At 32.0% G+C, this 72,089-nt stretch overlaps 3 protein-coding genes across 4 annotated transcripts in view; all 3 read right to left on the reverse strand.

Moving 5' to 3' along the window:
- Nucleotides 1–8,717: 8,717 nt before the first annotated feature.
- On the reverse strand, nucleotides 8,718–37,008 carry LOC142330257 (uncharacterized). 2 transcript variants are annotated; one of them, XM_075375441.1, is made up of 4 exons: nucleotides 36,801–37,008; nucleotides 20,931–21,116; nucleotides 13,987–14,146; nucleotides 8,718–10,115 (listed from the first exon to the last, which is right to left on the reverse strand). In XM_075375441.1, exons 1-4 carry the CDS (start codon nucleotides 36,939–36,941, stop codon nucleotides 9,298–9,300), a joined length of 1,305 nt encoding a protein of 434 aa, XP_075231556.1. In that variant the 5' UTR covers nucleotides 36,942–37,008; the 3' UTR covers nucleotides 8,718–9,297. The 2 variants fall into 2 exon arrangements, with proteins under 2 accessions (XP_075231556.1, XP_075231557.1); XM_075375442.1 differs by lacking the exon at nucleotides 20,931–21,116.
- A 3,800-nt stretch (nucleotides 37,009–40,808) lies between these two features.
- Nucleotides 40,809–57,364, reverse strand: LOC142330543 (uncharacterized). The gene is made up of 4 exons (XM_075375885.1): nucleotides 57,273–57,364; nucleotides 52,898–53,077; nucleotides 48,485–48,626; nucleotides 40,809–41,242 (listed from the first exon to the last, which is right to left on the reverse strand). The coding sequence occupies exons 1-4, from the start codon at nucleotides 57,357–57,359 to the stop codon at nucleotides 41,148–41,150; spliced, it is 504 nt and encodes a 167-aa protein (XP_075232000.1). The 5' UTR covers nucleotides 57,360–57,364; the 3' UTR covers nucleotides 40,809–41,147.
- A 6,588-nt stretch (nucleotides 57,365–63,952) lies between these two features.
- LOC142330574 (uncharacterized) overlaps nucleotides 63,953–72,089 on the reverse strand; it is a 16,929-nt gene continuing 8,792 nt past the window's right edge. Inside the window, exon 4 of the mRNA XM_075375955.1 lies at nucleotides 63,953–64,347. Within this exon, the coding sequence (XP_075232070.1) occupies nucleotides 64,259–64,347 (89 nt within the window). The 3' untranslated portion in view covers nucleotides 63,953–64,258. The remainder of the gene's footprint in view (nucleotides 64,348–72,089) is intronic.

Here is a 72,089-nt window from a genome sequence, read left to right on the forward strand (position 1 = left end):
GTATAGATCCTGAACGGTTTTGATCCAGGACTAACGGGGCGATCAAAAAAAAAGAGAAAAAAAGGGGGGTCAAAACGGTCCCCCCCAAAAAAATAATAAGGGCGGTCAATCGATAGGAAATGACCCAATTCGTATAGATCCTGAACAGTTTTGGTCAACGACCAACGGATAACAAGATATGAACGTTTAAAATTACCCCTATAAAAGTCTGTAAACACTTAGAAAAAATTCAGTATACCTACTGTTTTATTAGTGAAAATTTTCCAAGTCCTTATTTACGTTAAATACAGTGACGTCACTCTCCTGTATTAACTTGCACGAAATGTCCACTATAAAAAACAGAAATAACTCGGTTGTCCGTTGTCTAATTTTCACAAAATTTTAAACATTTATATATCCATCCATGTGAATCCAAAATTTCCGTTTAAAAAAAACAAAAAAGTTTTTTTTTTAAATTTAAAAACTTAGTAACCCGTTAACCAAAAATTCTATTTTTTCTTTAGACTTGTCCAGTAGTCCAATCACAATGTTAAACAGCACTTTCCTGATAAATAAAGCTGAAAAAACCGGATCAAAAAGCAAAAAACAGCGGAGCGAAAATAGCACGTCTTAACAGTACGAGTTCTTCCACTCAACTTCCCTTACAACAATGTAGATAAAGTCAACCGTAACCCACCGGATTCGTCTAGTGGCGAATGCGTCTTCCAAATCAGCTGATTTGGAAGTGGAGAGTTCCAGCGTTCAAGTCCTAGTAAAGTCAGTTATTTTTACACTGATTTGAATACTAGTTCGTGGATACTGGTGTTCTTTTGTGGTTGGGTTTCAATTAACCATACATCTCAAGAATGGTCGAACTGAGACTGTACAAGAGTATACTTCATTTAGACTCATACATATCATCCTCATTCATGCTCTTAAGTATTATCTGAAAGGTAATTACTGGAGGCTAAACAGGAAAAAGAAAAAGATAAAGCCAACGTAATTATTATAAGCGATTCAGAAATGAACTCGTCATCGCAAATCAGCTGGTTTCGAAGGCTAGAGTTCTAAGGTTCAAATTCTAGTAAATGCTAGATTTAATTTACTAGATTCTAGATTCTAGATTTAATTTACTAGACATTTGGCACTGTTGGTACTAATACAATTGTATAAATTAAATTTCCAATTGTCAACAATTTATGAAGTGTAAATCCTAATACTTTCGAAGCTGTTACTACATCTTCAGGGATGTTAATTTAAATTCAAATCAATCGTTTTTAAATTAAACTGTTATGTTTATAGTAGTCGGTCGTCAAGAATAAAATTAATTTGTACATCAATAAGACAGTAAATTCATGTTTGTAACATGTTTGCGACTATTATCTATTCTCTATTATATAATAGTCGCAAACATGACGTTAGTGTCTTTTTGACGTACGAATTAATTTTATTCTTTACGACCGACTATTGTAAATATAACAGTTTAATTTAAAAACGGTTATTATTTGAATTTAAATTAATATCCCTGAAAATCCCTGAAGATGGAGTAACAGCTCCAAAAGTGCTAAGATTTACACTTTTTAAATTGTTGGTAAGTGGAAATTTAATTTTACAAAGGCAGTTTACTTTTATACTGAGATGAATACTTGATCGTGGATATCAATGTTCTCTGGTGGTTGGGTTTCAATAAACCACACATCTCAGGAATGGTCAAACTGAGGCTGTGCAAGACTACACTTCATTTACATTCATACATATCATCCTCTTAAGTAATACCTTACGGTGGTTCCGGAGTCTAAACGGAAAAAAGAGGGAGAAGTGGCAATACATATTTAAATGTCTACCAATCGAATGAATAATTATGTATAACTTAGTATTATTATAAATAACAACTATAGAGGTCAACAGAAGAAGATAAAAGCAATATCTAGATAAGAAAGTAAAAGATGATTGAATTATTTCAAAAGTCATTAAATTATCATGATGAATAAATACGTTCATGGTGATTTTGAATCCTGAGGAGGCGTTCTATGCATCAAAAAATCAGAAACGATACGGCTGTCTACTCTAAGATATTGAATATATCATAGATTTAGTATATTAAAAGGATTCAAAGTTCTCTACATCATAAAAAAGGAAGGATAATAGCATTATAAATGCAATAAATTCAGTAAAGTAATCATTTAATGTGAGATAACAAAAATTTCATCTATTGCGATCTGTTTTGTTGAAAGGTGTTAAGAGAAATAAATGCTGGATATTAAAGAAAGTCTCAATTAAAGATTGTTAAAGCCTGGTTTACTTTTTTCTTGTTTAGCCTCCGGGAATTACCGTTAGGTATTACTTCAGAATGAAGATGATAACGTAAGTGACGTGTACAGTCTCAGGTCGACCATTTCTGAAATTTGTGGCTAATTTAAACTCAACCACCAAAGAACGCCGGTATCTACGATCTAATATTCAAATCCGTATAAAAGTAACTGCCTTTACTAGGATTTGAACGTTCGAACTCTCGACTTCAAAATCAAGTCGAGTGTGTCTTCGATTTGCGAAGACACATTCACCACTAGACCAACCCGGTGGGTTAAAGTCTAGCTTACTTATATGGTAAGATATGAAACTTATTTTGATGTGTAGCAACAAATTTAAGCTATTAGGCAACATCTGCAGACAATTTTAAAAACTATCATCTGGTTAAAACTTAAAAAAAAGAATATAAAAACATAAATCATATTATTCAGTAAGCGAATTTAATAATTATAACAAAAAATGAACATAACGTAGTACAGCAGAAAACAGTTGTGACTTTTACATTACATTTTTTTTTTTTTAATTATGATGGGTTTAGTTTATTTAATTCTATCGTGATCTACCTATTAAAAGTTTTACATTTAACAGGTTCAACCTTGTATCTTGTGTATTAATAAGTGGCTATGTGGGAGGGGGTATTAAACCAACATGACATTTTATTAATAATTTTTTAATTGAAAAGTAGCAGAATAAAAAAAAAATCAGATTAAATTCCATTTAATTATCTTATCATTAATGGGAATTCGGCATGTGCATAACGCCAACCAAGTGTTCACAATTTGATGTGCATCCAAAGATAACGATAATGCATCTTCAGTATGGGAATCATTAAGTAAGAAACGATATTTAGTCTCGGTGAACTTTAAATATGAAAAAGCCGATTGCATAAATATGCAGATGTAAAACAAGAATAGAATAATGTACATATTCGCTACATTTTGGTGATATTGGGATACTTTTCTCGATAGACGTTTTTCCAAAAATCTTCCTCCAACTTCTGTGACTTAGTAAGGTTAAATCAATTTGTAGAGTTATAATTTTATTTTTTAAATCGGTTTTTTTCCAGTACTAAATATATCTGGAATTTTTGCGGCAATAAGTTTTGCATTTAAATCCTTTTTAAAAGGAAAAGACCGGTATTGTATAATAACTTAACATTTTTGAAATCATGAAATCTGCAAATTTGCTTTGTCGTATCTTACCCCCAACATTTATTCTTTGATGTAAAATCTTTAAAAACCATACGAATAAAAATTATCAATGGTGCTACGTCACGTACAGCTGTTGATTCATCAAATTGAAGGGAAAAACGGAACGCAAGAATGCCGGAAGTTTCAATGTTTCTCCCTACAGATCTCAGAGCCTGGACCCTTGCTGCTGTATCTTTCTATTATTAGACGGGTTTCATGGGTTATTTAGTGGCGGTTATAAATTTTAAGATTTATTTATGGACGGATTTGGTGATTTCCGTACCTATCCCTATGGGCCAGCGTGAAATTTATTTAGTGGGTCTAACCGTGGGAGACTAAGCTTTTGAGCCTCGTAATCCCGGCGTGATTCCCCTTCAGTCCGACCGCTGAAGTCCTTTCGGTACTAGCACCTAATGGGCTAGCAGGAACACGCCTTCCAGGGCCCTAGTTATTTGGAGGGAGCAGTGAGCCCCTTTCTCCGGAGGGAGTCGCATGTACTGACTGAATTAAACTGTAAGTTTTGATGATGGTGGGTAAAAGGATTATAGATCTTCATCTTTTTTTGTGGCTGTCCTTCACGCTGTTTCTCTGCTGAGCTCTTCTACCGGATTCTGGTCTTCGTGGCGGTGAGTCGCGTTGTGGGTGTTCTTTCTTCTTTTGTTGACTTCTTCTTTCTTCTTTGGCCCCGACTTCCTTGAGTTGGTAGTAATCGAATTACAAGCCGCTAACCTTAGGAAGTTCCGTGGCCCGGATGGGCGGGACGGGGAAAAGTGTAGGTTTCTTCGATCTACGGCTGGTGGTTGCTTGGCTCGTTCCCTCGTCTTCTTTCTTGAAAGGTAAAAGGAAGTAAAGAACTTACAATGGGGTTTAATTTCGCGGTCGCGGTGATCGCCTTGATGTTTGAAGTACTAAGAAGTGGAGTTCTCACATAAAAATAATTAATAAATCATCCAGACACACGTGTCTCCGGGATGGGGTTGTGGGACCGCGTGGCCGCCGTCAATTGTCTATGTTGTGTTGGCTGTGGAATCTGAAATATAGAAACAAAAAAAAACACACACACACAAAAGAAAACAAAGGATTTTATTTTATTTTGTTTGGTAGCATAGGAAGGGAAAAGGCAATAATTTCCCTAGGTTCGAGGGTTGTAAACTATCCTGTGTGTGGAGTTGTATGTAACCCGGTGAATATTATTATTTTTTCTTTGAGGTACCTACTGCGATTGTAACATCACGCATCGCTTAAAAAATAAAAAAGAACGCGCTTTAATACGCCAAAAACAGCGTTCGCTTGCTATTTGGGTAACTTTGTGACCACTGTGTAATCGCGGATATTTATTTACCATTGTCCCAGATTTGAGACGGGGTTCCTTCTTCAGTTTTGGTTAAGTCCTAGGATCCCCAATTTGAGTCGTTTTGTGGTCTCTTCGTGGGACAGTATGGGGTGTTGTATAGGTTTTTATAGTTTTGACAAAATTTAATTGCGAAAACGGTCAATTTCGCGGCCGGAATTTTCGCGCGGTTTCCATTTATAGGTTACGCGATATAGAGGCTCCTAAGCTTGGTTTGTCATTTTTCGATCCCCGTACCGCCTCTTCACGGTGGTTCGTCTAATACGGCATGAGGCTGTTTTCTTACACCCTGTGGAGTAGGGTCCTTTAGGCAGATATCCTGAAGATGACCGTGTTCGGACACGGTCATCTCCCGAACAGTCTGCGCGCCTGCGCCACCCCTACCTCGGATACGGTTTGTAGTCCCGCACCGTGCCGAAGAGTGGCGTTTCTGACCATCTACGGTGCTCCAAATATCGTCCGCAACGCTATCTTTTGGACGGCTTCTAATTTCTTTTGAAGCGCGGAGTTCAACAAAGCTCCCTGTGTCGGGTAAGCATATGTTAGAATCGGACGCACAGCCGAAAAATGAGCAGTTTAAGAGGAAAACAAGAACATCTATTAATGTCGTTTTATATATATATATATTTCTTTTTTTTTTTACTTATTTTTTTAGTCTGCTCCATCACGTAGATCGAGACAGTTTTAAATCTTTAAATACTGGGGTAATTTCAATCTTGTTCTTAAAATCATGAAAAAGTGAGGTGTTTTTTCGTTGTACGCCCCCCTCTACTTTTTTTTCGCTTTTTTCACATAAAAATTACTTAATATGCATGTTCTATAATAATTGATGAATAAAACATTGTAGAAAACACACTAACATGCTGTTTTATACCGCTCATTTTAAACATTCTCCATATTAACTATTTTACATATTAAAAAAACAAAACAACTCGACTATAAGCAATAATTACTGAATTTATTATTTTAATAATAAAAACATTTAATTGGTCAAGGGTAGCGAGCGAAGAGAGCGTAGGTTAAGTTTGGATAGATTATATTGATTCCGTGTACTGACGAATCGTACGTATATCAACATAATCAAACCTAATATGTTTGGTTTAAACATAATAAACACATTCATTAACTTATCAAACCGAAATATAAATAATGTGTAAAACAAAAAAAATTTCATTTCACGGATATGTTTATTTATGTTTTGTACGATTCGGAACAGTGTACATGAAACAATCACGTGTTTCTCAGCAAATACCTCCAAATACCCACTGATTTGGAAGAATTCTGCCTTATTGTACTTTCTTTTTGAAAATGAGGACTCGTCTATTTCTACCGTCATTCCTGGACCATCTAAATTTTTTTTTTTTTTTTTTTGTTTTTAATAAATAATCAGCACACACATCTTTCTGAAGTGCATTTTCCGATCCGTTACTGATTTACTTGACATTTGCAATTCTCTCGAACAAAATTAGTTTTTGTATATTCAAGAGCCCAACAGTATACAATCAGCAGGTCAAAATCCGTTGACCCACCGGGTTGGTCTAGTGGTGAACGCGTCTTCCCAAATCAGCTGATTTGGAAGTCGAGATTTCCGGCGTTCAAGTCCTAGTAAAGCCAGTTATTTTTACACGGATTTGAATACTAGATCGTGGATACCGGTGTTCTTTGGTGGTTGGGTTTCAATTAACCACACATCTCAGGAACGGTCGAACTGAGAATGTACAAGACTTCACTTCATGTACACTCATACATATCATCCTCATTCATCCTCTGAAGAATTATCTAAACGGTAGTTACCGGAGGCTAAATATGAAAAGAAGGAAAGGTCAAAATCCGTTGTATGCTCTCAACGCTTGCGTCAATTAGTTAGTTCTTAGTTGGCGCCATTGAAAAGTTATATTGAATTTTTTTTTTGTCTTCAGACATTTGACTGGTTTGATGCACCTCTCCAAGATTCCCTATCTAGTGCTAGTCGTTTCATTTCGGTATACCCCCTACATCCCTAACAATTTGTTTTACATATTCCAAACGTTGCCTGCCTGCACAATTTTTTCCCTTCTACCTGCCCATCCGATATTAAAGCGACTATTCCAGGATGCCTTAATATGTGGCCTATAAGTCTGTCTCTTCTTTTAGCTATATTTTTCCAAATGCTTCTTTCTTCATCTATTTGCCGCAACACCTCTTCATTTGTCACTTTATCCACCCGTTTGATTTTTAACATTCTACTATAGTACCGCATTTCAAAAGCTTCTAATCTTTTCTTCTCAGGTATTCCCGATCGTCCATGTTTCACTTCCATATAAATCTTGAAATAATAAAATAAATAAATAAAATTATAAATGTAATCTAAACCTACGCTCGCTAACCTTGACTAGCGAGCGAAGCCAGCGTAGTTTATGTTTAGTTAGATTACATTTATAATTTTATTTATTTATTTTCTTATTTCAATATAGCGTTTCAGTGGCGCTATCTAAGAACTAACTAACTACAGAAGCGTTGTGGGCATATAACGGATTATGATTTAAACAACACAATGTTTTGTAGCTATAGTTTATTATCCGCGAGCCTCGTGTGTTTTTTCTGAAACCAAATTCTTCTCTGCATGATCTTTTCTTATACAACCAACGCGAATGTTCTAAATGAAATTTTAGTTCGATGTGTTGTTTTTTTTTGTCACAAATTCTTTTAGTATGTATTTTTTTTTTTATTGTAAAAATTTCGCAGCGCTCTCTTCGTCACTGATATCGCGAATTAGAAAAATAAAGGCGTGTGATTGTTCCATGGCGTCTATCTTTACACTAATCTAATAACACAAAATATATTATTTTTATTGGGTTACTGCAGTATTTCTTTAATGTTTTATTCATCAATTACAATAAAACATGCTATATTAAATAAGTTTTTTGCGAAAAAATTGGAGCGTAAAATGAAAAAGTACCAAAAGTGAATCTGACATTTCTAAAAACTTTTATTTTATAAATTCCCCATCAGAAAATGGTTTACATTTTTTTCATAAAAAAAAAAAAAATCTTACTTTGAGCGATGCGATAATCGTTGCAAGTGATTTCAACATGGGCTTTCTAAAACCATTTTTTGATTTCTTAATTGAGCCTTAAGATCGTTAATTATATTTTTTCTCTAGGTACTATTTTGTGGATAATCTGTTTGATGTTTGTTATGTGAAATTAAAACAATTCCTCACCAGGTTAACCTTTTTAGTAAGCAATACGAATAATCGATTAATTGATTATGAAATACGGTGATATGATATTACATATTAACAGCATTTATCATTCATCAACGTAAAAAATTAATCAAATTCAAATTCTTCATGAAAATGATGTCTTCGATTTATTTTTGTTAACTTGTATACGAGAAGTATATAAGTAGACGATTTTAATTAAAAATATAAAAGGAAGGTACTTACATTTTCGTATAGCAGTAGTATTAAGAAAATTTTTAACCTTTTCTTGAAGCACCGATTCAGTGTTACTACTATGATGAATACTAAATACTGAAAAAGGAACAGGAATCACTACTTATGTATTGTTACACCGAGGATTAAAGAGGGCGTCTGAAAAGCCTGCTAGAAGGTGTGTTAGACAGCAAGCGGATGACGGATGACGTGACGCAGCTCTCTCACTCATTACGGCTGACGCGAAGGCAGTTATCAACGTCAACTATGTTGCTAAAGGATTCACGACTGTTTGTTTTTAAATCACAACTAAATTGTGTTTGCGTTTTGAAATCGTCTCTTGTCGGCTGTGATCGACCAAAAATTGCTTCGCGATCGAGTTATTGGTCATTGTTACCTTATAACAATAATGAATATAACTTTTAAAAGTGTTGTAAATAATAATTAAAATTATAAAGAAAAAGTCGAGAAGTAAAAACATACATGAAAATATATGTATTTATTTGTTCTTTCAAATAAGTACAAAGGTATTACATTTGTTTATAACGCAACATAATATTGTAGAATTGAAAAATGTAAAGTCTAACCAAGATTTGAACCAGAATATACCGTATGAAGAAATCAAAGGATTTTATGAGTCCTGGGTTATTCAGCAAACTTCAATTATTTTAAAATCGAAGGTTTATACAATCATTAATAATTTTATTTTGGAACCGTACTTCATATTGAAAAAAAAAAATAGAAATCATTACGTAGTGATTTAAATGTTTGTACGCTAGAAAAATGGTAATACGTTTATAGTTACATTAATTATAAAAAGTAATTACGTCTTTGAGTATAATATATTTAACACAGACTTTTGGAATAAAAGTTAAAATGTAACCGGGAATTCTATCACTATCATCTCTTATTCCAGAACTATATGCCCGTAAAATTAACAAAATATCACCTGCTTGCCGATCTGACATAAAGTTGAAAAGAAATATTAGGCATTAAAAGACTTTTATTGTAAATTATAATTATTACAACTAACTAATTGATTAAATTATTAACTAACTAAGCGACTGTGAACTGTGGAATGAAGGAATGTCCCTAGTTTTAGAACTACCGCTGTATGTTTTATCCGATAAAGATTTCTCAAAACTGCTTGAAACTGAGCTCAATTTTAAAGACTTGGATTCACCGCTCAGTGTTTCAACGCTGGGAAAAGGGTCCTTCATCTGTTTCTTTTTATTTTTCTTTACATATTTTTCAAATGATGTTAATTTCTTCTTCTTTTTATTCTTTTTCTTTTTACTTTTAGGTGAACGTTTACTCCTTTTTTTCTTTTTCTTTTTTTTTGCTTCTGAAACTAACGATAATGGTTGTGATGATTCTATTGACATAGATGATGTTGATGGTGATGATGATTTTAATGAGCTTTCTGATGGCTCTGATGAAAACATTGCTGATGATGATGATACTGATGATGATCCTAATAATGATCGTAAAGAGGAGCTGGTATGTTCTGATACATCAGATGTTGAAATTTCTCTTATTTCTGAGGATCTGAAAGATGAACTATCACTTAGCGTCTTACTGTTCTTTTTAATCTTTTTTACCTTATCCGTGATAAAAGTTTTCTTGATTTTGTTTCTTTGTGTTTTATTTTTCTTTTTTACTTTATGTTCCGTGTGTTTACTTTGTGTTATTTTTCTTTGTGTTAGTTTTCTTCCTTTTGTTGTATTAACAATCGGTCTAACAATTTTTATTGTTTTTACAATTTTTTTATCAAAATTTACGTTTACGTGATTACGAAAATTTCGTCCTTCTTTACTCTTTAATCCTTCTTCAAAACGATATAAAGTTTTTCTTATTGTATTTGATGTTTCTGAAAGAACAAAAGAGAAATAAGTATTTTACTATTACTTTTTTTGTATATTTTAGGTTTGGTAGATAATTAACATGTTCTCCAAATCACCTACTTTAATTTTTTTTTTAAATGTATTTTTTAAATATTATTAAGTATTTTTTGAAGCTGTTATATCCATTTTTAGGTTAAACAATCTCGCTATCATAGGTCATAAGTTTTCCATAATAAAATTAATTTACGTTTTCTTTCAGTATTTGTATTTAGATAATTTAACAATCACAGACTATACTATATTGTTCTTGTTACAAAAAAAAAATGTATTATATCTAACCGACTACTCATAATGCTTAATAGAAATAAAAGAGGTGATCAGATTTGTAATAAATTCAATAAGACTCTGATAGTACCAGAAAGCAGAAAAGGGCAAAAAAGAGTGAATTTTATGACGAACAGAGTTTGAAATCATCAGGAGTTTTGAATATTTAGGAGTCAACAAAAAAGTGACGTATAAGAAAAAAGTGATCTAATGAATAATTACCGGAAACAAGACTCTTTATGTCAATGTAAAACAAATAATCAAGGATCAGTCTAAAAAAAAATAATATGCATTAAATAATAATTAATTTTTATACTTTATAAATCTGAAATTTTCGAGATGAATTTATGGTACGATTATAATTTACTGTTTAATAGGATAGAGGATGATTCAAGAGCCAAACAAAAGTAGAGTTTAAGAAACAATAATCAGATACTGAATTTTCTTGGAAATATGGTGCAGTTTATTAAATCCTACAGAATATTTTTCTTGGAATATGTACACAGAATCGAAGAGAAATGAAAAAAAAATATTTATTTATTTATTTAGCGTATGGCACCAAAATCAACTACAGTCAAAATTACAAACAAAGATTTAACAAACTAATATATGCTACTGATTCTGGAGTCGCCATCAGGTAATTTTCAGGTTTCTCTTCAAAAGCTGCCCTGGAGCAAACTTCTGTGATGTGTCTAACAGTTTGATTTTCAGCGCACTCACAAAGAGAAGTCGTTGTTTTACCCCATTTATACAGGAAATAGGCGCACCTACCATGCTGAGTTCGTATTCTGTTTAGCGTTGACCATCTCAACCATGTCATCATAAAAATGATAATTTATATACGAGGGGTATTTTTTTCAAGGTCCGATCGATCGTGAAATTAAAACCTCTGTAAAAATAAAAAAAAATTTATTTGTAACAAGTACTTACATAGTTACGCTATTTCTCTACATAGTCGCCACTCCGATTTAGACATTTTTCGTACCGTGGTACCCACTTTCCAATACCCTCGTCATAGAACGGAGCCGCCTGTGTTTTCAGCCATGCTTCTACGCTGGTCTGCAGCTCGATGTCTGTGCCAAAATGTTGTCCTCCTAGCCAGGGTTTCATGTGAGCAAAGAGGTGAAAATCGGATGGAGCCAAGTCCGGGCTGTATGGTGGGTGATCAAACACTTCCCGACGAAAACGCTGCAGGAGCTTCTTTGTTACAGCTGCAGTGTGCGGCCGAGCATTGCCATGGAGAAAGACAATGCCTGATGACAACATTCCTCTCCGTTTATTCTAAATTGTCCTTTGTAGACGTTGAAGATACCTTTTCACCTCTTTGCTCACATGAAACGCTGGCTAGGAGGACAACATTTTGGCATAGACATCGAACTGCAGACCGGCATAGAAACATGGCTGAAAACACAGGCGGATCCATTCTATGACGAGGGTATTGGAAAGTTGGTACCACGCTACGACAAATGTCTAAATCGGAGTGGCGACTATGTAGAAAAATAGGGTAACTATCTAAGTACTTGTTACAAATAAATAAAAAATTTATTTTTACTGTGGTTTTAATTTTGTGACCGATCGGACCTTGAAAAGAAAATAACCTTCGTATATTCGCTGACGATGAAGCAATAAATACTGAAGATGAATAAAAAAAATCTAAAAGAAAAATTCATGTTTTTATACCTGTATAAATTAGTTCATCCAAATATATTTTATCATGTAATTTTATTTTTGTATCTCTTAATTTTTTCAATCCGTTATATTTTATTATAATAAATAAAAATACATTTTAATTAAAGTAAACAGAGGGCAAATAAAGAAATATTTTATTTGTTGAGTTATATCGCGTATCAAAACGTATATCTTTTTCATATCTTTTCATCTCATATTTTTTTCATTTAATGTTAAATATATGAAAATTCTAAAAAAAAAACAAATTACTACGAATAAGAATCTTTTAACTACTCCAAATAACTGCACGTTTGGTATATGTCACGTGATCTTGCGAGAGCCAATCGTACCGCAGCACGCTTCAACTCAGCCGGCCGCCGATATGCGCTTTACCTCGCACTTCATCCTACCCATCGCACTCGTACATAAATTTCCGATCACCTAAAAAGTCCTACCTAAAATGGCCTGTGCTTTCAAAAATATTTTTTTCTGGGTATAAATATTATTCTGTCTAAACCTCAGCATGCCTCATATATATATTTTCGATATTTGTGAAATACAATTTTGAAACGGCCTGGCAAAATTTTAAACCCGATTAAATAATTTGCCTTTTTTATTTTCTATTTCATTAAATACTAAATTTGTAAGTATTAAAATCTCAAAATGCCTCGAGGATTTTTTTTGCAAATAAAATTTCGCTAGGTTCAAGGGTTGGTTAGGCCCCATTACCCTTCAGCCAGGTCTTCGATTTTATATTCAGACATCACAAAAGAAGTGCTGCACAAATTATCATAGTGCCTCAAATACCTACCCTAAAATGTTTAACAGAACAGCTCTCCTACTATCACCTTATATCTACAAAACTACTCGTCCGATTTTGTAGCACTGACGTACAGCTGTTGTAGTCGTGTCTCTCTTTTTCTTTTTTTTCCTCCGGAATCACCTTATGGTATTACTTTAGAGGATGATATGTATCGGTGTAAATGAAGTATTTCAGATAGACCATTCCTGAGATGAATAATTAAATTAATAATATTTAAAGTGTTAAAAAGGATTTAAAGTGGCCTCTAGAACCGCCACACCCGCGCGAATGAAATACGGTATGTGCGCGCGTTTAGTTAGAATCATTGAATTAAATAAACAAAAAATAATATATTTAAATAAAATTATAAATATTTTTAATTAAGTTGTGTTTGTAAGTCGTGCATCAGAAAAAAGCCGCTTGGCGGGAAAGTCCTACAACTGTATTGTCAGATTTTTTTTAAAATTATTAATGTACATAATTTAGTTCCTCATAATGAAGTAAAAACCATCTCATTATACAGCCTGCCATTCATAAACGTATAACTGAAACTACATCAGACCACCTTATTTCCAACATAATCAAAAACTTCCGATAATGAATAGGCTAATGACGATTTATTTATCTTTAAGTTAAAAACGTTATTCTGTTCTTGTGAGATTCAGAATAGTAACGGCAGTTTTTAAAAAGAGCTCTACCAATGAACTACTAACCTTGTTCTTCTTTTAGGAGTTTTAATTAATTTTTTATGGTAGCCTAATTTGTTTCTTTTTGTGTTTGTTGTATAACTTAAAAATAAACAGTTGTAGTTGATCTGCCGCGTGGTAAACGCAGATGATATTCAGATCTGCAAAACATCACTTTTTATACTACAGAGAATGTTGTACAATAAACTTCGTTATTCTTTAATATGATAAATAACTCTTATCGGTATCTCTTTTATATCATACGCTAGATATTCGTTAAAATCACAAGATGTACTGAGAAAAATTGTCCAAAATAAAAAAATTTGGATGAACTATAGACAGTGAAAGGAAATATGTATAATATTAGTTTTTTATACTCAATAGAATTTTGCTAATTTCTTTTAAACAGATACTTACTTGCACTTTTATTTTCCTTCAAAAATTCCCGATATATGTCCCATAGATTAAGTCGTTTATATTGTTCGCCGGTTGATGTTGTTTCTAATCTCGTACGCCACCATTCTTCCGTTCTCGATTGCAAATAGTTTTCAAACTCGGGGTCTTCTTTGATTACAGTCTAAAAAAATAGAATTTGTTTTTTTTTTTTAATATATTGATCTGTAAGACTTACTAATAACAGTTATATACAGGATGTCCCATATAAAACGCAGCCCAACCTTATATTGGTAGGTATTGAAATAATAAAAAGGCATGTGTAAATGTAAATGTAATTTAATTTTTATTATTACCATCTATTACCTTACATTTAGAGTAAATATTAGAAGTGGCCGCCATCTTCTTGAATACAAGCTTCAATTCTTTTTACAGCGTTTCTTGCAACTTTTTTTAAAGTTTGTGGCTTGATATTTAATACAGCTTGTTCAATATTGACTTTCAATTGTTCAAGTGTTCGTGGTTTGTTGCTGTAGGCTTTTACTATGAGGTAACCCCGTAGAAAAAAATCCGCCGCAGTCAAATCTGGATATTTTGGTGGCCACAAGCCTCGACCAATAACACGATTACCAAAGAATTCCTCAACGAAATCAGAAGTTGAACCTGCTTAGTGCGATGTCGCACCGTCATGTTGTAGCCAGCAGTGTCTGTCTTCTTCTTCCAAGAGTGCAATGAACTGAAATGAAATATCCTGATATCGTTTTGCATTAATGGTGTACTCGAAAAAAATAGGACCGATTATTTTCTTCCGCGATATCGCGCACCACACGCCCAACTTCTGCAGGTGTAATTGGTTTTCGTGATAAACGTGGGGATTTTCAGCGCTCTAAATTCTACTGTTTTGGCTGTTTACGTAGCCATCCAAATGAAACCGTGCTTCATCTGTGAAAAATAACAAATCCATAACATTAATTCCCTCGCGCAGAAATCGACGGAACCGTTGGCAATATTGTAGCCGTTTTTCTTTGTCGAGCTCAAGAAGTTGATGAACCGTTTGAATGCGATAAGGTCGTAATTGTAATTGTTTGGTCGCCCGATGAACAGTTGATTCAGACAAATTAATTTCAGCAGACAAACGTCTGATCGATTTATTTGGCGAGGCGAGTAATCGGTCTTTGATTTCAGTGACTGTATCTGTATTTAACACTGACGCAGATCTTTTGTGTTCCTTGTTATTAACAGAACCGGTCTCTCTAAATTGTGCAACTAACCTTAATACTGATGTTTTGTTAGGAGCTGGTTTATCTAGGTACTTATGGCGAAACAAATCTTACACTGCAACCACTCATTTCGTACTGAAGTACGACTCAACAATGAAAACACGTTCATCTAGCGAAAACATATTATCTTGTCTCTAGCAATACACTGAACGTTATAATTGCGTTGTTGTTACTATCGGTAGTGTTATACTGCGTCGCCGCAATGTTCAGATGTTGGACGAGTCCATTTCAGTAACGAGTAGGGGAGTAAGCTTGACTTTTGAAGTTTCATGGATGAGTGATTGATGGGTTGCGTTTTATATGGGATACTCTGTACATGAAAAATGATTTGACCGACCACCAAATTATGGTCACGTGATCTAAGGGAACACTAAAAAACATAAAGTTATCTCTTAGAAAGTTATGTAACCTTAATCTATAATAATTAAATTATTGAGTTAATTATATTATTATAATGATTTATATTAAATATTTTATATATACTTATATAAAATTTATAACAATTGCATTAAATCGAACAATAATCCACAAATATCTTGTACAAACATGTAATATGTTAAACACATGTAAGAGATAAACATGTATATCTCTCTTTTACTTAATTGTATACCCTCTCTTTTTTCTGTTTAGCCTCCGGAACCACCGTAAGGTATTGCTTCAGAGGATGAATGAGGTTGATATGTATGATTGTAAATGAAGTGTAGTCTTGTAAAATCGCAGGTCGACTATATGTAATAATTTGAGTTACATAGAAATTAGATATAATAACTTTGTTAGAAAATATTTATTAATTGAGAAAACAGTAACAATAATAAAAACCTTTGTTCGGAAAGGTTTTAGTAGACTTTTCATTGATAATAGTTTTTTTTTTATTATTATTTTGTAGAGGAATTTTCTCTAATGGCACCGTTGAAAGTTTTATACTATAATGGAAGAGATATTTAAAAGTAGAATGCTTCTACAGACAATTTGAAAAATATTTTTTTATTATTTTTCCATCGTTACAAGTTAGAATTGGATTGTTATAATGTAATGATATATAGTTTTTTTTTTTCATTTGAATGTTTTAATTATAAAGTTCTTGAAAAAATTCATCATAAAGATTTGGAAAATTTTTATTGTAAACAAATATTAATATTTTGGATTTCTACAAAAACCTTGGCTCACGTTTGACTTCAGTCTATTAAAATCGATTGTCTATATTACTTTTTTTATTTTTAACAAAACATTTCTTGCCTGTTCATTTCTTATAAATAACTCTTTTCGTATCGAAAACTATTTTTTTTTTATAAGACTCCATATTTTAAACAAGAATAGAATTTAAATTAAAACAAACTTTAAAAGAGATTAGAAAAATCGATTTAAAAATACTTTCCTAAATATTAAAAAAAAAATATATGTTTTCAAGGCGGTCTCAAATTGAGGGTTAGTAATTTTTTTTCGGATATTTCTTTTAATTTTTAATACTCCCGCACCTTTATCATTGCAATTCAATTATTAAGTATCTGACTTTTATAAAAAACAAAAAAAAACAGGTAAAATATTGCATGGAATTCCCGGCTATTAATAATAAAAATTAAAAGCGTCCAGGGTCTACAGTTTAAACAATTGTAGACATTCCTTGTTAGTTCTGAGTACGAAATATAAATTTTCAATATTTATTTTTTTGAAAAATACTTAAACCAAGGGAGGTAGGGCAAAAGAACAAAAATATAAACAGAGTGGCGCACGAAATGAACCAACATTTGGTTTTGTTAAAAAGTATTTATTTGAATCACAATATAGAAAAGTAAAATACAACGTGTTTACAATATATCTGGAGATTATGTTCTGCTTCTCACATATTCAAAATGACCACCAGCAAGTCTAGCAACTTCGACACGAACTCCTATGTTGTTAATAACTCGACGACACACATCTTCGGTTATCTCGTTCAACGATTCAATGATTAGTACTCGGAATCTCATTACTGTATGAGGTTGTTTAGGGAAAATCTTCTTTAGAAATCCCCAAAGAAAATAATCACACGGATTCAAATCAGGACTGTTCGGGAGGCAGTTCTGTCCACACGCAAAACGATTAGGAAATCGGTTTGAATTGACATTTGCGTTAAAATTTCATGCAGAAAATCTAATTGTGGTCTGACTGCATCCTGCAGGAACCAGTTGTTTTCTAATTGAAACGCTTGTGCAAGAAGTAGAGGAACAAAATTATTGCACAGCATGTTTAGATAACGTCCAGTGTTTACTCTGTTAAAAAAAAAATGGCCCATTACCCCGTGACTTGAGATAGCGGCCCATACCGTAATTCTTGGAGCGTGATGCACCTTTTCATGAAGCAGGTGTAGATTTTCTGAAGGCCAAAAACGGACATTTTGTTTATTAACAATCCCGTCTAGGTGAAAATGTGCCTCATCTGAAAACCAAACATTGTTACACAAAATGTCTTGTTTCACAACCCATTCAGCGAATGTCATTATTTGATATTTGTTGTCGACCGTTAATTTAGTCAACACTGTTGTTTGGTACGGATACAAACGCAAATCAGTTTTTTAAATTCGCTGCACAGATCGCCTAGAAATCCCAATTTGTGCTACTGCTTTTCTTGTTGATTTGCATGGGGACATCAGCAACGTTGCTCTGACAGCTTCGACATTCTGTGGAGCATCGGCAGGCCGTTCGCGCTTACTCTCAATGACTGAACAATCACATTAATTTTTTTTGAAGTCTACGTTTTGTTTTAAATAAGGGGACCACGAGTTTGAAAATGTGCACGAAACCGTCTTTCTGTAAGCACCACACAAATCGTTTCATTAAAAACGAGTTTCATTTCAGTAAAAATAGAGTCTTTCGCGCTGTTCAATAGTCAGTCTTCCTTTGTCAGCCATCTTGAAACGATACACAAACAGCGCCCTCGGAAAGAGAAGAGGCGGCTGTCTTAGAGAAGAGGCGGAAAGATTACGGTAAGGGCCGCTATCTCAAGTCACAGGGTAATAGGGCATTCTTTTTTGAACAGACAGTGAACAGTAAACGTTATCTAAAGATGCTGCGTAATAATTTTGTTCCTCATGAACTTCTGTAATTTCTGCCAACATAAAACGCATTAATAATTAATTATTAACCTAAACAATTATTGCCAAAACAAATATTGGATCATTTCGTGCGCGACTCTATATTTCAGTTTTAAGAATTAGGTGTTGATTTTTTTGAAAAACAAGTTATTTTTTATTATTTATAGATGCATTGTATTTATTTTGGATGCACAAATAAAAATGTTTGAGCCTAATTTGAAGAAAATAGGTCAGGTCATTCTTGAGATATACGGCCAAAAACAGTACGACACACATACTTTTTTTTTAAACTCCCTCAAGACGACCAGCCTACGCTAAAAAGCTTAACACAGTCGCCTCAGGGTTTCATGGTAGCGTAGTCTGCCCACGGAGTCTCCCGTGCCTCCCCGAAAACATACTAATCACCTCTTCCGGTGATAAGAATGTTTCTGCACAGGAGAGCTACCCTTCCCGCCCTTATTATATCTGATCCAGACACGCATTTCGCTTGCTCTTCGCAGTTACGTGTCCCCCCATGCACACCTCGAGGGTCCCCCATGCCATCATCGAGGAGCTCCGAACCACCCACTCTTGCGCGTGAGTAGGCCCAAACACCCTAGGCATAGAGGCTGCCTCCCTGGCCCCTACACGCATCAAGATGGACTTGTACCTGTCCTCGATCCCTCACGCATTCCCATGACCTCCTTACTTGTTGCGCCATGTCTTCCCCGGCGTCAGCGATAGAGCACCGCACACAATATCCCCCCACTCCATTTCCATCGGTATATCCGGCAGCATATTCCAACAACATGAGCAAAGACATATAATACAATCATAAATTCCTAACCTAACAAAGTACGACACACATACTAAGTACATACATATGTACGCACATTATATATAGTAAAGACATAGTCTTTATGTAATGTCGGCTCATTTTTTATCTAGATAAAGTAGTTGAAGCCAAAAGAGTAAAGATTTGTGAAAAAACCCGATACCCCATTATTGAAATTCATTTTATGTTGGCAGAAGTGACAGAAGTTCATGAGGAACAAAATTAAATATTGCTAAATAATATTAGGTTAGTTTTTGATGAAATAATATTATTTTTCGCTAAAATTTAATCTATTTTTATCTCCATAAAAAGTTCGTATTCACTCATCGCTTTATTTAATATAAGGCCTTGAATTTTTATCATGTTTGATTTCTGCAACTTCTTGTTTGTATGTTTTTCTTTTCAAAACAAACTACTTTATTGTTTGATCTCTACCATTATGATATTTGGCTGTCATTATTCTATCATAAAGCAGGAGATATTTCATTTAACTTCAATACTAATTCTACTTTTTTTTTATTTTCCCTATCTAGCGCTATAATAGAGCTATAGCTCTAGAAGAGAAAATATTATAATAGGTCCAATTTGGGTATATGCGGCTTTCACCGAATCTTGACGTTTAGTCAACTAAGGAACCCAAAAAAAACGGATGGAAATTTTCTGGATGTTAATTTTCGTATGTGTGTTTGGTGTTGGCCTTTAAATCACAATATATCTCCAAAACTACTGGACCGATTTTGACCAAACTTCAGTCCGATTACTTCTATATGTTACTTCTTGATGTCATTAAATTTTCAACTTAAATGGTCAAGGGGGGTAGGGCTGTAGAACAAGATCAAACACAATATCTCGTAATTTTGCCAAATTAAAGTCATATTTTTCTTGGGCACATTTGTTAACAATTAAAAGATAAAAATATTTGCAAAAAAAAAATATTTTACAAAATCGTACCTCAACCCCCAAAAAATGCTGTTGTAGTCGTCTGTTATGTTGTGACGTAATATGTGAGCGATAGAATTAAATAAATGAATAATATTTAAACTGTAAAAAAAATAATCCGGTCTGATCGGGTCTCGAATTAGATCGCTTGGTTGACCTGGTGCATTAAGTCTCGCGGGGTACACCAGTCTGCCGACCGGACAAGTGAAATTTGTTCTATGTAAGTTGTGAAATTACATTATTTTAGTTAGTATCGACAGTCGCCGATAGTACCGCCACAACCGCGCGATTAAATACGTTATGCGCGCGCGCTTTAGTTAGAATCATTGAAATAAATAAAAGAAAATATGTTATATTTAAATAAAATGATAAATTTATTTAAATTAAGTTGTGTATGAATATGTGTGTAAGTCGCGCATCAGAAACAACCCACAGTTGTAGGACTTTACCGGAACGCGGCGTTAGCCGCGCAAGGGGAAACTCCTGCAACTGTGTTGTCAGCTTTTTTTATTTTTGCCGGAGAATTCGGTAAAAAAAATAGAATTTTCATTATAGTTCATACTTTCAATTTTCCAATAAATGTATATCAGTGTCTGTCACAAGATTTTGTTTCCAAACCCCAAATTTTTAAAACAATCTGGCAATTTCCAGATATTATTCATTCATATTTTAAATATTACAACGATGCGTTTCTTTAAAATTATTAGTTCTGTAATAATAAATTTATTTTATATTACTATTCAATTATTTTATAAAATCAATTAATCAATGTTTGACAGGGAGAGAAAGGAAAATTTTTGTCGTAATTTAATGTTATCCATTTGTTTTTTTATTTGATGTTTTTTTTAAGAACTAAATTGCTTACCCTTATTTCCGTCATCATATTTTTGTACTCTTTAGATTGTATTTTCTCTGGTATCACCTCGCCTAAGCCACTGTAATTATACTTTGTTAATATTAGAGCTATTCTTGTCCAGTCTAATCCGTTTACATGGTTTGGTGTAAACACGCATATTGGTAGAAATAATGCAGCTATTACTCCAAGATTTTGCTGAAACAGATTGATTAATTATCTTATTATTATAAAAATCGCTTATACGAGTATATAAAAAAGAAAAACAGATTAATTTACATTTATAAAATCATTTTCAAAAATCAAAAATGTTTATTATGTTACTATGAAACAATGCTATGGATCCCTTTCTTGTTTTATATTACCTTTATATGAAAAGTTTGACGGAAAAAAGTCTGTGCAAAGGTTTTGTTTGTGAAAAACACTTAAAATAAATAAATAAGTATTTTATTCTATTCGGTAAAAAATACATTTCATAAAAGTCAATTATGTGAGGAATGTTTAAGTATGTTACTTCACGATAAAAAAAGAAGGAACTGTTCCAGCGTTTATCTGGATTAAGTCAGAGAAAAGTTCTGTAAAACTTGATCGGAGTGGTATCACGGGATACACAATCTGATATATATATATATATATATATATACACATACAAGGTGTTACATGAAAAAAGGTAGAAACTTTCAGAACATGTTTAACTGGTGAAAACAATGGAAGAAGTTCATATAAATAAATATAGTAGGTAACGCTTTTGTTTTCGAGTTACTTCTAGCGAAAAATTTCGCCCGGGTTTCAGCTCTTCTAATAAAAAGAGAAGCTCTACTGTAATTTTTTGAATTCAAATTAAGGATTAAAATTGGTGGTTTGTTATTAAATTGAGCTGGGAAATAGAGTAAAATAAATCCTACAGCTGTAACTCCAGTAGTTTTAAAATATCCGACGTAAAACACAAATTCGTTGTTGTAAAAAAATTTTGCCAGTAAATTTTGTAAATGTAAGTATTGCCGGTAAAAATAAATTTAAAAAATTTAAAAAGTTGTTAAATGCAGTAAAAATTACGAAATGCTATTGAATTTATAGGAAACGATTCTTAAATGATACGGAAAGCCACCGGAAATATTTTACAACGGGCAGACTGGTATGTACATTATGTAGTAGGAGGTAATTTTGAACAATTATTGTAACTGAGATATGTTATTCTGTCACCATAACAGAATATTTCATGTATTTCATTTTTCTTTTGTTTTGTTGTAATAAAAATATTGTTTATTAGGTACAGAAAAATATGTTTTTCTGTCTATTTTTCTTCTGATTTGCGGTTTTGCAATAAACAACCTAGTTTTAAAAGCTTTTATTTACTTTTTTCGGCTGTATTTACATTAATTTTCTCAGAATTAAATTCTCTACAACTTTTGTAACTAAATCTTTCGCATTTATTAGTCATTTAAGAAAGTTATTGTAATATAGACCTAAGACAAATTTATTTTTGCCATCGATTGTGTGTTTTACGTCGGATATCTTAAAAACTACTGAAGTTACAGTTCTGGGACCTGTTTTTTCCTATTTCCCAGCTGAAATTACATAAGAAACGACATCTTTACTCCTTAAGTTATGTCCCAAAAATTACAGTAGGCCTTCTCTTTTTGTTAGAAGAGCTGAAATCCGGGCGAAATCTTTCGCTTGCTGTAAGTTGAAAACAAATCGTTTCCATAACTATATACATATATTTTTTTTTTGAGGTTTTTAGGGGCATCGACTACTTTGGTCATTAGCCCCTTCCCACTTCAAAAGAATAAATAAATAAAAAAAGGTTCAATAATTCACATTCTCATGAAAAAATTTTCAAAATTTCACATTCTTCTATAATTTCAAATCCAAAATTTACTTCCTAGGCTTTCCTTTCGGCCATCCTTTCTTACACCGTTTTTCCATCCTGCGAACGGCCTCAACTTCTGACGAAAGAGTGTCTGAGGCCTCGAACATGGCATTGTCTTCCCTTTCTGATGCCAATGACGTTCGCCGGCTTACATCAGGTGATGAAAGCTTCATTGGTGCTGTTAACATCGTTGCAATTGAATCTAAACTAGCAAGCGATGCACTTTCCGCGGCTGATGAGCTGGATTCTATCTCTACTACAGTACTGGGTCCAGTTGAAGTAGATGCTTTCACCGAAGCTGTTCTTTGAGCTTTTGGAGGCTCCATTGTTGCAGTTTTTATATCACCTGCGTCTGGTGTTTTTTTCAATAATAACTTGCACCTCCATTTCGGTAGACTCGGATTTTCTTGTCACAATTTCTTTAGGCTTGTGATTAATCGACGGAGTGATCTGCTTCTCTTTGTCAGATAAGTCAAGATTTTTAATTTTTACGCTAGTTGGTGGCTTTACGATGGCAGATTTGGCTGGTTTTTTAAACAGCGCTGGTGCGTCTTTCATGTCAACGGCGTCAGTCCGGGGATGAGCCGTCTCATCTTTACTTTGTTTTCTCTGATGAGTCGACTCAATCTTTGAATCAATGATTCTTTCAATCATTGTCCAAGACTTGGTGCCATCGTGTTAATCAACTGCTCCACATCAATTTTATAACTATATTTATATATAAACTAAATATTTTCATTACTTTTATTTTAAAATTTAATAATTATTACATTTATTTATTGATTATTTATTAGATATTTATATAATTTATTTTTTACTTTTCAGTGCATTTTTATATTTGTTAATATATTATATCTTTTTGTTTAAAATTCTCAATTTGATTTAATTCATATTTTTTACTTTTTAGAGGGTTTTTCTAATTTGTTTCCTTTTTTTATTAATGTTAATATTAATATTAGTTAAATAAAAGCTTTTTTAAAAAATTACTTTTTATATGTAATCAAATATATTTTTGTAATTTTTTTGTATTTTTTTTATATAATTAATTTTCAGAGCGTTATACTTTGAATCATCTGTTCCATGATATTTCTGAAAACTACTTAAAACAAGTCACTATTATTAAGAGGGATAAATTGAAATAATTTCTAGGTATCTTCACATTTAAATTTTAAAAGGCCATTTATATAAACAATATATCTTTTTGACTTTGGTAAGAAGAATTATCTTTTAACATTCGCAGAGAAGATATTAAATTAAAAATGATTTCAGTTAATAGATTTCAGTTTCTTTTTCTAAAAACCATATTACAGTTACTTTATGAATTATCCCGGAATTCTTAAAGTTATTACCAAAAATATAATATCATAAAGATTAATTTTGGCCGAGATTGACAAAAATACATTTCAAAAATGTTGTTTGAAACTTCTTAACGTTATTATTATTATTATTATTTTCTTCTTCTTCTTCTTCTTCTTCTTCTTCATCTTATTATTATTATTAATTTTTAAAAAAGTATCTAAAGTTTTTCTTTTTAATTAAATAGACATATATTAAAAAATAAAAAGCTTCTAACATTTTTTTCAATTGGAAACTTGAATATCCTTAATTATCACAATTACAACCACAAAAATTTTTTTTTTGGACTTTTAATAATTAAACAACGAAAAATCTTATTTGAAGATGATGGATTAAGGAATTAGTACTTTGAGAATAAAAATTAAATCTCAGAGCCGAAAGTAATGGAGAATAGCTCAAATCAATATAATAACTGATGTAAAATTATTTTTTTCTGAAATAGAATACAGTTTGGAATAAATCGTGATAAACAATTTTTTTATCTTATCTACGGAATTATTTTTACATTCAATCAAATACTTCTTAAGCTTTAATAAATTTAATTCTGAATTTAAAATATCAAACAAATTATTGGGTACTAGAAATTAATTAATAAATCATTTAATCCAATGCGTAAATATGAGTGAAATTTGTAATTACCATATCAATTCATCTCTACTCTTATTTTATCACTAAGCAAATTAAAAAAAAAAATAAAAGATACAATTCGTCAATGTAACTATAAAAAATCTCTCAAAAAATTTCATTTTATACGTTTAAAGCAACATTTGAATTTTTTTTAAGGTAATTTATAAATACTTTGCTATAGGACTATAGTGTATGTAAAATCTAAAGGCGGGTCCTCCCTACAAGTAGCTTCTACTTGCCTCCTCTAAACCAGTCCTATAACCCGAAACACATCCTACTGATTGCAACAAAAGTAAAGCGTACGTGTGATTTAAAAGAAACTTTCGTACATAACTATGCCACATCAAAGAAAATCATAACACTATAGCCTGTAATAAATAAAAAACTCATTTCATATACTTTTGTATTATATCATTGTTACAGTTTATTTATAGCAAAACCTTAATGCAATATAACTGAAAAAAAAACAAATACATATACTTTCGATAAATAAATAAATTACTTCGTAGAAATCTTAAACAAAATATTAGGAATAAATTTTTTTATTTGTAATAAATTACCAGAACATATTTCGTTACTATAATAGTAACATCATAATTGGATACGGTGCAGATCATTGCAAATTAATGATTGTAACTTTTGGAATATACTACTTTCTTGGTCTGAGGAGAAGTCGCAGAGTGATGTTAAGTGCGATGGAAAGGATGCCACAGTGCACTCACTACTGACTCGCCTTCAAATTTTGAATACACTATAATTATGTTAATAGGCATTCTACTTGTTAATATTTATTTATTATTTGGAAAAGAATTCTCAGTTAAAATTCTAAATTTGTAGTTTGGAAGAATTTCTGTTTTTAAATTTATCATTTGGAAATTAATCACGCAAATAACACATCTTATCTTCCTCGGAGGGTCATTTCGCATTTATCACATTGTATTTATATACAAAGTTTATGTACTCGTACATAATACGATTATACAAGTATACGAGTATATAATGTTATTTTGTGTACATAAATACAATGCATACATACATTTTGTTCTCCCGGAAGGTGTTTGATTAAGGGATTAGTACTTTGAGAATAAAAATTAAATCTCAGTGTATATACGTGCATATAATGTACAATATTTTATATTATATACAATATATTTATACAATGTCTTTTTCACCTGAAGTTGACGTGTGTAAGTTTATAAAAATTAGTCATTTACTTGTAAAAAAAAAAAAAAGTAGCTAGAATAAATAATTGCACAAATAAAGTTAAATCATGCAAGTAACATCGGCTAGTTTAACATTATATCGACCCACGACAACAATAGAGGAAGCTGCTAGTGAACGTAGTGTACTCGAGGCTCCTTTACGGTAGAGAGGTGTGAGGAGGAGTAATGAAGTACAGAAAGTATATAGAAATGATGGAGTCGATACACAGGAGATGTTACCTGAGAGTAACGGCAGCCTACAGGACTGTGTCCAAGGATGCAGCAAAAGTACTTGCGGCAATAGATCCTCCCAGTAGATCTAGTAATTGAACTGCGGGTCAGGGTACGAGAGCTTGGGTCCTTCTCATCAACAGACAAGAGGAGATGGAAGAAGACGCTGACTGAAGAGATGGAGAACAAGTGGCAGGAACGGTGGAATGGCAGCACTCAAGGCAGGTGGACGCATCACCTGATAGGAGATTTCAGATGACGGTGTGGGAGAACCCATGGCTCACTATACTACTGCCTTATTCAGTTTCTGGTGGGCCATGTAGGGTACAGGACATACTTCTACAAATTCAGCCTTGATGACGAACAAACTTGCCAGACACGTGAGGAAGACTAATCGCCGCTTCATGTATTCTTCGAGTGTCCGAGATATGTAGAACCAAGGACAGGACTACTAGACTATCTGGACAGAACAGAAATGTTCCAACCGGTGGAAGTGATGGACATCATGATAAAGAAAGAAGATCACTGGAAGGCGATTGCCGCGTTCACAAGAACTATAATGAACGATCTCAGAGCATGGAAAGAGTCACGTTCAGATATATGGCATCGGAGTGCGCGGGGGAGGACAGGTCTGCGGACGAGCGGCTAAGCGGTCCTCCGCACATGTGTGGGTCAATTGGTTGCAAAGAAGCCATGAGTACTGCTCCCGCGTTCCTGATGTCGTCTGCAGGTGTTAAATATAAGGTAAGGTAAGGTAACTGCCCTGAGTAATAAGTTAATAAGATATGTAATAAATAATAAGCTATATAATTGACTGTATGCATATTATTTGTATAAAAAAAGTATACATGTGTATAGATTGTAAGATTTTATGATGTATATATTAAAAATTGTATATGTGTATATGTACATATTGATCATTCTATGTTCTGTTATTCCTGTTGAATGTGTATGTGTGTTAGGAAGTAGTTTGAGTAAGTTAGTTGATGTTGATTGGGCTGATGCTCCTTCTGAGTACGTTGTGTCTCTTGCGTTGTTTTTGTACAGTTTAACTGTGTTGCGAGCTATTTTCTGCCTTATATTAGAATGTTGAGTTGCTCTTACGCTGTTTGTGTGTGATTAATAATGTTTGTGGCGTGAATGTGTGAGAGAGCGTATTCCCTCCTTCCTAAAGGAATGCTACATTAGCCGTCTCAGGAAGGGCGGGCAGCTAGAGGTGGCAGATTAGTCGGTAGTGTGCAGGTTAACATATACACACAATAACGTGTTGCGGAACCTGTTAGCGACCCCGACACTGCACAAGTTGCATGGGCATCGGTAAAACGGATTCCTCACTTCTATAACAAAAAAAAAAGTTGACATTATATGATCGCGAATGTCTTTGCCAAGGTAAGCGGTGAGCTTAAGCGAATTACTTCATACTTACTAGCGGTAAGCGAATTACTTAATACCTCCCCATCCCAGTTTGGCTTATACAAGATATACATTTTTTTATTGATTTTAATTTTCTGTTTTGCATGGTATTAAAATTAATTATTAATACATTTACAACTAACTTCTAAGGTTGGTTTGTATTTAAATTGTGTTAGATCATTTTTTGTATAAAAATATTTATACGAATAAATAATATATGGCCATCTGAAAAAAAATGTTTTTATTTTTCAAGAATACAAAACAATCGTTCCACCGTTCAGATTTCTTTAAGTTTTTCTCAATTTTTAAGAATAATCAGTTTTTTGTGTTTATTTAGCTACTAGCTGCAGGGCGTGCCTACAGTATGTTCCGCAGCTAGGCCCTCCGAGAGGGTTGCCCTGGCGGGCGGCGTCTTGGATTGGGATTATTAGGTGTCTAAAATTTATTACCTCTTATGTAAAATTTTTTTTTTGAATGATGAAAATTGGTGAAGGAAAAGCGAAAAAATATCAGCAAATCTTCCCAAATAAATTTGGTTTAGATCGGTTTAGGCATCTTTTAAAAATTGCACGCTCTCAACATTTTCATCAAGATCCATAATATCCGTATGCAAATTCACTCAATACGAGGGCTGGAAGCTTAAATATAAATTAAATTAATTAATTTATTATTTATATGTTATATTCAATTTACGAAACAAACCTGTAATACGAAACTAACCTTCCTTGACACAATAACAAAAGAGAAGTTGGCTTCAAAATTAATAAATCGCGAAGGAGGATAAATAAGATTGAAAATTCTTATAATTTTGACCTTTATTGTTTACCATTTGATTTGACCCACATATTTTGCCTATGGTAGTTTTACGTATAGTAAATGTAACTACAAGATCAAAAAAAAGTCATAAGTACAATTCTAAATGGATAATCGATAGTATTTTTAGTATCGATTTATGTGTATCGAAAATAGTTGTGTTTTAAGATCTGCTACGATATTGAATTAATTAATTACGGTAGTAAAACTTATTAATTTATTTTATAATTGTTAAAAGATTGGCTAACAATAGAGCATTAGACAAATTCATTTAATAAGAGTAAAAAAAAAGAGATTATAAAAAGTAAAAGAAAGAGTGAAAATTTATAAAGAGTAGGAAAATAGTGAAAAATTTTTACTTTAAAATAAAAAAGGAGGAAATGAAACCTGAATTATAAGAAATAATCGATTTTATAAAAAAAAAAAAAAAAAACAGCCACATAAGTAAAAAAAATATGTTAACATATATTTCGCATATACATCTATTTGTATGCGATATATCGATTTATAATAATAAAGTATAAACGTGACCACTACGAGACATATACTAACGAATCGGGATTTTCCGCTAATGATTGGTACAATCCAGCGCTAAGCTAAGAGAGACACACATACAAATGCCCTTTAGTAGGGTAGGATAAAACGTAAAATTAGAAATGAATATTTGTGAAAAAAAAAAAGATTTTATAATTTTGGTTATTTTTTTTCAATAAAAAGAAATTATTTAATCATAAAGATAAAAATAGAACTTAAAATGATTGATCTGAAAAAATTAACTCCCGGCGTTTTATAAAAACTTATTTTTTTATATAAAAAAAAAAACTTAGCTAATTCTTTGTTTTCTTTTGTTTTAAACTATGTAATTCTGAAAACACACAATTATTTTTGACATCTTTATAAAAAAAATCTGATAAGGTACTACATGACTTCCTTGTACGCCTATTAAATTACATATACTCATTTTTAAAAGTACATAAAACTTTATTTTATTATTATTTATTCTATTATTTTAACTTTTATATTTTAAAGACTTCGTCTGCGATATTAGTTTTGAGTTTTATTTTACTTTCTTGACTTTTGTTTTAATAAATTTTTATTATATGATTAATATTAATTTTACACCTTATAACTTTTATTATTCTGGAGTTATATTACGGTTTCATTAATAAAAATTCCGGGCGATGATAACGCGCAGGCGTTTTTCTCCTACAAACTAAAAAAAAAAAAAAATAAAATAAAATTTATTTCACTAATAACTTCCGATTCTTTTCTTTTTCTTTTATTGTTATTATTGATCTATAATTTACTGTAAAAATTTTTTTTACAATTACATTTTAATAATTATTAATAAATCAATATATTTAAATTAACAAAAAAAGGAAATGAAGTCTGATTCGAACCGATGTGCTTTCCCCTTGTAAGATCCAAATATTTCATGAATTAAAAATATATTTGGCTATAATTTTGGAACCAATGAAAATAAGTATCACTTATGAAATATCGTTGAAAAGCTCTCAATGAGGTCTTATTACTGCAGTTAAGAAAAAGTCCAAAATCCAATTTTTTTGTATTTTGGACTTTTTTTGGACATTTTTGGTCCAGTCGATTGCAATCAAAAAGAGAGGTTCACAACTAGATGCTACAACAGTCCTAAATCCAAAATTTCAACATCTTACGGCTAATCGTGTTTGAGTTATGCAAGATACATAAGTACGTACGTACAAACGTCACGCCAAAAGTAGTCAAAATGGATTCAGGGATGGTCAAAATGAATATTTCCGTTGAAATCTGAAAACCGACATTTTTCGCGATCACAATTCTTCCTTTACTTCGTACAAGGAAGTAAAAAGGGAGAGAATGTTTAATAATAAAATATACGTATCCGTATTTATTGATGAAGAATGAATTTTTTATTTTGTTCACCGTTTCGTTTAAAAAGGTTGTTCAATTTTTAAGTATTTTTAACAAAACCTCTTTGACAGGTGTCTGTTTGGTTGTCTACTTATTGAATGTGTGTCTGTAGGTATGTGTGTACATATGTGATTTCTCACACTATGTAATAGGTAAAGTTTATCTACCAACCGACTACACGAATAAAAATTTCATTGCACCTTTAAATTCATCTCCTCTCTTTTAACCTATTTTCCGCTTTTGCCAATCATTTGGAGTTCAATCACAAACGTAACTCCTAACGCTGTACTACTGTATATCCTTTATATTATACATCACAGTAATCTTATATAAGAATTTCTTATATATTATTCCAACTCCTTTCTTTCTTTTCTCTTCCCCATGATATCACTCTATCTCTTTCGTATCCCATCTAACATTAAATAGATTTGAAAACATTCCTATTTCAAAATTTGTTCTGTGCGCTATTTTATTGTTGAATAATTTAATTCAGATAAAACGTATCAAAGTATAATGAATGCTATTTTACTTTTCTCTCTTGCTCAAAAACCGTTAAAAAAAGTAAAAATAAATTATTCTTCACTATAATTAATTCCAGTAAAGCTTCTGTTTTTTCTTCATTCGTTATTTAATAAATGACTGATGTTAATTGAATAGTTTTATCGTCTTCCGAGAATTTAAGATTATTTTTAATTTCAAACGAGAGAAACGTTTTACTGTATTCTATCAATAACTGATAAAATCACGTTTTAGATCTTTTAATTTTGTATTTAAATGTACGCATAATTTAAGGGAGTTTACATTAATAATACTGAAAAAAAAAATAAAAAAACATTAATAACATAAGTAGCGTAAGTTATCTCAAAATAAATGAAAAATTTTACGATAAGTCTACACATCATAAGAGTTCGACTGGAGAGAAATCTTAATGCTTTTATGATAAAGCGTAAGCACACGAAAAACTCACAGGAAAACTAAAGATAATATGAAAACATCGATCAGTTTTATTTGCAGCATATTGCCCCTATATATAAAAGACAAACAACAGACAGCCGAGTGCTGTCAATATGCTAATGAAAGTGCCAAAACGCTAATGAATGTTGAGTAATTGCATACGGCGAAGGTGTAACAAAACCTAGAGTTTTTCTCAAAAAATCGTTGGGACGGCTGTAGCAGAAGGTATTGATGAGTAAAATTTTGGAAGTATATACATTTTATTAGTAATGGACAGAGTTGGGATGTCATTCATTATTCTCGGACGAAAAATGGACAGGAAAAGAAAACGAAGAATCACCAAGAGTCAAACGCATACCAAGAAAAAAAGAGAAGGTTACGTTTAAAGAATTTAAAAGATGAAGAAAAATAAGTGCAAAAAGAATGTGTAACACAATTTCTGATTCAGAGTGAATTTAAGTGTATAATTACTGTTTTTTTAGTTGAATTTTATTTTGTTGTTTTGCGCAAATTTGTTTTTTCCATGTTTTCATTTGGAAGATTAATCATATATTTGGTTCTACACTAGGTAGAAACATAATTTTTTCCAAGCGTTCAGAATTCCTTGTTCTATGAATTGATATAACCATATATAGTATTTTTGGCAAAATATATTTTTTAAAAGAAATAGTTACATCAACTTGACTTTTCATTAAAAAAAAAAATTAAATAATTGCTTGGAAACTGTACATTTTTAATTTGTTCTTAAAATTCATAAAACCAAGTTAGGCCTTTTAAATGATATTAACTTTGTTGTTTATATGTTCAATTAATGAAATTATGATTTCTCTTGCAAATCACTGTATTTGCCACTTCAATCTCTTCATCAGACGTTGTAAGTAACAATTGGGGTTGAAAATTACGCTACGCATTACTCATAACTGTTGTAATCTTACGACTATAAATTATAACCATAAGTCTTTTATTTAAAAAACTTAGCTTTTAACGTATACTCCCCCCTTAACAACATTATAATTATTTGTATAATCTAATTAGATTACGTTACATGAATATTATGGGGATCATTGAACCAGGTGGAAGTGGAATATATTATTTCTATTAATTGATGAATACTTTTTTACTGTGGTAATAATTCATGATTTTTATTCCCAACCTTTTAGTGCTAGAAAACGTAAATCGTGGGATCTGTTTTGGTATCGGTCGAATGATAAACACTATTTGTTATGTAATAAATATATATCAGATATCGAACCTTTTTGTCAAATAGCACATTCTTGCAGGTGTTTCTTAAAAAGAATGTATTTTTTCCCGCGTTTATGAATCAGAAATGTGTCCTAATGTAATGTGCTAATAAGCAATTTCATTTTCTTCAGATTATAATTGTGTTGTTTTTTAACTAGATGTTTTGTTTCTAAAATAGAATTCTGTATGGATAGATATATATATTTTTTTTTCCTGAAGACCACTAAGGAAGGTCCACCAGTTACGCATTGCGCATTCTTAGTGGTTGCCTGGCCTCTAACCTTCCGGGACCCCATAGGTTCCGGCGATGCCTTGCGGGGGTAGCTCACCGAGTAGGCCGGAACTCGGTCTTTTGTTTGTGCCATGCCTCAAACCAGTTCTCCTCCAAGGAGGGGATCTAGCCGGATCTCCGGTGTTTTCAATTTTTCCCGAACTTAAGGGGTCCCGGGTCAGTCATCGAGTGCGACCCACATCAGTCCTCAGCGAACCGCTCTCTCATGAGCAGGGCTGCCCTTGCATTTCTCTACCTCCAGTATCTGTTCCCATCCCACTCTTTAGCGTCTCTCTCCTTGATTTATCCCATTCATGTTTTCATTTTAGCATGTAGTGCAGCGTGTTTTCCGGATGCAATTGGCTTATCCCAAATGAGTACCTAATCTCGTCCCATCTATTACATCTGTATATCGAGTGCTCAACGGAGTCAATTTCGTTACAGTATCAGCAATCTGAGGTCATCCGCCTACCAAAACGATGGAGGTAGGCCCCAAACTCACCGTGTCCAGTTAACAGTTGTGTGAGATGGAAGCCCACCTCTCCGAACCCACTGTTTATCCATATGCTGACTTGGGGAATTATCCTTCTGGTCCATCCTCCAGTGTCAGATGTTTCCCACTGTGTCTGCCATTCTTCAAGCATCTGCCTTTTAGCTTCACTTCTAGGTATCCCACATATCCCACAGTTAACTCGTCGGAGCATCAGAACCCTAAGCCCGACAAGGGGTATTCCCGTTATGACTTCTACTGCGTTTTTTGATACCGTCTTATATGCCGACACAATTCGTATCGCAGCTCTCCTCTGCAGAGCAGATACCTTATTTAGGTTCTTCTTCTTATCAAGGGACTCGGCCTACGCTGGGACCACATATTATCATTCTCCTTTTCGATGAACATAGACCAATATGTGTCAGGTCATGAGCCTGCTCAGCTTACCAATCACATTCTCGGCTCGCTGCGTTACCCTGTTCAAGTGCTCCGTATATAGCGTACTGGTTTGCAAGTACAGCCTAGATATTTAATACATCTAGACGTGGGGATTATCGTGTCACCTATTCTGAATCCTATTTCTCTGATTTTTGTCCTGCTGCACAATCCTCTACTTCTTATTTCGTCTTGCCGGCGACTAGGAGAGCCAGGTTTTCGGCATAAGCTATCAGTTTCGGCGTCCCCTTCAAATTCCAATCTCAATACTCCTGTGTGGATATATTAAAATCCAATTAAGGATACAAAGTGCCTTTCTTTCAAGTAAAATTTAAAAAAATATATATTTCTTTTTTATTTTATTCTTTAGAGTTACACCTGTTTTAATCATTAGTTGTGAATGGATGTTTACTGTAAATATTCTCTAAATTTTGACAGAAAGGTTCTCTTTTCTTTAGTAGTTAAGATTATAGGAGGAGGTACTAATAATTAATTCAGAAATTTAGTTGCTTAACGATCTACATGTTACAATGATCATTTACAAAATAATTATTTTAATTTAATTGAACAAAAAAAAAGCTCTACATAATAAATTTGTATTCGTATCTATCTTCGTATAGACCTATCAGCTTTTTACCTAATCTCTCTAAGTTCTTACGAGGCTCTTCCTCGGATGAATTAGACCAATTTTAGTAGAAGGGGTTGTTGTTATTCCTTAACACTAATTTGGTTTCCGGAGTGGGCACTCCGCATTGAAAAAATGAATAGAATTGTTGACGTCATCAACGGTTGTTTGGAAAAGAAGAAATACTGCACGGTGGTATTTTTCGATATCCAACAGCCTTTCGATAAGTTATGGTTACCTGGTCTGCTTTACAATCTTAAAATGAGCCTGCCACAACCATATTATTTTGTATTACACAACTACCTTGATAAACGGTTCTCACAGGTGGCCAAGAGTTATCAGATTTTTTTGATACGAAATCGGGGGTTCCGCAGAGTACAGTGTTGGGCCCAGTTTTGTATTCAATCTACTCTGCTGATCTTCCTAGTACGGAAAACACCACTCTTGCGTCCTTTGCTGATGACATTGCGATTATGGCGGTTGATGTTAACCCAACAGTAGCGTCGGTGAAACTGCAATCGGAGTTAGACCTTCTCAGTAAATGGCTAGTTAAATGAAAGGTACATGTTGATATTGCAAAGTTGAGGAATGTGACGTTTGCGATAAGGAGGGAAGTTTTCCCACGAGTTTGCTTGGTTGTTGTTCACATCCCTCATTCGGACAACGTTCCGGACTTCATTTGGACCGCCGCGTCGCCTATCATGAAAAAATCACGTGAGAGAAAAAAGAAAACAATTAAATATCAAGATTAGACGGTTGAACCGGTTATTAGGAAGAAGGTCCGTGTTATAGTTAAATAACAAACTTTTGTTGTACAAGGCGTTTTTAAAGATTATAAGGATCTACGGGATAAAACTTTGGGGTACGCCAAGCATTAGCAATATTGACATCACCCAAAGATGCCAAAAAAAAAGTGCTGAAGAATATTTCGGAGGTTTGCGAAGAACAAGCATATTCAAGATTATATAGGGACACCATTTATTCGTGAAGAAATTCCCGGCTAAGTTTAATGCGCACCAAAACCATTTGGTTGTTAACCTTTTGGTTAATAATGAAAATGTGAAACGACTGAAGAGGCTGCACGTATTGGATCTAGAGGGTGTTGTGCGTTGAACATCATCCTTTTGTTACTGAAATTTTGCTCATATTATTTATAAGTTATTTAAATTTAATAATATGAATTATTTTGTTTTGTTGTTTATGAATTGTTTAATTTTCGTTGTTTTTACTTTATTTTTATATGTGACCTCCGTTAATTTGTTATATATCTTCTTTTTTTCTCATGAATAACTTGTACAATTTATTTTTATACTCATTTGCTTGTTCTTTTTTTATTAACCAGTTAATTTTATTGTTATCAATACCTTTTTCATTTTTTTGTTTAGCCTCCGGAAGTAAGGTATTAGTCGAAGGTCGACCATTCCTGAGATGTGTGGTTAATTGAAACCCGGTATCCGGTGGTTAAAGAACACCGGTATCCACGATCTAGTATTCAAATTCGTATTCATACAGAGTTTGAACCTTAGAACTCTCGATTTCGAAATCAGCTGATTTGCGACGACGAGTTCACCACTAGACCAACAAGGTGGGTTTGTTCTCAATACCTATGTTGTGTTACTATTTAATTCTTTTTTCGTTCATAACAATTAATTGTCAAATTGTTTGTACTTCGTTAGCTTAGTTTATGTTTATTCGTTATACTTTTTATTGTACTGTACTTTAAACTTTTATATTGTTTTGGAAGGTATCACTCCCTTCACGTCATTATTACTGTACAATTTACTTAAGTTTTATTAAATAAAGCAATACACACAAAAAAAAAAATATAGATCTATATGAAGTAAGTCGTACGTAAGTATATTTTTCGTATTGCATTTTACCTTTACTCATATGTTATACCAGAAGACTGTACATATAATATCCAATTTTTATTGAATTATCCGCTGCGTTCTTTGTTAATTCGGTTAGTGAACGTATAGCACGTTAAATCCTTAGATCGTAAGAAAAGAATGTTTCATTAATAAAAACTCTAAGAATTGTAGCCAGAAGATAATATTCAGTGATATTAAAATACAATTTCTCAGGCTTGGCTTCAAACCGTCAACTTTCAATATAAGAAAAGTGAAAACATTATACGTCTCTAAAACATACATATTTTCAATGATTACAGTTTTATTCTGTTATGAAAGAGTGGGAATCAAGAGCTATGAACTTCAACTTGGTGGAAATTGGTAGCGTATGAAAATATACCATGCCTGACCGGGATTCGAACCCGGGACCTCCGCACGAAATGCGATCCACTACTTATTCAGACACGGAGATCGGCAGTAAATTACAATTGTGGGAAATTTTTTTATTTAAACTTAAAACAAGTATTTTAAATTAAACAATTTTTATTTTATTTAACTATTTTTATATGTGTATGCTTTAGTTACTTACAAATAACTCAGTGATTACTGCTGCTCCATACTGTATTAAAAAATATTTTTTATTAATTTTAGCATCGGTTATACTAACTGTATACAATAATATATTAATAATAATTATAATTTTGAAAATAATATAACAAATTTTGGCCATTTTTCATTGTTCATATACACATGATTAATCTATATTTTAATTAGACTACTAAATTCATTGCCGTTTAATCATTAATTTTTAATTATTAAACTACGGGTACGATTGCTTATCAATGTGTACTTAAATTCTTATCTATTTCAAATTAGTGTAAACATTAAAATACTTATTAATTATAATCTGAAATTCAGTTGGTATTTCAACAATGAGTTTTTTTTATTCAACATGCATACAATCACACGATATAAATCCATGTTTGCAAATTCTTACAAGTGACCAGACATGAGACAAAATAGTCCCGAATTCCTGTCTTCATTACTTTCTCTTTTTTTTAATTTAATTGTTCAGTCTTAAAACATTTTCCTCGCCCACATTCTCACTTATCCGATAAAGTTTATTCTAGCTTATTAATTCCTGAAAAACTTTACACTCTATATTTGCTTTTATTATTTTTTTGTCTTCAGTCATTTGATCGGTTTGATGTAGCTCTCCAAGATTCCCTATCTTGTCCCAGTCGGTTCATTTCGGTACACCCTACATCTTGCATTCCTAACAATTTGTTTTACATATCCCAAACGTTACCTGCCTGCACAATTTTTCCCATCTATTTGTCCCTCCAATATCAAAGCGACTATTCCAGGATGCCTTAAGATGTGGCATATAAGTCTGTCTCTTATTTTAGCTATATTTTTCCAAATGTTTCTTCCTTCATCGATTTTCAGCAACATCACTTCATTTGTCACTGTATAAACCACTTTATCCGCCCACTTGATTTTTAAAATTTTTCTATAGCACCACATTTCAAAAGCTTCTTTTCTTCTCTTCTTTTCTTCTCAGGTACTCCGATCGTCCAGGTTTCACTTCCATACAAAACTACGGTCCAAATATTTACTTTCTAAAATGTTTTTTGACGTTTAAATTAATTTTTTTACGTAAGAAAATTATATTTTTGACTGCAAGCTCGTTTCGCCTGTGCTATTCGGCATTTTATATCGCTCCTGCTTCGTCCATCTTTAGTAATTCTACTTCCCAAATAACAAAATTCTTCTACTTCCATAATCTTTTCTCCTCCTATTTTCACATTCAGTGGTCCATCTTCATTATTTCTACTACATTTCATTACTTTCGTTTTGTTTTTGTTTATTTTCATCCAGTAGTTCTTGCAAAGGACTTCATCAATGCTATTCATTTTCTTTTAAATCTATTTTACTCTCAATTAGAATTACAATATCATCAGAAAATCGTAGTATTTTTATCTTTTCACCTTGCACTATTACTCCGGATCTTTCTAACTAAATTTTAAATATTTGGTACAAAATTATTCCTTTTAACAAAATTTGTCATTTCGTATTTTACCACCTCGTTTAGTTTTTAAAGTTATCCTTTAACACAATTTTAAAAGAAAACATTGAATAAGGCAAAATGAATATTATTAAAAAAAATTATGTTATATTGCATGTACATCTTTCTGAACTGGTTTGGCTACATTTCTATACGAAACTCTTTATGAGTTTATGCTCGGATCAAAACTAATATATTTTCTCTCGTATTTCGTTTCTGAGCTAAAAAATACTTTGATTATCATTTCTGAAATTTTAATCATATGAAACAATCATACAAGCTGGAATATTTCATCTTTCAGCCACGCGAACCGAGCTAAGGTAGAAGTATTTTGTACAACATCATTTATGACGTGTAACATTGTATGAAGATACAATCCCCATTTGACAATACGTCCTTGATTTTAGAGACTAAGCTTAGTAATATGTCTGCTAAAGACAAGGTGAGAAAAACAAGACAATCACTTACTAACCAAATAGTAGAATAAACATTAATTTCCGGAATGTAATACTGCATTACGCAACAAAGAGCACTGAACTATGTGCACGTAGAACACTGCAGTAAGGATAAGAGTATGTCTTTGGTTGTCACGCAGATAATCTTTAGCTTAAACCGGAGTTGTGAAATAAAATGGGAGTATTGAGATTTACTAGCCTAATGTAAATGTTTTATTGTTGTTAAATGTTTATTTAATAGCAAGTCAATTATCGCATATCTTTAAATCCTAGTGAATTTCTTGATGTAAAGAAAAAACATATATTTTCATTTACGCAGTTGTGAATAATTGGGAAGGACTGAATAACATTTCATTGCGTTATTGCATAAATACAATATTAATCATGTATCGTGTAGCTAAATTCATTAAAACTTCCTGAAAGTATATTCAAATAGTATGAAAATAAATAATTTAAAAACCTTCAGATTCTATCTTTTAATATAAATGTACAACTTGTGATTAAAGATAATGGTAATCTAGATAAAATTTTTAAAATGAAAAAAATTTAAGCAAAAAAAAAACAATAAAATTATTTTTTTTTATGAGTAGATGTACGGTACGTAATACATATTTTTGACAGAGTAGGTCGTTAATTCAACGCTTTAAATTTATTTGTAAGTCAACAACTTGACTGCTGTAGCATTTGAAAAACATTTGAATACAGATGCAACTTTCTCTGAGAATAATGCTGTTTATTATGTATATGCTGTTTTTTATAGTATTAGATTTAATTATAAATCTAATACTATATTAGTAATTTAATTAAAATAATTAGTAATGAAGTTTTGTTATTTTCTATAGTTTAATACTAAACATAAATTAAAAGGATATCCAGAAGTATAGATCGCAAAAAAAAAAATACAAATTGATTCCAAATTGCAGGCAATCTCTCGGGAGATTTCACAGTCAAAAATAAGAAAAAAAGTTCTTTAAACATAGGTCATAAAACGCTTCGTTAGCTAGTTTCGGCTCGCGAAACATTTATCCCTGCTCTGTGAAATTAAACCGTACTAAAATTCTTAGAGTGCAGATCGAGGGGTAAATTTTAAGATTTTTGATCTATGAAATTGGATGGAAGTGGTCCGAGACCAAAGGTTTTAAGAGTAATGGGGTAAAACACGAAAATATTTTATCGGAAAATACACTTTTATTGGTTTGGAATAAAATAACTTTGTTAATTTGCCAATAAAATAATAAAAATTTCTAATTAACTTTGTAGAAAATTTAATTCTGAAAACACTGATGTAAATAACGTCTATTCAAATTAAAACAAATTTGAAAAGTTCAATTTTAATTAAAAACAAAACACACAATCCAGATTGGAAATGTGATACAACTTTAAACAGAACAATTTTTATCAATGTTTGAACAACATAATATAAATAAAAGCAAATAGAAAACTTATCGATAATAGAAAAAATTAATTAAAAATAGATTTAATAATTTTGGTTTTTTTCTAAAAATTATTAAATATCAAAATGATTACTTGATAAAGCTCATCAGGTTCATTATTTTTATACAAGTAAACCTGTAGGTACAAGCAGTATACGAAATTTTAGGTTGACACGATTAACCATTCCTGAGAAATAAATTTTGTTAAAAATACAAAATGGTGGATAGCTGGTAAACTAAGCATTTTCGGACGTATGTCGATATAAAGTCTTTTCTTTATTTCGATGTGGGAGATCATCTCCTGAATTCTTGTGACGGTTTTTATAAACTTTGAATATAAACGAAATTCATCAAAACAGGTCATTTATTTATTGATATTTTATATCAATAATAATAGCCTTAGTTATCATTAATTAGTGATTTAACGGTTCGCTCGCCTGACCGTCTAACCAGACCCTCGACGCGTTCGTATTCTCCTTCATATTTGTGTTAGTATTTTATAAATATTCATTAAAGAAAACAAAACGAGTAATTTTACTGAATTATATTTCTGTTGACATGCTGACAGAAATATAATGAAGTAAAAGGATTATATATATATATATACACCGTTCGTATCAAGAAGTGAGGTGCTTCAACGTACTTTTAATAGTAAATAATACAATTTATTATATAGTTATTCAATTTTTTTTTCGCTAGATGGTAGCGCTTTATTCAAAATAAAAATTTGAGCACATACAGCAAACAAACGAACACACCACTTTTTTATTGGAGAAATAATATTAAAATAGTAGTAATAATAATAATAATATAAATTTTATAATTATATTTTTATATTAATTAGCATAATGAAATATCAAATAGTAATATGTTTATAAGAGAATAGAATAATTATTACTTTTCATAAAGTTTTTATGTAACTATTTTTCCCCTTATTCTTGCTTATTACTATTTACATTATTCATTTTCTGTTTATAAACTTATTCAAGCCTTTTTCTTATATCTGTTCTATTTTGTAAAATGAATTGTGCTATCATTTGTCTCAATTGCGGGTCTGGAATTTTTGTTAAATTTGCTGTAAAAAGAAAATAAGATATTATTAGTGGAATCAATTTATTTTTAAGTACATAAAAATCTATGATAAAATTAAAAATAATTAGAATTTTTAAATAATGATAATGATAAATCTGTTACATTTTAATATTTATTTGTATGTATACATTTTGAAATTAAGTAATTAATCAGTATAAAATCTGAATACTGTTGGTTGTGTGTGTGTGTGTGTGTGTGTGTGTGTGTGTGTGTGTGTGTGTGTGGGGGGGTGTGTGTGTATGTGTGTGTGTGTGTGGGTGTGTGTGTGTGTGTGTGTGTGTGTGTGTGTGTGTGTGTGTGTGTGTGTGTGTGTGTGTGTGTGTGTGTGTGTGTGTGTGTGTGTGTGTGTGTGTGTGTGTGTGTGTGTGTGTGTGTGTGTGAATATATATAAATGGTGAACTGGCTATACTTTTTCGGATACTATTATAAAACTAAACAGAAAGTATCGTTAGGAAAAATGGCAATATTTCATTCCTTCTCCATTGTCTGTCATTTTGTTACTTTTATATAAAAATTTATATCTCAAGTTCGAATAAATGAATCACAATATTTAATAAGCGTCTTGGTAATAAAGTTTTAAAATTAGCAAAAAAATCAGGATTAAGTACCTTCGCAAATTACAAAATGGCGGTCATGTTTTTGGCGGATAATCGATGTTTTAATTTTGTGTCTGTTTTCATGTCCTCCACTTTACATTATATTCGATTAAATATTAATTCTTTTTGTTTATTGTTTGTTAATTCAATTATTGTAAATTAGTATCAGATTAAGTAATAATTTTCTCCCAATAATGGATTAATGGATCTAATAATTATGACTCAAAATTACATCTGTTTTCTCCATAATCGACTATTTTTAACAGATTTAAAAAAAATAAAATAACATTTTGTTCAAAATAAAAAAAAGGCTTAATATTTTAGCAAATAACATAAATTTTTATAAAACTAATATTTATGGAGTTATAACGGATTGAATAATAAACATGGCCGCCATTTTGTAATTTGCGAAGGTATTTAAGTCTTCATTTTTCATCAATTTTAAAACTTTATTTCCAATACGTTTACCAAATATTAATTTGATTCACATATAATTTTTTTATATAAAAATAAGAAAATTGCCGACAGGGGGAGCAAGGAGAAGAAATTGCTATTTTTTCTAAGAATATTTTTTGTTAATTTTTACAAGTAGAATCCGAAAGCCAGCCCACCATTTAAGAAATATTCTGTATATACATATACATATATATATATTTGCGCGCGCGCGCGCGCGCGCGCGTGTGTGTGTGTGTGTACATGTTTAACTAAGCTACTAAATGAGGAATATCCTAATGAAGGACGATTTTTTATATGTTAAATATTATTTTTTTATAAACATTCTAAATAAAATAAGAAATGACAAAATATGGACAATTTCAGTTACCAAGTTTCTCAGAAATTTATCTTTAACAACTTGTCACGCGATTGTTAAAGGGAAAAGACATCATTGGATAGAGATTTTAGAATTTTATTATAAAGGATGTGTAAACTCAACAATTTATTCATGTTATGTTATCGTAATCTTTAGACTAGTATAATACTGTAAAATATTTGTTTCATAATATTGTACAGCTGATGTTAGCTTCAGTGAGTTCAATTGCTACGTATGATATGGAAATGGATTTCTTATTCCCTTTTTCTACATTCAGTATAGTCTGTGTTAATATCTCGCCTAACTTTTGCTACCTTACATCTTTTCCATTCCCATAAAAAAATCTGATGTGGACATCACATGACTTCCTTATACGCCTATTAAATTACATATACACATTTTTAAAAGAACATAAAATTTTATTTAATTAATAACTTCTTTTACTGAATTTACTTTTACTTCTTTCACTTTTTTATCTTGAACAAGCTTTTTATCTTTTCTTAAAAAAAAACATAATTTTTACCATTTGTTATTATCACTAACAGAAAATTGGTTATTTTTTCTATTTGAAAAATAATTATTTACACTGAATTTTGGTACTTTATTAAACATAAAAATTGCATTTTATTCGACAATGTAACCGGTGTCGAAATAATAGACATATGCGCCTAAGAATAAACTCTATTATTTTGGCGTCTCCTCCCCTACTGAAAATCTAACGTTACTACAAACTCGTAGAATCTTTATTAAAAAAGGAAACGCACAGGAATAAGTGTATAGATTTTCTTACCGTCTTCTTGGATGCTGGTACGTAAAAATTCGCCGATGCTTTGTAATATATTATCCTTGGTATATTTAGCATGTAACATGAACTCGGCTAGATACGATTTAACATACTGCCGTAACGTACCACGATGATTTTTATTTTAAAATTTAACGGAACCCACAAATTATAATATGCTGTTTATATTTTCCGCTGTCGCGATCAATAAAATTATACTGTAATTAACCACTTCATGCGTGAAACCTGCCAATTCCAGTTTTTCATATTTTTACGCCTTCCAGCGATTGAAGTAAACTGTACCATTACTTTTATCCTCTCTTTGAAAATTTAAAATAAGATATTAGCCGACCGGTTAATGATCTCAACTACGAATATCTTTCGCACATATTTAACAAACGATCGCAAAAATCGATAAGAAGAAGCTCTTCAAACGAATTATACTCGTATGTACGACCGTGACAAACAGAATCTTCCAGTTAGTTCCCCAAATTCATTCTGGTTTGTTGCTTACACGATTTGACATTACACTTCCAAAACGGTAATTCGGCAAAATTCAATCTCATTTCACGACAGTTTTTCCAAACCCGACAACCTGGATAGAATCCCACATTCTTGTAAAATACGACAAATTTTTCTTCTATAGTCGGAAGATACCGCAGCCACAATATAAAAACGGATTGAAAGAAAAAGTATATTTAATCGCTTTACTTTACAAGAACTTTTATCGCAAGAGATAACAAAAGAACGACAGGCTGATTGTGTATTGTCTGAGTAATTTGAGCGTTACCCTGTAATCAATCTACGAACATAAACAGCTTTCTTGGGCAATCAATATAGTAGATATCAGAGAGATAATACTATCAATCGAGTAGCGATGATGAATAAAAATATCAGTTACCTGCGGATCACGTCTATTTATCTTGTCCTTCCTGGTGCTTTGTAAAATAATATTGAATTTTAGTAAGTTTAATTTACTAAATGTGGTATCGTTTCTTGTTTTCGACATGGAAAAGTATAGTTTTTTTGTGGTAATGACATAACGGGAAGATAAAAGAGCCAGAGCCATGAATATGCAGACACGTCCAGATAATAGACATGATGCCTAAGGTAACGTAGCTGTTATCTCAACCCAAACCCGTGCACTTGAACCGGAAAAATTTCTTTATCGCCCAAAACTTATCGGGATATTATTTGTTCATTAGTGTAATATAATTCAAAAAATGTCTAAATTTTTCGTAAATTTAGACATTTTTACTTCCGTATACGAAGTAAAAGAAGTATTGTGACCACGAAAAATTTCGGTTTTCAGATTTCAACGGAAATATACATTTTGATCATCCCAGAATCGAATTTGACTAGTTTCGGCGTGACGTCTACATACATATGTATGTACGTACGTACGTATCATAATCTTAAAAAGTTTAGCTGTAGAATGTCGAAATTTTGAATTTAGAACTGTTGTAACATCTAGTTGTGCACCACCCATTTTGATTCGGCTAAATCAGAAGTGTCCAAAAACCCCAAAATCCAAAACAATATTAGGTTTTTGAACTTTTTCTTAACTCCAGTAATAAGCCCTCATTGAGAGCCTTTTAACGATATATCATAAGTTGTACTTAATTTCATTTTTTCCAGAGTTATAGCCAAATGAAACTTTAATTAATGAAATATTTGGATCTTACAAGGCGAGGTCACATCAGTTTGAATCGGATTTCATCTCCTTTTTTTTAACATTTCTTTTTAATTTAGATGTATTGACCTATTAATAATTATTAACTTTTGATTGTAAAAAATTTTACGATGAATAATAATTCACTAACAAAAAGAAGAAAGAAAAATATCAGAAGTTATTAATGAAATAAAATTTTATGTACTTTTAAAAATGTATATATGTAATTTAATAGGCGTGCAAGTAAGTCGCATGGTATCCATATCAGATTTGGTGAAACATCTGATTATTCGTTTTTGTTTTTCATTTTGGTGATGGTTACATCATAATAATTAAAAAAAATTCCTTTCGGCATCCTGGAAGGCAGGGATTGATTTCATCTGGGCAAAATAGGGGTAGGCGAACGCGGATTGTACGAGCTCGTATCAAACATTACTTCCCAAGTTTTACGGACGTTACGTTTTCTTATTAGACTACAAGCTACTGCTAGATTTATCAAGACTTCCTTATGATTTTCCTAAACTGTTTGACAACACACCTATTTGAGGATTAGTGGGAGATTCTAGGTTTGTCTCTTTGTACTGATAAAAAAGACAACGTTTTCAGAAAGTTTTATTTTAAAAAATGTATAAATGTAACAGCAGTGATGTTGAGAGATTTGAAAGTACAATAGGCCTTCATTACCCACATAACATATTGTCACTTGCAAAAATTAAAATATACACAGTACTAAGTCACGGCAGTTTAAATGCGTTCACTTCAAATTCACTCAATAAGACAACGGTTTCATATTTAAACAAGTTTCACATGTTTAACTTATTCGGAAGCTTCTTCTTATAATTCCAACAATATTTTCGTCATTCCTTGCCGTAAGAATTGGTCGTATCAAAAATCGTTTCAAACTTTTTAGGTAATATTTAGAAGACTAACTACCACTTTAAAAAGATACGATCCTGTAGCTATTAAGAGAGCTATGAATTTTTTTGTCCTTGAAACCCCATTTTTTCCACCTCTTGGCTCTTATCCAAAAAATAGTAGGAACTTTAAATGAATTCAATATTTTACTTAATAAGAAAGTTATAGCGATATATTGTTTTTTGGACAAAGCCCCCCCCCCATTTCCACCCCCATGATACGATTTTGGCCATTAACGAAGTCGACCGAGATTTTGGGTCGTTATATTTTATGTATCAATTTGAAAGTGATTGGCGCAAAATTACGGCAGTTATTGTGTCCTCAAGAAAGTGAAATATATATATATAAACTTTTATATACTGACAATGGTTTTGGGGTCTGGGGGGATGTGAAACGCGAAGATATATTGAAATTTTCCAGAAGTCGAATCATGGTATCAATTACAATAGGTAGCTTTCTTATGAAATCTACCTAAAAACATAGTATTAAATAAGATATAAGACATACATTTATTTAGAATAATAAAGGGACTTTTACTCTATCCTAATATTTCAGATAAGATTGTTTAATTAATAATTGTATAAATATTTAATGTTAGTAACTAATATTTTAGTAATTGTGTAACTGTCCATTTTATTAAATAATTGGAGGGTCGTATCTCACTTTCAAATGAAATAAGACTGTATGAAGTGCAGCAAAAAATGTATATATGCAATTTAATAGGCGTACAAGGAAGTCATGTGATGTCCGCATCAGATTTTTTATTTTGTTGGAATCAAAATATAAAAACTAATATTTGCACGAGAAACTACGGGGGAGTCGAGGTAATGGAGAAATATCCATTAAAAATAATGTAGATGACAAAGTTATAGAATTCGATAGTTTGTGTAAAACTTTGAATTCGATTGCTCAAATGATTTTTCAGTAAGCGATCAAAATCAAGGTACACAAAAGAAAGCTGAAATAAAACAGTACCTTTCTTCCTTACCACCTTGATAATATTCCTTAAAAAATTAGTCAACTATAGTTATGAACGATCTCGTCTGAAGACCGTTAACGCGTTGTGGTAGATTTTAGAACGAGGTTGGGCTGTATGATCCTAGGTGATGAATGAAGACAACGCCTTGTTGCTTGTTGAATAATAGTTTAATGAATTGTCGTCTTGACAGTTAATGAAATGAATTGTAACATAACTTATAACTTAACATATAAAAATAAAAAATTCATCCTAACATTCATCCGAACAAAAAATGGAATCCATCCGGACTAAGAGTATGACGTGACCGCCTTGGATCAGATTCGAGCGCCGAATGAATAAGTCGCTACCTCAAAATGACCACTCTCTGCGGCATTATGACGTTGGACATGGCGTGATCAGTTCGCCTGACTAAGCTTGCCGTGGAGACTGTAGCCCTCGCTAGATAGCACCACCCGACGGAAAAGTGGAACGTAACAACTATAAAAGTTTAATAACATCAAACTCAAAATGAAGAACTTGAGCAAAATATATATATATATATATATATATATATATATATATATATATATATATATATATATATATATATTAAAAATTAAAAAACACGACTGCCGAAAAAAATTTCTCTATTTGTTTTTATTTGGTTTCATCATAATTTTGTATTATACTGGCAAATACCCCGTTTAAATTTGAAAATCGGGAGATTGGTTGCGATGATATAACATTCCCGAATAATCGGCACTTGTTAGATCGAGAGTGTACCTGATGGATGCAAAAGTTAGCCTTCAATCTACTAACAAATACCTCGTTTGAATTTTTAAAATCGGATTTTTTCCTGAGATATTATAACAGAACCCTATTGCACTTCCCAAAACAGCGCCCCAAAGGCACCCCATTTGTTACCAATTGATGTTGTTGACTGGTCTAACCTCGCACGAGGTGTTTGCATCATCTCATCATTCTGTCTTCGCACGCAATCCCCCATGGGAAGCAAATTATTACTAAACAAAAAATATTTTTAATTCATTTAATATTATTTTATTTTATTTCTCGTAAATTTAATTCTATTATATTTTTAATATTAATCATTCGATTAATTCAAACCATTCATTTCAAATCCAGCTCAATTATATTTATATATATATATATATATATTGTATTTATATATTATATATTTATATTGTCTATGACACTCCCGGTAACGTAAGGATTCCAACGCGGAATGCTTACGTTACGCGTTGGTTCGGCCGTTGAGCTACTACGGTGGAACAAACATACATACATACATACTTACATATATACATACACGCTAAATACATTTCATTCCTTTTTGGATAGTCGTGAAAAAGAGATATAATTTGTTTCGAAATCAGATGAACAATTTAATTTTATAGAACCTTAAAATTATTGCGCCGATAGTAGAAACATTAAAGAAGTTAAATGGAGTTTTTTAATTTTTTTTTTTAATTACCTAATATGGTATTTTCTAGGTAATGTTTGTAGTCATTTACAAAATCTATACTTTGATCTGTTGGTAGCTTGTTTTTTTGTTGGTATATGAGCGATTTTTTGTATAAAAATTCCATAAATATTGGATTTCGCATTTTGCTCTCCTGAAAAAACAAGAACAAGATTATTAAGAAATATTATCAAATTTAATAACTAAATTTAAATGTATTTCTCATGAAAGAAATATAAAATCCGGATTGTCAGATATGATATCTATTGTTCTTTCTGAATCATTAGCTTAAATAATAATTTAATTCCAACTTTATCTAACTGATAAATCAGAATAAGCGGAGAGGAATGTTCGCTGGTCTGCAGCTCGATGTCTGTGCCAAATGTTGACCTCCTAGCCAGCGTTTCATGTAAGCAAAGAGGTGAAAATCGGATGGAGCCAAGTCCGGGTATGGTGAGTGATCAAACACTTTCCAACGAAAACGGTGCAGGAGCTTCTTTGTTACAGCTGCAGTGTGCGGCCAAGCCTTGTCATGGAGAAAGACAATGCCTGATGACAACATTCCTCTCCGCTTATTCTGAATTGCTATTGCTTATTCTTATTGCTGAATTGTTCGTAGACGTTGAAGAGTCACGCAGTATGAAGCTGCAGTGATGGTCGTCCCACGTTCCATGAATTCCACCAAGAGCTGCAGACCAGCGTAGAAACTTGGCTGAAAACACAGGCGGCTACGTTCTATGACGAGGGTATTGGAAAGTTGGTACCACGCTACGACAAATGTCTAAATCGGAGTGGCGACTATGTAGAGAAATATCGTAACTATGTAAGTACTTGTTACAAATAAAAAATTTTTTATTTTCACTGTGGTTTTAATTTCGTGACCGATCGGACGTTGAAAAAAAAATAATCCTCGTAATAATAATAAATATTTTAAAAAATAATATTGTTAATATTTACATTCAATACGAATCTAATATTTAATTTTTCATTGTACATTTAAAGAATTTTCTCTCATCAATAAATTTAGTCTAACATTTATTTTATCGTATTATCTAATTAGTATTTATTTAGAAATTATTAAGGCTGTAAACAAGGTCAAGTCTACGCAAATATTAGGAAACAATCTATTTACAGATAATGAAACAATGTTATTAAATAAATATATTGAAGAAAAAAAAACAGGTAAATTATTTCATTTACTTCAGTCGAATGCACATTTTTCCTCATATATGAAGTTAATTTGGTTGCGCTATAGGCTGGTATTGATCACAGTGTTGTGCCGGTCAAATCCAGATACAATGTTAACTTTTTTATGCCGGATTTAACCGGATTTTAACCGAAATTTTTGCTATAATGTTGATATAATTCTCAGAAATCTCCTTTTACTTCAAAATCCAAATTACCCTTCGGTTACCAAACGAGAACACCGGCTTAACAGACTTCTACATTCTTATAGCAATCTTAAGTTGAGTAGCAGATTTCTTATATTTTATCAAAGGTTTTAAATTAATAAGATTCTATATTGACAACCTTGCATATACAAACAGTTGAATATTAGCGATTAAAATTACGTTTTATTTATTGTATTGATATAAAATTAATAAAAATATTTACTTCTTTGTACAAATGTTAAATGTCTTCGTGTATGTGGTTGACAATACAGAACCTTTTCAATTTAAAACCTAAGGATGCATTATACTCCATATATATAAATTAAATTAGTGTGTAATGTGTAATGATTTATCACCACTTAATTTGTTGAAAATACGTTAGAATATTGTTATCAATTTACTGGTTAAATTTGTCGGCTTTTTTTACATAGCATGTTGTAAATGATGCACTATCGGTGTTATAAATACAACCAGTAAAGATAATGGTAACCCACCGGGTTGGTCTAATGGTGAAAGCGTCTTCCCAAATCAGCTGATTTGGAAGTCGAGAGTTCTAGCGTTCAAATCCTAGTAAAGTCGGTTATTTTTACACGGATTTGAATAGTAGATCGTGGTTACCGGTGTTCTTTGGTGATTGGGCTTCAGTTAACCACACATCTAAGGAATGGTCGAACTGAGAATGTACAAGACTTGCACTTCATTTACACTCATAGATATCATCCTCTGAAGTAATACCTGAACGTTAATTACCGGAGGCGAAAAAGTAAAAATAATGGTAAAAGATGTGATAAGGTGAAATGGAGTGTAGAAAATAACACTCATCAGTGAACCTCCTACGGGATGCCATAAAAGAATTAAAATTAATTAGCTATGTATATAAAGAATAAAAAAAAAAATATATTTAAAAAATTATTGGTTGACAAAAAATTTAGAATGTTTTAGTGTAAGATGTCTATTCCGGAAGAATAATAAAAATATATTATCGCGCGCGCAATTACGAATTATCTTAACGCTGTTTTTTACGTCTGTTTTTGCATTACACAGAATTTATTGAATGCTCCTCAGCCGTAGGCTATGACAGCGTTCAGTAACTAGTGCGCATGCTCAAACCTATGCTCTTAGTAGTTTATTTGATTTGTATTTGTTGGTGTCCATACATTCAAAAACAAAAATAATGAACAATTTTATCCTTGTGCTTTTTAGTTGAAAAGAATTCATTATTAAATTCATTATATTGGTTATAAAATAAAGAAGTACAAAATTTATTTATATCAAGTTATAAAATATGCAAAACAATTTCTCTTTAATTTTATAGTAAAACCTGGTCAGGTTTACATTTACAAATTTATAAATTTATTTTTTACATTTAGTACATTTATAAATTTGTCATCGCAAAATCAGTTGATTTTTGAAGTGAAAAATTCGAAGGTTTAGGTCCTTGTAATGGCAGTCGCTTTTATATAAATTTGAATTGTAGACTGTTGATACCGGCGTTCTTCGGTGGTTTGGTTTCAGTTAATCATATGTTCAGGAGTGGTCGGCCAGAGCCTGTTCAAGACTACACATTTACCGGTACATTTATACTTATACGCCAGACTGCATACATATACCTTAGCATCTCTGCAGAGTACTGTTGACATCATTTTAATGTGCTGTTACTTTGTAACCTGGTATTACATAAATAAATAATCTTGGTCGTACTGATTCTATTTATCAATTGTCCTCTCAAATATCAAGAATGACCAAATTTTTATACGTTAATAATCCTTAATGTTAACTTCATTTTTAAGTGATGATGCCTAATTAAAATGGTTTATCTATTATTTTGGATCAATTAACAATTTATGACTGCCAATTTTGTATGAGTCTTTTCGTATAATTTTTCTATTATAATTGAAAATATATATTTTATTGCTTTCTTTTAACCCAGAATTACATTAAGCTTTTATGACAATACCTTTAACTAAGTAGATAATCAAAGAGTATTTTAACAGATTCATTTAAAAGAAGTTATATCTTAGTTTGTATTATTATAATTTAATAGATATGGTATAAAGTTTTTGATAATCATCGTCATTTCATAATTTTTAAATTTGAATCAAGTAACCACAGAAATTAGATGGATATTTTTTTATATTTCCATGTTAGAATTTTGTTAATTTCAAGAAAATTGAATATTTTTTTGTTACATTTTAAGTGATTTATCGAACGCTATAGTAGTTATATAATGATCTGCTGAATTATTGGGCAGCTACTCATTAATTCCATCAGTAAACAAGGAAAGTTTATGTAGTGAATGAATGTTTAATTGAATGATTTATGCAGCTACTTTTTCAACCATGACTTTGGCTGTTGGTATATTTATCCCTGTTTCACATCGTTCAATTTCCAAGGCGCTATTCCGATATGTTAGAAACGTATAAAAACTATTTTTAATGAGAATTTATTCAAATAACAAATTTTTAACGTTAAGGGATTTGATTTTTAGTCTGTCAAACTTTTTATAATTTTTAGTTTCCATCAAAAGCTAACACTTACTTTGTAATAGAGAATTTTTTGAATTGTAATCTCTATAGAAGCTTTTGTTTATGTCATTTACACCGGTATAATGTAATTATTAACAGATTAAAAAATATCAAATCCGAGTTAAGAATTGATTTTTTATCTTTAGATTGTGCTTTTTTTTGTTTCCCTACCAACCCAACCTTTGCTGGATTCACCGTGAAGCATAACACAGCCCAGGGAATTGTCCACTCTAACGTATTGTTTCGGTGCCTGCCTCCAACCCCTAGAGCAAGGTATCCAGGCCCGACTATGTCGTTCCTGAACCCCACCCTAGGGACCGGGACTCGGTTTTGACACCAACCCCTCCAATGTGACTATCCCACAAAGAGGATACTCATTTAGAATGTGTTTATTGGTTAATCTAATAACTGAACTATTCAGATGACTTATCTTTACTAGTTATTATAATCGTTTTAAAAATTAATATTAGGTTTTATTATGTATAATCATATACTTATCATATACTTACCCATCTTTTCTTAAATTCTCTTTCAAATTCTTCGGTAATTGGTGGAACAGATCCTTCAAATTTTGGATGAGTTAAATTCATTAACTCCGCAACATGTTTCCAATCAAATTCAAATGCATGTATTAATATCGACATACATGTTATCAAATATAGTAATGATGATAATGATATTAAAATTACCTGCAAAAAAATTATTTTTTAAAAATTAATTGATGGAAAATAAAAATTAACAACAATAAAAATTGTAGTTTTCAACTTCTAGTAAACAGTTTATTAAAAATAATGCGCCCAAATAGTGATGAGAAACGACCTTTTAGGTTAATTTTATTTTATTTTGTCTAATGTGTACATTGCAATTTGTTCAAGTAGTGAACAATAAGCATCCCCCGCACGGACGAATGAGATGAGGATGATATGTATGACATGTAAATTAAGTGTAATCTTGTACATACTTAAGCCGACGATTCCTGAGACGTGTGGTTAACTGAACCCCAACTTCCAAAGAAACCGACCGGGTTGGTCTAGCGGTGAACTCTCATCGCAAATCGGCTGATTTCGAAGTCGAGAGTTCTAAGATTCAAACCCTAGTAAAGGGTTTGAAGCAAAGGGTTTTTACTTTTATACGGATTTGAATACTAGATCGTGGATACCGGTGTTCTTCGGTGGTTTTTTTTTATCGGTGTTACGGAGAAATACCCCGCACTAATGGGGGAGTGTCGGACTCGCACGGGTTTGGCTAGATGTAATTAAGAGCCTATGTGTGCCCGCACCCTACCGACTAAAACTCCTACTTCACCGTTCCTCATCCACCCGGGGCCGGTTTTACAAGTATAGCACAACCCCGGAGGTGACAAAGTTGGGATTCCTAGGAGCCCTCAGCTTCACACCGCCGCCCACCCCCGCAAGCACGGACTGACGACGGTTCCACTTAGGGCTGTCCCCCCCCCCCCACTCGGACTATTGATTTCACTTCTGACTACTGCATTACGATCTAGAACTGCAACTGTACTCACCTTGAAAGTGATACTCACATGTTTGTGTATCACTCAACACCTCAGCTGGGATAATGGTACCACTCGTCGCTTGCTCAGGGGTTACCGGAGTCCCCTCGGTTCAACACCACCATCTTGTAAATACAGACGGACGGCAGCTGCACGTGAGGCTGTCTTTCACCTACTTGCATCCTACACCTTCCTATGCAGCACTCTGTATATAAAGCTGGATACCGCGGAGAATTTATCACTGTCTGTTAGCATTACTCCAGTAACATTGCCTACGTCTATCTGACCAGTAATCGCCATGTATTTTCTTTCTCTTTCCCATCTAACGCATTGGAAAAAGACATGTTCAGCTGTGTCTCTCTGACCGCAATATTGGCACTCCGGATTATCTACCTTGTGTCTTTCGGACAGGTAGGTTCGGAATGAGCCGTGGCCGGTCAGGAATTGGGTGAGCCAATAATTCAGCTCACCAAATTCCCTCTCGATCCACGGCCCGATCTCATATATTAAAAACCGGGTTCATTTGCCTCTTCGCGAGGTGACCCACCGACCCACCTTGTCTGCCATTCTTCTATTAACTCACGTTGAGCGTCTTCCTTATTCATTCCTTCATCAATTTTTAACCGAGCTCGAGCCATCTGTTGTATAGGTAACACCCGAGTAATTACAAACAATACTTCAGTTGATACCTACGAATAGGCACATTCTATTCGTGACGCTATATTTTGTTGTACTCTCTGTTAGTACCTCCTATTCCTGTCACTTCTCAGAGCCCTGTGTCATACTGTCACACCGTATAACAATATAGAATTGAGTACAGTTTCCTAATTGAGGTTCACAGTCCGGTAGTTGTTGTTAATGGACTATTTGGACATTGTACCACTTGTTCAGCTGTAGTACGAACCTCCTGTACATGAAAAGTAAAGGACCTTATGAGGTCTAGCCACCCCCCCCAGTTATTTTGTATTTCTGACGAACTGGATCGGGCCTTCTTCAGTGATTCTTCGGTGGGTGGGTTCAATTAACTACACATCTCAGGAACGGTCGACTTAAGACTGTACAAGACTACACTTCATTTACATTCATACATACCATGAAATATCCATACATATCCCTGAAAAAACAGGAAAGGTTTTGTAGGAAAACAAGATGTACGTATTAAACGAGTAAATTATCTTAAAAAAATGAGAATTTAGACGGAAAGTCAGACCAATAATTTTTTCAGATGAATCTTACACACTTGACACACGAAAAAAGTTACGGTTGAACCGATAGCAGAGATGAAGGCTTTAAAAAACCAGTATCCAAAGGCTCGAAGCTGATATTGGTTCACGCTGGTAGTGAAGCAGCAATTTTCAGCTGAATATTGGAAGCAATGTTGCAAACACGCACTAACAATAGGAAACATTATTATGAAACAGATCGAGTTGCCGACATGCAAACTGAAAGTTTGCGTTAATGAAAGTGGTCGTGAAAGCGATGATAAGGGTCCCGATTAAAAAACCCTTTAATCTTAACCCTTTAATTAAAAAACCCTTATCTATCCTAATTTCCTATCTCTTTCTTTTAACTGAATAATTTAAAAAAAAAACGTGTAAAGAATAAATGAATTTCAAAAAGCAATAAAAATTGTAATCGTAAAACTAAAAAAAATTAAACATTTTAGCGATTTAAACAAGCAACAAAAATGTAGGAGATTAAACAAATAATAAATACAAATAAAAATAACTAAAGGGAAACGGTCAGAAGTTATGTATCCATGAGCGCGCTGTTGACCGTACGCACGGACGCTTACAATACATACTTGCGTGTGTTGAGTGTGGCCGATCTTCCGTTCCTCCCACCGGTGCATACCGATCCAACCACGTCCTGGACTTGTGTGTTTACAGTTTCTTAATTTTGAACACTTACACATCGGTACTCGTTGATTACTATTCAAATTCGTAAAAAAAGTAATTAATTTTTTACTAGAATTCGAACCTCAGAACCGTCGACTTCGAAAATCAGCCGTTAAAAAAATTGATTTGCAACGAATAGTTAGTTAATCACTAAATCAGCCCGGTAGGCTTATCACGTTAATGAAGTTTTTGTTAAAGTTATACTTTAGGATATTTAACGATCGAATTATTTATTATTGTAATGATTTAAATTATTTTGTTTTCAGCGACCACTATGACAATGTAGCCTTTATGTCGATGAATTACTTCAAAACTATTTCAGTTTTGTGATATTCATACAGTTCTATTTAATTTTTTAGCTCGAAAAAACATTTATAACTTACATTCATTTAATTACAAAAATAATCAATAAAAGTTTAAATTAAAATAATTCGAATTATTAAAAGTTATTGCCTTTCTAGAACAAACAAATTTCATTTCACGGTCAATTTTGTTGTTGTTGGTAGTCATATTAATTCACTTGTAGCATATTTTTCCTTTTTTAATAAAAAAAATAAGATCCGTGATATAATATTGCAAATATGACATTCGATTTTTATCGTTAAATTCAATTTTACCAATCGAATTTATTTCTTTTTTATTTATTCCTTTTTTATAAAACTAGTATAATCTCTTGTAAACTAATACTTTGATTTTTTTTAAAGAAGTGATGGGAATAAAAAAAATTGTTTAATCTTCATTATTTTCATTTATATAACAGCATTTACTATTAAAACAAGCTGTAGTATATTTTCTTTAAAATTTTATTATTTCAAGTATATTACAAAGTTTTTGTACGCTATCTAGTACTAACAAGTACTGCTCTCTAGTGGCGCAAATCGAAAATTCACCGTAAAAAAATGAATAAAAAGACATATTCGAGACCCGCGGTTCATCAAATGGAAAAAAAAAGGTTTCTACAAAATTCGTGGTATCTTTAGAAAGTATTCTTTATTACAAATCTAATTGAACTGAAATATATTGTTTTCATGCTTATTTTTTAATTTTTTCCTCATTTTCATTTCACTTTTAGGTTAGGTCATGTTTAGAAATGTAAACGTATTCGTTGAATTAGCCGTCTGCGAAATGTTACCGGCGAAGTTCTAACGAACTCCGTGATTTTAATGACTGTTAAAATAAAAGTTGTAATAAAATATATTACAATAATTATTCTTATCCAGCTCTAACTTTTTAAGAAAGACAAAAATCCTGAGCAGGTTGATAATATACGCGATAGTATTTTTACTACGATAATTGGCTAATAATTTAAATCAAACCATTTTAATATAAAGTGTGTGCTTATAGAATTAATTTCTGGAAAATTATTTCAATAACCTAATAAATTTTAAGTTATGTTGTAAATTAATACTTGAAAACTACTAAATATTATTAATTCAAATAAAAATAAATAAACCTAACAGTAGATAAAATGCTTACCTTATTATTAAGTTGTTCCATCCACTGATAAAGCTTGTTATGTAACAGACAATTTGAAATAAATGATTTATTAATACTGGATAACATTAATTTTATCACTTTTGTTATTTAATGATGGTATAATTCTATATATTATTTGATAATGTAAATTCGGTTTTTTTCTATATCCATTTATATATTATATAATATTATAACCCTTATCTACATGAACACGCTGTTTGTAAAAGTTTTAAATAATTCCACTTTTTATAATTCTTGATAAGTGTTGCTTTGATTAATTAAAAGTAAGATTTTTACCCATTTAAAAATTATTTAAATATTAAAAATAAATGCATATATAAAAATTAAAGTTTGTAAATTTCAATTTTGGAATTTCAAATTCGTATATATAAAATCCAGGTAATTTTTGTTGATATACAATTAAATATCTACAATTTGTACCCTTGGAAAATTGAATATTTATAATTGAGTTGAAGGAGAGAAACTCCAACAGCAATTGACTAGTTCGTCTTCATTTCGTTTATTATGGCTGACAACCTGAAAAAGCTATCGATTGATTTTAATGATAAATTAATTTTTATATTATGTGAAAAAATTTCACGTTTGACCGGGATTCGAATAAAGAATCAACCTGAGGATGAAGAGATGCTATCATCCCACCACGGAGATCGACACAATTCAGGTAGTATATTTAAAATGATCTGAATGTAGATTCATGATGAATTTTAGTGCTTTATAATAATGGATGCAAATATATATTACAATATTATATTATAAAAATATTGTAATAATTTAGTTCAGGAAAACTATTTTAAAAATTAACTTCACAAAAAGTAATATAAATTCGACCTGCTTAAATTTTTTCATGTGTAACTTGATAAACCCTAAACTAGTAAAAACAAAGATTTTATTATATTTATAAATTATTTGAATTTCTTCTGAAAACTTTATTAATTATGCTTAATAAAATGACTTAATTCTGTTTGTAATAATAATAATAATAATAATAATATATATATATATATATATATATATATATTGGGCTACACTTTAGGATAATACCTTTCATTAAAGTAAATAAATACTAGATTATTTCTTTTATAAGCGCTTACAAATAATTAAATGCATACATATCTACGTTTTGGAGCAACAAAAAAAAAAAAATCGTAGGGAAATGTGAAAATAGATTACCTTTGTAATACTTCGTATTATTTCGGATATTTTCGAGTGAATCTCTTTTACATCACCGTTCAGTTGCGAATTAACCAAGTAATCACACAAGTGGATTAAACAAATTTTTTATCAGTAATTCTTTCCAAAAATAACTGATCATCCTGAAACTAATTTTTATATATCTTCTTTAGCATTAATGTCATGAACCGATAGGTTAATTTTACTTATGATTGTTTAAGTTACCCACCGGGTTGGTCTAGTGGTGAACGCGTCTTCCCAGATCAGCTGGAAGTCGAGAGTTCCAGAGTTCAAATCCTAGTAAAGCCAGTTATTCTTACACGGATTTGAATACTAGGTCGTGGATACCGGTGTTCTTTGGTGGTTGGGTTTCAATTAACCACACATCTCAGCAATGGTCGAACTGAGAATGTACAAGACTACACTTCATTTACACTCATACATATCATCCTCATTCATCCTCTGAAGTATTATCTAAACGGTAGTTACCAGAGGCTAAACAGGAAAAAAAGAAAGAAAGATTGTTTTAGTTAACATTAATAATTAGGGTTGGTTTAACGTTTTGAATATGGCTGGTTAAAGATCAGTATTTTATTAAAATGTTATTAATATAATATCATTCTACTTTGAGAATTGACTTTATTAAAATTGCACTTTTAAATTCATCGAATTACTCAAAAAAGAGATCGCTTAAACTGGGTGTATTAATATTTTATGAGGAAAATGCTAGAGTGTTAATTTTAGGTTCAGTTCCAACCTTGATTTTGACTTGATTTAACAATGAATATCTGTAAAAAAAAGAAGATTTTTTTAATACAAGTAGAGAAAATGATTCTTCGAAATTTAAAATAGAGTTTCAATAAGAATAGTAAAACTGGTTTCAATATCCAAAGAATGAAGCATATTAGTAGAAGTATTGTACACAGTGGCGCACGGTATGTTGATACATTTCTAAAGTCGATTATAAATAAATGTTTTTTACCTGGTGTTCATATTATGAATGCGTGATCCATATTTCTTGGAAATACATATCTCCTAATCTTTGTATTCGCTTCTGATTCCGCAACACATCAGTTATTGTTGAGCTATGGCCGATCACGAATGTTTGTCTAATTCATAGCCCGTTAAAGTTCTGTTTCTTTATGCTGAATGAAACGTTTTTACAGCGATTCTGTGACAATTTCGAGCTCATTTTAGCACTCGATGGACTCAAGCAAAAAAAAACCATTCTTGTTTATAGCAAAAAGTTGAAGAAGGTAGCATAAAAGAAGAGAAATGACCTAAAGCAGCTCCCGTTCATACTGTAGTCATACATGTAGTCTGGAAAAATCTGCACGGCGAGCTTCACGAGAAATGGGAATATCTTGCCGTACAGTACAAAGAATGTTACACAGTGATCTCAAGCTGTTTTCATAAAAATTGACTATCAAGCCTCCCGTTAAAGCCCATCAGGGCTATTAACGGTGGGTGGGGGGTGCGGCAACCGGAACGTCACTAGACGGGTGTCTTCCCCTACGGGGTTGGGATGTCCTGCATAAGTGGGCATGGATCCCATGCAGCCGTAAGGTGTAGCGGCATCTCGACGATGGTTGAAAGTAAGTAAATGTCGCGCGGGATTCTACAATGGAGCTGAGTGGGAGTAGGAGGTCTGTCCGCCTCTCTCTGGTAGACCAGACCGGAGTCCGTAATTAACCTAAAGTCTGGTGTAAGAACTGAAGTTGAGTTCATTAAGGGAATTTGGACTAAATTTTGTTGTTGCAAACAACATTTTTGGTGGTATAGTGTTGTTAAATTGCCTCGAATTCGAGACATTTACTAGAAATTAGCTCAATAAAATTAGAACTAGGCGCGGGGTTCATGGTTCCGCGAAGTCGGTTAGCTAGTTCAGAGGGGTTGGATGTCCTGCATAAGTATCCTCTGACAGCTCAGTTGGTAGAGCGGTGAAGTGTCCTGCATAAGTAAACACAACCTAACTTGCAAAAAAGATTGGAGTTTGCACAGCGGTCGGATGGGAAAGATGATATTCTGTTTAACACGCGGTTTTCAGATGAGACCTGATTTAGGGACCTGACCCAGATTTAGGGACTTTAACAAACAAAATGTCCGCTTTTGGGCGACAACAGCAACAAAAACCGTGCATGAAAAACAACATGGTCCTAAAGTAACCATTTGAGCTGCTTTATCCGGTCAAAGATCGATAGAGCCTGTGTGTTTCGACGATAGAATTAATTCTCACCGCTATTTGGTTATGTTAAGGAATGATTTTTTACCCAAACTGCTTGCAACTGAGTCGCGTATAGATACTCAATGGTTTATGCAGGATGGTACAATCCCTCACACCGCTAATTTTTTCTTGGATTTTTAAATTCGGTTTTCGGTAATCGCGTAATTTCAAATCGCTACCCTGGCCGCTACAATGGAGATTTCTTTTGGTCACCTTTGAGCCCGGATTAAATCCTTGTAACTTTTTTTAATGGGGTTATTTTAAATAGAAACTTTTCTCGTTAATATCTGGAAATCTCATAGAAATGCTTGGGGGGATAGTTAGTTCAGTTATGTGAAGAGATTTAAGAGTGTCGCAGAGTCATCAGAAACGTACTCACTCGCCTTGAAGAGGTTGTTAGGCGTTAACGGCGATGATATTGAACATGTCATGCAGTAAAAGAACTTTCCACAAACACTGCATTTTGTATGTAAAGTTTTAATGATATTAAATTTAAAAATAAATACGTAATCCAAATTTTAAATGTGTCAACTTATTTTGCGTCACTTTGTATATAATTTCATATTACAATCGTAAATAATTTATTTTTAAATATAAGAACGTATAATCTCAGATTGATTATTCTTTTATGGAGACATTAAATATAATCTTCACGTACTTAAGGTGTATAATCTTTAGGTTATTAAAATAAACAAAAAATATTTGATGCATACAAACAATCTAATTTGCATAATTTTCCCTTTGTTTGTCATTTATTGTTTTTCAATGTAACTGTACCTCTTAAGATTGGATTAGATATTTAAATATTAAATAACCACCGGGTTGGTCTAGTGGTTAACGCGTCTTCCCAAATCAGCTGATTTGGAAGTCGAGAGTTACAGCGTTCAAGTCCTAGTAAAGCCAGTTATTTTTACATGGATTTGAATACTAGATCGTGGATACCGGTGTTCTTTGGTGGGTTTGGGTTTCAATTAACCACACATCTCAGGAATGGTCGAACTGAGAATGTACAAGACTACACTTCATCTACACTCATACATATATCATCCTCATTCATCTGAAGAATTATCTAAACGGTAGTTACCGGAGGCTAAACAGGAAAAAGAAAGAAAGATATTTAAATGAAATTAGATGTACATGAACCCAACAACGTCTTTTACAAAATAAATAAGTTACAAAAATCCAAAATGGCGGCCATTAAACTTATTTAATATTAATAGCTGTGTAAATATTAGTTTCATCGAATTACGTTTTATTAGATAAAATTGTATGCCTTTTATTGTAATTGAAATGATATCACATTTGTACAAATTGGTACATAAATAGTTCAGGTAGGCCGAAATTATTTAACTGGAACGCAAAATTTATGCATTCCGATAACTTTGTGCCTGATCTATTGCTGTTACTAATAATAAAAATTATTTTAAATTTAATTTGCAAAGGACGCTAATACAGATAAAAAAAGATTGCCAAAATTAAGTCGGTAATTGATTTAATCAAATCCGGTAAGACGTAACTATATTCTTAATTATTTTAAATTTTAGAGTCGGAAAAGCATTTCAGTACTATGTATCCTGAAAAATTATCACAATAATAGGTGGATTTTGTTTGCAATAAGTTACAACACTACATTTTTATTTTAATAACAATTTAGTTTATTTATAAAAAAAAAAAAAAAACAACAAAATATCACTTTAATAAAAATAAATATATATTTTATACAATATAGCAATTATTTTTATATATTTTAAGGACAACATTATTGTAGATTAACATATTACATACGCGTACATAACCAAAAATTGTTTTTACAACCAAAAATTTTTTTACAAAGGAATAATTAAGCCAAACCAGGTAGTTTATCAATTTTTTTTTGTTTTGGTAGATTAATTAGGAGAAATTATATATGTTACCGTGAAAGACCGATATCTAGCAAATGTCAATATTCTGCGGTGATTGTTGACACAAAATAGCAAATACGTCGGTAAAACACCGAAAATTTGTTTTTGCAGACCTTTGCCAGTATTTTTCGACAAACACAGATATACAGAATATGTTAACTGCATGGATGAACGATAACGATACAAATAAATGATCAGATAGTTTGCCCTTTGTGCGATATTTTATAAAAATATTTTTATTCTACTTTCACCATCGATGCTGCTGAATGCGGTAAATTTGTTTAATCGCCTCCAATTTTGAAGAATAACGTATACAATTTGTATATTTAACGTTAATTAGACGAGATTAGCGTGCGTAGGTTATGTTTCGCATAAGCGCAGGCGTACGAGGGTTTTGCGCAATAAATTTACCTTTAGTATTGGATGATCTTTTTCTAATTTATAGTTATTCGTTTCGACCACTACCAGAACTTATTTGTGTTTGCTGACATATACCGGCGAAGGTCCGAATAAGTAAATATTTCCGTCTTTCACTGATGTATTTGGTATGTCACGACATTCACCGGAAAATATTGGCATTCTCTAATCTCGATCTATCGCGGTAACATATATATCACTAATGATTTGATACATGAAACTTACCATATGCAATACCACGCCCACCCGTGTACGACACGCATTTAAGTTTGTAGAATTGAAAAAAAAAAAATTGTTACTTTCTTGTATTTTATTAACAAAATTACCATAGAAAATTGAATATATAATAATATTTGTTGTTTACATAATGTCGGTAAATCAGTATATACCGTAAATATTTAATTAAAAGTAAGGAAATTATGGTCGGTAATGACCATTGCTGTCAGTGCTAGAGTTTTCGTGATCCGTAGAATTACAATTATTTTTGTCACCACTTAATCACAGATAATCATCTTCATTTACAACAAGAGCGGTCGAACACAAAATATCTTGTACGATTTTTAAATAAAATCATCCGGTACTTCTGATGAAGCCGCAATGATCCACTCACAATTTGTATCACAGGCGGTTTCCTAATTTTATCAGATGATCTATGAATTAATTAGTATATTTAATTCGAATGATTATGTCATCAATTTGGAACCTTAAAGTCTATATACGACGCAGCTATTTTGCAAAGTAATTCCGGACAAATTGGTGAGCACGGTACATGGATGTATATGGTGTTTTGTATTTATTATTTAAAATAATTTCATGACTTTACAAATGTTTATATTGATTGTATAACTAAGATAATGAACAAACATAATATGTAAAAAATATATAAAAAAGTTTAATTTATACATTAGTATTTTAATCATATATAAAATGTATATACACCACTGCACTTACGTATTTTCGTTAATTAATAATTACAATTAATAATTAATTTCCTTCCAACATTTAAAAAATAATTTTTTATTTATTTATTATTATTATTATTCCTAATGAATAGTTTCAGAAAGGCTTTTCAATTTTTTGTTCGCTAATTTTCCTTAGCTTCAAATCACGAAATAATCCTGTTATCACAAATCTCCTCCCATTCAAAGTTTATTATTTTCCAGAACATTTAGAAGAAAATCTTTATAATCCTTCTCCATTAAAGTATCATAAATTTCTAATCTTTTAATGAAATTATAAAAGTTTTTTCGTCATTATGAAAAGTTTCCTGGAAGTGTTAGTCTTGGAATAAAAATGGGAGTTAGTTTATTTTTAGTAGTTGTAGAAACTGTTGTAGTTTGTCCTGTAAAAATAATATTAATAAAAGTTTTTTCCTTTTAATATTTTCTATTTCATAAATATTAAAAATTAAAAAACACGACTGCCAAAAAATAACATTGTTCTTTAATATAGGAATTACTAATGTAGGATAATTAAAAAATGTTCAGATGACAATTTTGTATGTAGTATAATTTTTTTTAATTTATTGAAATATATATATGTATTATTTGCCTAAAATCGATCCTTTCGAGAATTATATTCCTCTGCATTATACAAATTATATTAATCCGATCAACCTAAGTACAAAATAATAAAATAAAGTAACACCTACCTTATTTCGTAATTTAAGTAAGAGCGCTTTCGCTAGTCCCTCACATCATCAGTTGTTCTATATATTTTTTCAAATCATTCGTACCAAATTACACATTAAAATTGAAAGTAAATATTTTATGATATATATAAGATTTAATTAAAATTAAAATTAAAAATTGCATATATAAAAAAAAAATATGACGTCATTTAATAAAACTAAATTAAATTTTTTTAATCTAATTATACAATTTTTAACTTAATTTTAATTTAAATTTAAAAAAAAATTGTAATTAACAATTATTACTTTTTTTTTTGTTTTGATTTTAATTTGGTAAAGGATCTAATTATTAACAATTTTAAATTATAAATCTTTTGTATAGTATAGGATTTTTAATTTAAATTTTAATGTGTAATTTGGTACGAATGATTTGAAAAAATATATAGAGTAACTGATGATGCGAGGGACTCGCGAATGTGCGAATCTCTAAATTTTGTCATATGTTTCTTGTCCGCACGCGTAATCTTCTACCTTCTTTCTGTATATAGAAAGAAGAAAGAGTGTTTGCATATTTGTTTATTTATTTCATAACTATCTCGACACCGGCGCCACGGGTATAGTTTTTGCAAAAATATTTCTTTTCACGTAAGTAATATATATTTTGAATGCGAGTCAAATCGGACCGTAAATACAATTTTTCGAAATATCTCGACCCCAGCGCCAATTATCGGGTCCAAACTAATTGAGATACCTTCGCGGGCGTGCGCACAACTCACCAAAGTTTCATCACAATCGGATGAATTGTATAGGAAAGAATACGAGGCAAACAAACAAACATTCATTTTTATTTATATATCTTATACTCGTATTATCATACTTGTAGTGATCGCAAATTATTTTTATTCTATATGGTTTATGGTACGCAATGCAGATGTTTCATGTACAATAATCAAAAATGTCTACATATCAGATGAATCAATAATGTTTACATATATGTACAAATATTTAGCTATACGAAAAAACCACAGTTAACTGTTATAAAAAACAATATCTAGTGTATGAATAAACTCGTGTATTAAACCTACGTTTTTTTATGTGACATCGACTACTGTGTTGATTAGTACAGTCTATTCATAGAACAACCGCATTAATTGTTATTCCTCTGCTCCTCTGCACTTGCAAATAAGATTATTAATGCGTTTTTTTTTTTTGCAAAGCGTCAGTCGAAACTTCCAACAATCTTTCGTTCGATAAAAATAGATGACACTTGTTCTGCCCGGTTGAATCAGTTCGATTCACTTATAACAAATTTTCATAATGAATACACTTTTTACGGTACTGTTTAAACAACCCCGGCTGAATTTCTTCCACCTTCAGAAAATGTCTTTGGTTTTAAAATTTCAGAAATTAAAACTCTTGTCACAGCACTTCGTTTTTCCATGATATACGTTTCAAGCGGAGCGGAAATTTTGGAATAAAAATAATTATTTAAAAAAACAAAAAATGGAACCGACATCAGACCATGTAAGGTGATGCGTACATCGAATTATAAGATTCCCACTATCCCTGCCGGTACTGTGTATTATATTTAATGTTTATTGGATTTGAAAACTTTAAAACGAGATATCTCGATTTTGATGATTTTATTAACGGTGCTACATATCTTGTGCAGAAAATCACATAATCTGCCCTACAGAAGACCAAACATCTTCTAACGTGATGCATACATATAGAATATCAGGATTCCTTACCTACCCGCCGGACGGCGAAAATTATTTTGTCAATTTTCACACCGATTCTTTTTATGTGTAAAAGCATTTTTCAACATCATTGTACCACCCTGAAAAACAGCTGCTTCTATTTCAAGACTAGTCAAACCTCGAAGCAGCCCGAAGTTACTTTCGTGAACAAGCCTGAGGGGTCTACTAAGACTAGTAGACAACTCAAGGATGATTTTCTAGTCGCTCTTCGTAGAGACCGGAAAAAGCTCAAGATAAGGCAGCAAATCAGGATATCTTGGACAATCAGTATAAAGTGAAAATTTTATGTACTTCTCTTGATACATAGAGCATGCCCCGTAAGTCCTTACTGACTTTAATATAATTTTAATCTCGCGGACTTTCTAAAGTTATTGATGCAATACTTTGTAACTTAGGATGGATAAAAGAGCCCAGGTTGTCCGACTAGGATATTGATTTTCCAATAACTCTATGGTTGAAGTACACAGTTATTGGAAAATCATCAGTTCCACATGCGGCTCCTCGTAAGATGTACTGAATTGATAGTGGTAGTCTGGTAGTGGTTGCGAATGACAAGGAGACAGTCCAAGTCATCTCGGAGTCTTCTGAGGTAAAGAAGCTCGAGGTTAAGGTCGACCCGAAGTGAAAGCGTAGGCCTCGGGTCATTGTCTACGACATTGACCGGCGGCTATCCGATGAGGAGGTTCTGTCTCTCGTGAGGGAGCAGAGCACCGAAATGGATGAGGCCGAATTCAGAGAAGAGTGTAGGCTACTCTTCAAAACTGACAGGCGTGATTCCCAGTGGTATCACGGTGTTTTTGAACTTGGCGCTGGTCTCTTTAAGAAGTTTGTGTCTGAGGGTAGGTTGTACGTTGATCTCACATCCTGTAGAGTTAAGGAGTACGTGGATGTACAAAGGTGCTTTAAGTGCTGTCGTTTTGGTCACAGAGCCAAATTCATAAGTATGCGTCGGTCAGCGCGCATTGTGGCGAGGAGGGTCACAAGCGCGACGACTGTCCGCAGAAAGCCGAGGCTCCGTCGTGCGTCAACTGTAAAAGATTGCGCAAAGAGACTTTTTAAGGACTGTTGCTGTTACTTACGTGCGGTAGAATTGTATTATAATTCCTTGGATAGTTAGTATCCTTCGTTGAAGCTTGGTGTTTGTACGCAGAATTAGAAATTTGGTCTTGCGAGTCTCGGGGTTGTTTTCAACAACGCCCATCGCAAGATGCGTGATCTGCCAGGTCACTTGTGAATTGTGATCCATCTCCTCTCTGATGCGGAGGGCTGTAGGTTTATTTTTGCGATGCCGAAATCGCTTCTTTGGCAGCATAAAGTTTCGACCGCGGGCTTCTAGTGGTAAGACTCTGTTAGCAGAGTCGCTTCCGCATCGGACAAGAGTGGATGTGTCCTTATTTTCGCTAGTCTCAGTCTTAGACTGGGTTGCCGTACTTATTGATGGTGTGGACCTGGCAGAGTTTACATTTCCTTGCGGTTTCTGCCGCTATTGTTACTTGACTAATCTGCTGCTTCTCTAACCTGTTACTGGGGCGAAATTACTGATGTAGATGTCCTTCGGGGCATCTGCACCGGTGGCATCTCACGAGGCCGGACTGAACACTGTGGAATGTGATGAGTTTCAGGGAAAGAAGATGACCTCCGTTAAATCCACAACTGGCAAGGAAAGGAGGGGGTGGTGTAACGACCAGACACGCTACGAGGCGGGATCTTCTCCCTCCTCTGGGGGGGGGGGGAAATCGAGATGCTTCTATTTCAACAAGATTTATTTTAACCGGATTAATAGGAAAAACATTATGCGCCAACAAACATAAAAAAAATATATAAAGGTAGAATACGTAACTCTTTTTTTTTTTTAAATAGGTTAAAAGAGTTATAATAATGGAAATTCTTTTCAAACAACTGATACTTTTTGTGTCAGGAGTGTCAATTTGAACAGACAACTTCAGTATATTTATTTAGTAGTTTTTCCGCTGTCGTCATTTGTTGCTTTATTGTTTAATGACCCTCCTCGTTGATACTTTTGTGTGAGAGAAAATTATCTAAAATTGTATTCTTCTTAAAAGCGCGCGCGCGCACACATACACATTCAAACAAGCATAATATTAGAGGGAAATAGATATTAACAAGATTGCTATCGTGACGAAAAATTCCTGAAAGTCACAAAATGTATTTATCGAAATATAAGCAATAGTTTTGTAAAGTCAAAATTTTCTTTCTTTATTTCAAAAACAGTGAATCCGAAATATTAGTTACAGTAAAGCTTTCGTACTATTCTATAAGTGTTTAGTGCTTAATTAAAAGTCATAAACTTACAATTGTATGAACATCTTCCAACTTTTTGTTTATATCATAGATTGTGCTATTTTCGTGAATTTCTTATTTATATGTAAATTGGTCAAGAAACCATGAATATGAGTTATTATTTATATATAATCATCTAATTTCATAAAAAGAGAAAAAAAAAACAACTTCAATGCTTGTTTTTCATTCATGATATTATTGTTTACTTCTTATGGTTAGTAATATTTCATTGGATATGCATTTAAATTGTTTTCGTAATAATGAGTTATAAACTCATTAACGATAAATACTTCATTACTAAAACGGATAGTGATTATATGGTTTTGTTCTTACGCTACCCAAAAGTTAGAATTTGTTTTCTTAAAACTTCTTTATGTGTGTTTAATGTATTTGGAAAATACTGTAGTCAATAGTATTGATATAACAGGTAACTTTGCATACTGCCGGTTACTAAATGAGATACTTTATCTTCCATCTTTCTCCATATTCTCTTACTGAATTTAAAATACAAGTTCATTAGATTATTTAAAGAAAAGCACATTAGATTTCAACGAATGATTGAGTGTTACTCAGACTGGTTACTGAAATTTCCTGTTATATATTTTAAAAACATTTTCTACTTTATTTCATTTGTTCGTGTTAATAAAAACAATTAATATTATTATATTAACAACTTTAATGTTTCAGATGTAACCTTAATTTTACTGTTAACTTTACCTTCAAGCGTAATAAAACTGACTCTTCTTTAAAGTAATACTGATTGCACGTATCATTAACCAATAAATACCACATTAGTACTAGTATGTCATCAATCAGAACTGCACTTACCTCTAACATTAATAAAGTTTACAAAGTATGAGATCCGATTTTCAAGCTTGGATTATTATATTATATCGATACTTCATGATTAAATTTACTTCACGTTATTTTTCAAAGTTGTTACTCTCTGTGACAACCTTATCTCTGTGAGTGCCTTATCTGGCCTTCTTATTGTTTATTTATTATTAATGGTTATACTTATCTTTTAATTTTATTTATTTCCTGCTTTCAAAAAATTGAGGTTCTTGAAAAATATATGTGTTCCATCTCATAAAAACAGTATTATATTGTATTGAAATTGAAAATGAATTGTATTAAATTATTTCTACGACTGTAATATAATGTTTGAATTACGCGGCTTTTACCATAATGAGAATCATTATAAAACAGATTTTCATTACGATACCAATAAAAATTACTCTTTTAAACCCCCTGACCAATCAGAAGCGAGTATTGTTTAATGTGTCAGCTATTTTTTTACTTTAATTTTAATCCATTTAGATTAGTAGTTACCAACCAGAGGTTAATTTCAAAGTACACAAATAGGATAAACTACTTTTTTTTCAATGTTTAGTACTACTTACCTTTCTTAGCTTCATCATGTTATTATATGTTGACGCGTTTCGGAATCACTCCATTGTAAAAACTTATTGCACTAGTACTTTTAAATTTCTGTTAATCTTAATATAGCGTTTAGTTAACGCCTCTCCCTTTATTTGACGTCATGCCTTAATCTGGTCTTCTTCTTGTTTCTTTGTTATTAATGGTTATGCTTATCTTTTAATTTTATTTATCTATTTCCTGCTTTCAAAAAATTGAGGTTCTTGAAAAAGACATCCGATTGATTATTGATCGTTTTATTGTTACTTTTTAATTTAAAGATTTCTGAATTTTCTAAAATGTTCATTCTTGCTTTAACATACTTGTGAATTAATTTCGTTGATTTTTCCATTTTCTACGGGGTATGTCGTTGTTTTATTAAATGCGTTGCATAATTAAAATAATTTTATTTTTTTTTAAAGATCTCATGCGTTCGTTATATCTTAATTTTTAATTTCTTCCCGTTTGTCCAATGTATATTTTATTGCATTTACATTTTATTTTGTATATACCATTACTGTTTTATATATCTTTTTTCTTTTATGTTACTATTAAAAATATTTTTTAGCGTATTTTTTAAAGATAAGCAGTACTAAACGTAGAACTATAGCGATCTTAGCGGAAAAGACAAAAGGAATTATTATATAACTACCGTAAAAGGATAAGTTTATCCTTTTATTAATTATGTCAGATTCACAGGAAGAAATGTCTTTAAGACCGATCGATATTAAAGAAATGGTAGAACTTATGACTAATAACTTATCGCCATAAAAATGTATTGTTTATGAAGTTTATGACACTCGTCTAGATTCGTTCGTAACTTAGTTCGGACTTGTGCATTAATGGTTATCATTATAGTCTCATAATGTACCCTTACATTTTAAATTCATAATTTGAAAGGAGATGTTACATTAGCAATAATTTTGATTAATAGTATCTATTTATTAACTGGTAATATAGTGTCAAAGAGAGTTTCTTGTTGGTCGTAACCCAGTACGAATCTCAATAACACGGCAGAGAGATAATCCTAGATATCTTAAAACCACTTTACTGGTGGCGAAGCAGTGTTTCGTTGATACTTATGATATTGAACAAATACTGCCTCAGTACAGTGTTTTTCACAGTCATATAAATAACTGGGCACGTTTCTCTTTAAGATAAAATACTTTTTTAAAGACAAAGGATATTTTTATCTCATGAGGAAAAGGTAGTTAAAATTCAAGTACGTACAATTTTACTTAATATTTTACGGTTTTATCCTCTAACTTCCTTGCTCATTAAATATATGATATATTGGACATAGGTATATTTGTAAAATGTCAGGGCTGTAAAAAATTTAATTTGTTGATCAATTACGGTTAATAAACAGTAAATTCCTGGGCGATTAAAATTCATCGCAACCTTAATTAATTTATATTTTAAGGTGTCACCCGCTAATTTCCGAGATCAGTTTTCAGATAATGTTTTCACAGTAAGATTATTTAAAAATTTTAATAACCCGTAAAAAAATTAATTGCATCGATCAATTACGGATCCTGTTAATAACATGTAAGTAAATCTCTTGGCATTTAAAATTCACTTGCAACCTAATACTTGAGATTTGAATAACTTCCTTCTTTAGTTAGCCGATGACCTTTAGGAAATACGTTTATTTGTAAAGCATGAGGGCGGTAAAAATATAATTGTATTGTTCAATTACAGTTAAAAAATGCTAAATCCCGGGAATTCATCTAAATTTTATACAGTTCGTAAACAACAAAGTTTATACAAAATTTTTAAAATTGGAAGATGCGGTTTTGTATATAATTGGTGTTATTAACGCTTTATAATATTGTTAAAGTATTTTAATTATCGCATCTACAGGAGTTCAACTTAAAAAGACGGATAAAATAATGTGGAAAATTAGTATGACTTGAATCGGAGTGGTGAAGATTGTATATTACCTGCACATTTGAATATTACCAATCTGTATCG

The sequence above is a fragment of the Lycorma delicatula genome, chromosome 9, assembly GCF_047948215.1.
Source record: "Lycorma delicatula isolate Av1 chromosome 9, ASM4794821v1, whole genome shotgun sequence".
Taxonomy (NCBI): domain Eukaryota; kingdom Metazoa; phylum Arthropoda; class Insecta; order Hemiptera; family Fulgoridae; genus Lycorma; species Lycorma delicatula.

Excerpts from the sequence above, each read along its gene's own strand:
- LOC142330257 (XM_075375441.1), bottom strand. The coding sequence starts at position 36,941 with ATGGCCAAAATTTGTTATATTATTTTCAAAATTATAATTATTATTAAT. Across the intron at positions 21,117-36,800 it reads CAGTAATCACTGAGTTATTT|CAAAATCTTGGAGTAATAGC; the intron begins GTAAGTAACTAA and ends AATCTGTTTCAG. Across the intron at positions 14,147-20,930 it reads ATATGATGACGGAAATAAGG|ACTGTAATCAAAGAAGACCC; the intron begins GTAAGCAATTTA and ends CTATTTTTTTAG.
- LOC142330543 (XM_075375885.1), bottom strand. The coding sequence starts at position 57,359 with ATGTTATCCAGTATTAATAAATCATTTATTTCAAATTGTCTGTTACAT. Across the intron at positions 48,627-52,897 it reads GAGAATTTAAGAAAAGATGG|GAGAGCAAAATGCGAAATCC; the intron begins GTAAGTATATGA and ends TTGTTTTTTCAG. Across the intron at positions 41,243-48,484 it reads CCTAGAAAATACCATATTAG|CAAATTTAACAAAAATTCCA; the intron begins GTAATTAAAAAA and ends TTCTTTTTACAG.